This window comes from Phaenicophaeus curvirostris, chromosome 15 (genome assembly GCF_032191515.1).
Source record: "Phaenicophaeus curvirostris isolate KB17595 chromosome 15, BPBGC_Pcur_1.0, whole genome shotgun sequence".
NCBI classification, from domain to species: domain Eukaryota; kingdom Metazoa; phylum Chordata; class Aves; order Cuculiformes; family Cuculidae; genus Phaenicophaeus; species Phaenicophaeus curvirostris.
In genome coordinates, this window is record NC_091406.1 from 6,318,568 (window position 1) to 6,382,667 (window position 64,100).

Below are 64,100 nucleotides of genomic sequence, written 5' to 3' on the forward strand. Positions count from 1 at the left end.
CTGAGCTCACTCTGGTGCCCAGTTAAAGCCAGGACAGCTGCACTTGTAATCGCTGGGTCCTTTGGGCTCTGCCATGCTGCTGGGATGGGAATATTGTCCCCTGGGATGGGACATGGCCTTGGAGATGGATCCTTTTGCTGCTGAGCTGTGGTGACTGACTCTACTGGTGGAGCCTGCTGACTTTCCTGAGCTTGCTGTCGTTGAGAGCTGATTCCTAAAGGAGAAGGGAAGGGAGAGCAAAGGAGGGCTGGAAAACCTTCCCTTGCACGGGAGTGAAACTCCCTGTGTCTGCCTGGTGCTGCTGGCTGGGAGGGCTGGAAGGAATGCGACTGCGTCTTGGTAGAGGAGCGCGGGCGGGAGTTTCTGGCTGAGAGGGAGCAACTGGAAAGCAGGTTTACACAAGGCAGCGGATCTCCTCTGGTCCCTGCCTGTCTCCTCATCCTCTCCCCTGTCCAAGTGCTCTCTTGCCAGCTCTCCTGGCCCAGAGGTGATCCAGCAGCCAGCTGGATCTCGTAGGCAGTGATGTCCCTCGCTGTGCCAGGCCTGCCAGATTGCAGTGGCAGCTCCCAAGGTGGGGAGGCGTTCACTGTGTCTCCATCGAGAACCCCCTTCTGGCTGGCGGCTCTGGGGAGCAGCGAAGTCCTGGGGGTCGAGGCAAGGGTCAAAACCTTCATCTGACCCCTCTGGGCATCAGCTTTCCCACTGTGTTCCAACAGCTTGGCAAAGCACCTGCAAATTTCTCCTTGAATCCTGTGTTCAGTTCTGGGCCCCTCACCACAAGAAGGATGTTGAGGCTCTGGAGCGAGTCCAGAGAAGAGCAACAAAGCTGGTGAAGGGGCTGGAGAACAGGCCTTATGAGGAGCGGCTGAGAGAGCTGGGGGTGTTTAGCCTGGAGAAGAGGAGGCTGAGGGGAGACCTCATTGCTCTCTACAACTACCTGAAAGGAGGTTGTGGAGAGGAGGGAGCTGGGCTCTTCTCCCAAGTGACAGGGGACAGGACGAGAGGGAATGGTCTTAAGCTCCACCAGGGGAGGTTCAAGGTGGACATTAGGAAAAAAATTTTCACAGAAAGGGTCATTGGGCACTGGAACAGTCTGCCCAGGGAGGGGGTTGATTCACCTTCCCTGGAGGTGTTTAAGGCACAGGTGGACGAGGTGGTGAGGAACATGGTTTAGTGATTGATAGGAATGGTTAGACTCAATGATCCACTGGGTCTTTTCCAACCTGGTGATTGTATGAGTCTAAAGTGAGCATCCTGGAGACCTGCCCAGGGCTCTGCAGCTGGGAGTGACCTTGGTGCAGGATCTGACCCTGCAGCTCCAACAGCACATCCCGCAGGGGGCTGTTTACAGGAGGAGCTCACAGCTTAACCAGAGTTCTTGCAACATGGGTATTTTTAGCCCATCTGAGTGGTGGTGTTTATTTTTCTGTTGTGCCTTTTCACCTTTCCCAGGGATTTTATTGCTTAGAGCCATGCGAGTGTCTCTGCTGGCTTCTGCATTGACCCGAGCTGCCTCCGTCACTCTGGCTCCGTCCACCCATGCGTTGCTCATCCAATAACCCATGTGCAGTGAGGTGACAGGCTGTGACTGGCAGAAGCACCTCAGCTTACCTTGGACCAGATTCTTCCCCGGGGCTGGGATGCCTATGTTACAACTTGAATGTACGCATGAGGCTCACGATGTATGTGCAATCCCCCCCCCGCCCCCTCCACATTGGGATGGGACAAAATAGAGGAACATTGCAAGCTTGTTTATTGTCAGTGTTTCAAATCAGTATTTTTTATTACAGAGACTCATCAGGTTGCTTACACTGTGGCAGGAATTTAATAATATAAGACACAGGGAACATTCAGAGGTAAAAAGTTCTCAGCCTGTGAGACTTAACCATCGCTTTGCTCCTGTCAGGACTCTCTCTATAAAGCAAAATCCAAATGCCTTCTCCCTTCCCTCCTGCCCATCCCTTAAAACCCAAAATCCAAACCAGGAAAAAAACATTGCAGCCTTTCCCTTAAGCGTGTGGCAAGCACACCTCTTTCTGGGCAAAACCATCCCTTCCAAGCCTAACAGCTTCCCTGGGAGAGCAGGGCTGGAATTTAAGCACAACCAAGGCAGAGGTGGGAAGTGCTCAAGGGCACAGTGATCTGTGGGGAGCCAAGAGCTTTGTCTCAGCTACAGCAGAATCACAACAGCAAGGTCAGCCACGCACACTCTGGGGGGAACAGGCTGCCGCACCCTATCTCCCTTGCAGCACAGAAAACACAACAGCAGTACAATGAGTAATGGTAAAGCACGTAGCACTTTCAAACCTTTATTTTTTCAAGGGGATTTTACAGGATGGGATGCATTTTGTTTTAAATTCTGTGTGTTTTCTTATTTGTTTGGTTAGCCCTTTTTTTGTGCCCAATGATTGTTAAATTCAAGCCCTGGGAATTAAAAAAAAAAAGGAAGAATGAAATCCTGCCACTCTGCATCTTTCTCGTCCCCCTCCATCTCTACTACCATGAGCTGGGTGACTGCAATGTCACCTCCAGCTGCTCTGCTCGCAAAGTCCAATCCTCCTACATCCTCTGGCTCTGCCTTCCCTTGCTGGTGGTCTGTAACAGGGGGGGCAGTGAATCAGCTGAGAGGTCTTTGTGTCTATGCTGACGTGTCCAAGAACGTGCTGTTAGTAAGAAGTTATGAGAAGTTGATCCGAGAGCGGATACCAAGCTGGAGTGGATATTTAGGACAGGAACAGGGTTGGTCAATGGTACAGAGACAGTGAGAGAGAAAGGGTTGGTAAGAGCAGGAGGAAACAGCCGAGTGAGTAATCTAGTGGTAATAGATTAGGCTATGAACGAGGACTGTTATTTCTCTTAGCACCGTTACTACATATCTTTAGACCTATATTAGCACCTTGTTCCCAGGGAAAAACAAAAGCGGTTTAAAAACCAAAGGAAGTGGGAAGGTTAAAACAAGACAAAGTTGGCAGCAGAGAAGGAAGCTGGGGGTTTAGATCACAAGATCCTTGTCTATGTCCTCTGTGGAAGGAAAAGAGAGAGACAAAGTTAGGAGGCAGATGCTGCCAGGATCCTGCTGCTCCTGCACTCCCCCCTCCCCACGCTCTCCCATTTTTCCCTCCCCAGAACCGGCTGTAACACATTGCTTCATCCCAAGTGGGGGCTTTGAGGGTGCTTTTCAGTGTCCTCTCCACTCCCCGTTCCTTCCCTACTCATTACTTACTCTCCTTGATGCCAAAGCAGCTGGCCCACTCCTCCAGGGCGATGTACTTGTCATTATCCAGGTCACAAGCCTCGAAGAAGCGGGTGGTGCAGTGCTCCATGGGGATGAGAGGGGCACGGAGTGGGGCCAGTTCAGTGTGGGACAGGTACCTGTTGAGGTGACCGCATGCTCAATGTGCCATCCGCCACCACCAGCTGTCCTCCCATGGGAGGGAAGATGCTCTGCCAGGTGTAGGGGCCTCAGCATTCTCTCTAGTTTGATTGCTGTCCCCATGCCCTCCCAGTACCCACCACTGAACGTCATGAAGGTCAAGAACTGGTATGGGCTTTTGCTACTGGCTGTGCTAGTCACAAAATAGCTGGCAGCTGGGGGTCCTCGCCAAATGCCCCCACCACGTGGGTCTGTGTGTTTGTGATAGCACTTGTGCCCATCCAGCTCGCAGCTAAGCCAGCAGCTGCTACTTCAGCTGCTGAAGTTATCTCAATGCCTTTGGAATAAGATATTTTAGGGAACTATCGTACGACAGTAAATCTGAGAAGACAGGAACTCCACACCCAAGTGAGATGGGAGCTGGTGGGGGTGTCCCTCTTTCTGCTGTTTGCAGAAGGCAAAACTGCCTCTCCATCAGTCTAGTTTGTTGCAGCCCCTGCCAAATGCGTGCAGGGTTTGTTCCTCCACAGTATGTTGCCTGTGCCTCTGCCACCAGCCACCCACTGTGTCACATCTCCAGCCCTGACATCTTCTGCCACCATGTTTCCCTGGTCCTCATGCAGGTAGGTCCTGGTGAGGGCCCCTGTCCTGCTCCTGCTGACACTCACCCATCAATGGGGTGCTGGTCCAGCTGCCCAAACTGCCAGTGCACGGGGAAGATGTACATGTTGTAGTTCTTCTCAAAGTCACGGGCCAGCAGCTCCACAGTGTGGTCACCAGCCTCCAGGCGCTTCTCATTCTCATGGATCTTCTTCACCTGTTTGCAGGAGAGGCCAGGGAGAACTTGTCAATGAGGGAATGGGGTGTAAGGGGAGACCCTGGGAGGGGCTTTATATGGAGTGTCCACAGGTCATTTGGGATGGGCTCCCCATGTATGTGGGCTCTGTGGATAAGGTGAGCTCCCAGGCATCTTCCCCAACCCCTCACCTTGAGTTTCTGCTTCTCAGTCAGCAGGTTGTTGTCCTCATCACGCTCGTACAGAGTGATCAGCACATTCTTGAGCCAGTCCCGCATGCGCAGAGGGAACTCGGTCAGCTCCGTGTCCAGGCAAGCAGGGATGACTGGAAGCCATATGCAGTGGTCAGCCCAGCAACTGGACATACTGCCCCAGGCATGCAGCTCCGGTGCCCTCCCACCTCGGCCCTGCATCTGCCTGGACCATGGGCTACGGTCAGGTTAGGCGTCCCCTTGTCTAAAGAAATAGCTCCACTCACATTTGCAAGGTCCAATGTAGTCCAGGTGCAGCTTGTGCCCCTTCTTGGTTCCCTCCAGGGTGCACTTGGTGGCAAAGAAATGGCAGGAGGAATCGTAGGTCTTGTTGTCGGTGCCGCAGACCTGCACAGGGTGGGCAAGTGCTCCGTCAGGGACTGCAGATGCCAGCCTTGCTGGGGATTCAGCAAGGAGAGCCTCCAAATGAGATGTTTAACTTTTTTCCTGAGGTGAAGGACAGCTCCTTGTTCATCACTGGCTGAGGCCAGATGGGGACTGGCCACCCTGACTCCCCCACCATTTCTGGCATGTGAGGTCCTTCCCTGCTCTGATCCATCAAACAGCTTCTGTCCTCACCTTTTCAAAGACACCGGCAGTGGCTGGGCAGCTGGAAGGGTCCTGGCACACACACATGGGTGAGTTGTTGTCATCTACCTCGCACACCTTGCCGTGCTTGCAGTGGTGGTTCTGGCAGGGATCTGAGAGAGAGCAGGGAGCAAAGTCACAGCCTGCCCCATCCTCGCCTCTCACAAGCTCTCTGGGGCATCTCAGCGCAGAGGGAAGACAGAGACTTCACCAGGGACAGCCCCCAGCATCATTCCCTGCACTGGGAAGGTGTGAGGGTTTCCAGAAACCCATGTTAGTCCCCAGGCCTCCTTTCTGTAACCATACAATACAATGGTTTTTGTTGTTAAAAGGAGGTTACAGAGAATCCAGTGCGGTAAAGAGGGTGGGCACCTCTTTTGCTTTTAAGTGTGTATATGGGCTGGCATCACCCTTGTGCTACAGCCCTTCCCAAAGATGTCCCTCAGTGTCTGGGGTGGCTAAAGCTCTCCCACCCAGGGAAGGGACAGTATCTCTGCTTGCTGGAGGTCAGGGGGAGTGACTTACTCTCTGCGACAATCTCTTCTACATCTTCTGTGGGTTCCTCAAACTCTCCCACCTCTACCTGGACAGGGTTAGCACCCACGGGCTCCTGCAAAAGAAGTCAGTGTTTCTGGTAGGGGCTCAATAAGAGCTCAGCCCCATTCCTGGGGGGCAGAGCAGACCCCACGTTCCCCCTGTTCCTCCAAGCTTCAGAGAAGCTCTTCTCAGGCTGGGTGCTGCAGGGGGTGATGAGGAGGAGCAGAGTCACCTACCTCTGTTGTGGGGTCTTCAATGACCTCCGTCTCATCAGGGAGAGCCTCCTGCTGCAGGGGAAAAGGACCATGAGCTAGAGTCTGTGGGGTGGACAATCCCAAGGGGTGCAGGGCCACACACAGGTTTCCTCTCTACCCACTACCCCCCACACCTTGGGAATTTCTTTGTTATAAAAGAAAATCCCCATCAGATAGGTTGTATGGACAACCCTGACAGCAGAGAAGCGCCCTTGTCTCCTGTACTTACCGGAGCTGCCAAGGCTTTGCCTGCCAGGCAGAGAAGGAAAAAAATCCAGGCCCTCATCATTTGGCAAACCCTGAATAAAGAAGAGAAAAAGGAGGGATGAGGAAGGAGTCTGCCGTGTGCCACTCAGCTCCGAACTGAGCTCATGGCTGGCAGTTAAACGCTTAGAAAAGGGTGTTTTCTTTGTTTCCTGCTTTGTCTGTTCAGTGTCACAGCCCCACATGCTGGCTTTTCTAGCCAAAACCTTAAGCCAAATCATGTTTCCAAGACAAATTCTTTTGATTTTGCAGAATGGGATGGCGGAGGTTTAGAGTTCTGTTGCTTTCCTGGATGACTTCAGAAAAATTGCAATCAAAATAGCAGCTCCCCTTTCCTTCACAGGAGTTTTTTTGACCAAAATTCCCCTATATTTCATGTTAAAAGCCCCTGATCTGAGCCCCAGCTACAAGCAGCAAAACTCTCTGCCATTTTGTTTGTCAATCAGAAAAAATGAAAGTAGAGGTAGGAAAATGAGAAAGAGAGATGGTGAGACAGGGCACTTGAGAGTTAAATCCTATGGAAAACCTTTTCTCACATGGACATAGACATCTCTAGGCGTATCAGGGACCAGTTCCCCATGCCTAGCAGTCCCAAATGTTGGGATCTCTGCTGTAGTTTTATCTTTTCCTGTTTAGACCTGAAGGTCCCAAAACTGAGTTTGAGGGATCCAGGACACCTTGGTGGTGTGTCCTGCTAGGTGATGAGCCCTAGGAGGATGAGCCCTTTGCACCCTCCTGATTTGGGCCACAGCAGGGACTCTGTAGGATGAGAGAACCAGGCAGCCGGATTAACACCAGCCGTGATGTGAGCCAGGAGGAAAGTGCAGCTGCTGAGATCACCCTGTCCTTGTACCCCCTGGTTCCTGTTTGGCAGGATTGAGCCCCTCTGTGTGAAGGCAGAGAGGAGCTCAGCTGGCCGCTTAATATGCTGGTAGCATCCCACTCCTGACAGCAAGGGCTGCCTGCTCCCTTCCGCCTGCCGGTAGAGTGAAACACCCCTTGTTTGTCTTCTGCCAGTGAGGGGACTTGTCCCGCTGCCAAGGCTTCCGCTGCCTCCCTTCCGCTCACCCTGTTCTGCTCCACCTGCACGGCTGGGACATCACATCCCAGCAGCTCCCTGAGGCTGGGCGGGTGGATGGCTTCATTAATGGTTGGACTCGATGATCTGGTGGGTCTCTTCCAACCTGGTGATTCTATGATTCTATGATTCTATGATTGGGACAAAGAGTTAGATAAGGTGTTGTCTTCTCTCCCAGTGAGCATGGCTGGATATCTCATTTGCCTGTGCATCCTTTCCCTTCCTCCCCATGCACGGTAGCTGTAGAAAACTGTGCCGACACTGCGCTGCCAGGGCACCAGCCAGGCTGGGCTGTGATTCTTAATTTAGCAAGGTTTGGCCATGCAGAGACTGAAATCCTCCTTCCAACCTGAGCCACACTCAGCCCTGTCTGGGTGCCCATGGAAAATGGGTGCTGGGGTGCGGAGAGTAGCTTCACAGGGGCATTGGAGGGCTGGGAGCACAAGGTGCTGGGGATGGATGCTGTGGTGAGACAGAGGACCTCTGGAGAGAGAGGCTGTGGGTGTGGGGAATAAGTCAAATCGCTCTGCTAAGGCTGCCGCTGAGCAGCTCCCTCCTCTCTCTCAGGACTTACTGTCCCTTCCTCTTGCCTTTATTTGCTCTGGAAGCTGCTGAGAGCTCTCCATGCATTTGCCAAGAGAGATCACTGGTTCTTTGCTTCTGGAAGGGTGGTTTGTGAGGGGAGGTGGAAAAGTACTGGTAAATCTGGCCATCTCCTCCCTTGCTGCTATCCCCTGGCTTGTAAAGGCTCCTCCTGGGCTTCAACCAAGGAGCTTATTTGCTTTGGATGATGCTCTGAGGTTCAGTGATGCCTGGTGGGCAGAAACATAGCAGTGCCCAGCATGGAAGAGAGGGCAATATATGTACACGTGGAAGATGGCATTAAGAATATCCCAACCCCAGACCAAGGTCCTCTCAGATCATTTCCCCAACCCCATAAATTCCTGAATTTCAAAGTCTGGGCATGCAGTAAGCTGGGGTCAGGGAATTACATGCTTTCTAGGAGCCAGCAGACAGTCCAAGCTGCCAGTGTTGTGTTTGGCGGAAGAAAGGACATGAAAGAGTCTGAGCAAACAAGTTGTGCAGAGGTGTCTCGCGCTGGAGATGGGAAAAGTTTACTTGAAAAACAACATCCTCCTGGAGGCAGAGCACAGTGGACATTGCAGTGTCTGTGAGCCCCTGGCTGTTTTGCAAAGTCATGCTCTTTCCTGAATGCCTGGTGGCCAAAAGTCTTGAAATAGAGGGTCAAGAGCCCTGCATGTGGAGCTGCTCCAGCAGAAGATCCTGGCCCATGGTGTTGGTCTCCATCCTTGTGAACCTACCATGGTCCTGCTGTCCAAAATGATGCTTTTCGGAGCTGGCAGCTGGGCCATACCATGAGCTCCACATCCATCCCCCAGCCAGAGGGGCTCAGGGGGATCCCTGTGAGTGGCTCTGCACTGGGAATGCCTGGCACTGCCCTCTAGCAGCCCCATAGGTGGCACAGGGCAGCATGAGGGGCAGAGCAGTGGAGTGCAGCAGGTGGTCATTTTGGGCAGAAGAAAACAGGACTGGGAGAAGTTTTAGCAAGCAGGGATTTAGACCCTTCTGTTTCCCAAAGGAATCAACAGAAGCCAGCACATTGTGGGCACAGAATGAGCCGCTGAATATAAAATAGGAGAAGCCTGCATGATCACCACCCCCTTCTGACTCCTGATTGATGATGATGGAGAAGAAGGCCTGGCATCTGGCTGTAGGACCCATGGCCTGAACTGCCTTTCTAATGCTTGACTGCAATTGCATCCCAAGTGGGGACTTCAGTTCCTGCGTAAACAGTCTTATGGCTCCCATTAACCCCTCTCAGTGGTTTATCTTTCTAGTATGGCCCAGGCTATCCCTCAGCACTGGCTGCTCATTGCATTTTGCAACAAGAGAGCCACAGGATGTATAAAAAGATCTGAGACTGACCCTCAGCACCTCCATAAATTCAAAGCAGGCTACTCTGGCAAACTCTTTTACCCTCTGGTAATCTGGTAGCACCTCATAAGTTTCTTCTGCTGGGGAAAACACCCTACACTAATGCATGGATGAGAGTCTCTGTCACTGCGTTCCACTGGTCCCTCTTGTCTCTTCCTGCTCAGCCTGGGGGCTTTTGTGGGCTGGGGGAGCTCATGGACCAGGTGGCTGCAGCTTCTGGAGAAGGTTCCATGGATGGTGGAGCGTGGTCCATGTGGCACTGGTCCTGTCCAGGGTTACATAACGGGGCTGCCACGTTAGCGTGGGGAGGAGTCTTTGCCTGGCCAGTTTGTCAGCTCCTCCCTAGGGCCACTGGGATGACCCCAGCTTCCACCATTAACCCGGGCAAGGGGCCCTGCTGCCACCTCCCATCACCAGCTGTGGAGAGCAGGAGTGGGTAATGGTTGAGCAAAACCCCTCCCAGGTCTCAGCTCTCCAGCTGCTCCCCAGCCTGGCCATGCAAGCACAGCAGGGTCTGCTGCGCCCACCCTCCATTTGCTCATTGCTTTTCCAGGTCTCCACCGGGTCTGACACATCCCAGCACCTCAGACCGAATGTAAAGGCAGGACCAGCCCAGAAAAAGCTTCTGCCTACACACCCCACCATGGGCCATGGTTTTCAAGGCACAAATGAGTGACCAAGTGTGGCCCCTGCAGAGACACAATATGAGGGCAGTGGCCCCATCATCTGGCCCTGACTTAGCTGTGCAAGCAAGACCCTCTGAGCATCACTCAGCCAGCCATCCCCGGGCTAACATTTGGTTTGAAGCCAGATTTGTTTGCGTGAGTCCCCATAAAGCTCCCTGCTGAACAGATTCCTGCATGTTGGGGCCGTGCTGCTGGGGTGCTGGCTCGCCCAGACGTGCTGCAGCTGCACTGGGTCCCCAGGGAGTGGGGCAGGAGCAGAGAGCTGGGGAGAAGCCAGCCTGGCTCCTGCCACCTGCACAGTCCCCTCGCACGCAATGTGCAGGCTCACAAAGCCAAGCTAGGTTTAGATAGAAGTGAAATCCCCTTTACCTCATGCACATACTTACACACTCCCAGGAAAACACAGGACAGATCTACCTGCCACATCTGTTCATGCAGAGTCACTAGAGACATGGCTACACCACAACACTGTAATAACTCTTTCACCTTACAGAGACCTGAGCAGCTGTGATTGCATTAATTAACACTCCAGATCTTACAGGGCTTATTGATGGCAAGAGCCCGTGTGCCACTCTAGTTGCGTGCAACCTTGACACTGTCATAGTTTGTCTAGGTTCCAAATTGCATCCATGCTGGGAAACAGTTAAATAAGTACCAAGAAATGCCATCTGCATGGATGAGACCTGGGTTGCAAGGAGCGGTTCACAAATGAGCCCTTGGCAGACCTCAGTTGGAAGGGCAGGAGATACAGCATTTTTCTGTCCCACCTGAGCTTTTCCTTTTGTTCGGACTGGATGGGGGGCAGTGCCAAAGCAGCCCGGATGCATCTATGCCAGGTGCAAGCGGTCCCTCTGGCTCCCGGGGGATGCGGTAAGCTGATCTCACACAGCTCCACAGAGGGAGGGAAGAAACCGTCCACTAAATATGTCTGCAAAAATGCAAACCATCTTCAAAGCATTCCCTGGACCCTCCCTGCCACAGCCGCTCCAGCGATAACAGCCTTGACATCCCTCCGACCAGAGGACCCAGAAAAGGTTTCCATGGGAGCCGACATTCCTCTGGGGCTGAGTCATGGAAGAGCAGAGGGCTGTGGAAGGAGGGGCTTGAAAAAGTTTGAAAAGTTTATTTCTCCTCTTCCCCCTCCCGACACCGCCCGCATCCCAGCTCCTGCCTATGTGGCAGACAATAGCTTGGCTTTAGCTGCTGCGCGGAATGCGACAGCCTTTTATTTCCACTTAAAACTCGCCTGATCAACCCTAACAAACGGCTGTGATTTACTTTTGGTCCTTTTGGAAGGTTGCTGAGTTTTTAGGCTGTTCCAAGTTGGTAGCAACTGAGTGCTGGAAGCACCAGCGACCTTCCTGGTGCCCCCAGTTTCGCTCTAACTTGAAACGGTTGCCTTTAGGTTTGGGTGGGAGTTCAACCCTCATCCTCTTACATTTCTTTTTCTTGGCTGGATGCAACAGAGTGGAGCTTTCTCAGAAGAGAGACACAAAGAGCAGAGTTAGACTGCCGCGCACGTCACCAGGACGGGAAGGACAGCGGCTGCCTTTAAAGGAAACAAATCCTCAGCTCTTCTGCGTGGACCTAAAATTATGCCTGACTGAGCCCAAGTTCTTAAAACATTAAAAAAAAAAAAAGGAGCAAAAAAAAAAGGCTTTGTTCCCCCTCTCCTGCAACCTCTGTCCAACAGTTGATCAGCTGGAGTTAAGCAAACTAGGGCAGCAGGACTTGAAATAGTTTCAAAATCTGCCTGGAACAAAAAGCCAACTGTCTTTCTTTGGTTCTTTTTTTTTTAGGCGAAATAAGAGCAGCTGAACTGAAAAAAAAAAGTGCAGAGATGAAGTCAACAGCTCTTTTGTTCTTCCTCTAGATATTCTGGTGAGTAAAACATCACCTGCAAACGCACCTCAGGCTGGGTGTAATCGGGACTGGTTTGTAAGATCTGATTTGCTCTGCAGGTTGGTTTGATGTCCCCATACTTTGGTCTCATGAATCTCGCTAAGGAAATACCCCACAACTGAAAATCCAGAAGGGAAGAAGGGAGGAGAGAGGAAAAATTATGGCAGGTTAAAGCATTAAAGCTGGGGGGCTGGCAGAGAAATACAGTAACAGACTCGGTTTAGGACTGGAGATGCTGCCAAGTGAAGAAAGAGAAGTCAGGAAGGGCCTCTAAATGCATCACTCAGGGTGGGACGGAGGATGCCGTGGGATCCCAAGGATGCATTGCTGGGCACAGGATGCATCCCACGGGCCAGGGACCCCATGAGTGGGGCTGTTGGAGCTCCCACTTGGGAGAAGCAGCACAGCAAAGGCAAACACGAAGGTCTCGGGCCATACCTCGTAGTCCTGGCAGCCGGGCTGAGGAAACTTCAGGCGCTTGGACGGGCTGGAGGAATCTGCAGGTTTTAGAAGGAGGCAGGAGGAAGCCAAAGGGTGGGCTGGGTTTCCAGCTGCCTCTCCTCCTCCCCGTTATCTTTCCAAATCGGTCTCTTCCTCTCCGTCTCTCCCCAGTGGGCAGTCCCACCCGCCCGAAAGACAGGCTGAGGCACAGCCTGGGTCCAAAGGATAGACCAGAGAAATCAAGCGGGGCTGGAGATCAAGAGGGTCTCTTGCAGGGACAGTTCAGCCCCCATCACAACCTTCCCAGCAGAGTCACGTTCACAGCAGCTGCCTGCACTGCCAAAACAAGTTTGTCAGTTCTCCGGCTCTCACGGGCTAACAGCATGGGGGAAGCAGGGAGGAAAATCATCTCTCTGCTTGGTTTCTGCACCTCTTGGCACCTTGTAATTTAAATGTTAAATGCTGTCATTTCACGAAGTAGTCCAGTCCCTAAGCTGGTGTTGCCCAGCCTCAGGGGGATGCAGAGGAAGGCAGGAGCATCCTCACTCCTCCATCCTCTCTCCTGACACTGCTACCATCTGGGACTGTCTTGTGGGGAGGGAGAGCATGATCCAGAGAATGTAGGGAGTTATGACATGTCTGAAATATATTTCTAGTAGGCAGAGAAGTGCTGGGATGGGAGATGTGATGCTCAGCAGATTGGTCTCTCTGCTGTGATTATCGTTCAGCAGATCTGGACTGATTGAGCAAAATCCACAGCTGAAATTGCCGATCGCCTTTTCAGACTTCATTAAGTATTTTGATCTTGCAAATCATAACTCAGCTGAAGCAGCTGCCCAGTCAGAGGCAGCCAGACAGCAAAGCTGTTTCGAGTTGAGTTGTCCCATCTGTTCCTCTCTATGCTCAGGATGAAAACCCAGCTCCTCTCTCTTTGCATCCTGCCATGACAGGGAGGATTTAAGGTTTATCTGCTCCTCTGGCAGAACCAGACAGCACACCTTTAAGCACCAGCATGGTCATGGCACTGCATTACGAGGTCAAACCAGCAGCCAACAAGAGAGACCATCAAATTGCTGGAGTTTGGGCATCTGTGAGAGTGTCTCCATAACATACAGGGCTTCTTTGTGGCTTTTTATCCATCTGTGGCACCAAGCCTCGTCCTGTCTGGAGTGATGCAAGGCTGCTCTCCAGGGGCTGCTGGAGAGATGGTTGCTCATGTAGCCAGCAGGACTGAGCACAAAGCATCTGGGTATCAGCAGTCTGATTGCTGACTCTGGGTGAAGGACACACAAAACCATAACAAAATGCAACATCATGTTTTATCTTGGCTGCCTGGGGTTTGGGTTCATTCCTTATGATTACACATTATCTTTGAGAGGGGCTGAGACACCCAGTCTTGGGGCATAACTCTTCCCACTGATGTTGCTGAGGATTTAGATGTCAATATAGGAACTGGCCTGTCCCGACCTGGCGGGCTGTGTTGGCTCCATGCTCTGTTGGATGCCTGTTACTCTGTGATTTCTGATTCTTTATCAGTTCACTCACTCTTTGTCCGGCCTTGCAGCATTTCTGCTGCAAGTGGAAGAAACAGATGTAAGACTAAACATCCACATGGTCAACAAGAAACAAAAAAATGAACAAAACAAAAGGGAAATACAGGGAAAGGGGACATTAGAAACCATCATCACTTTCCAGTGAGATGGTCAAGCTCTGATGAGGCAGCTTGAGAGGCTGGCAGCAAAGAACAAGAGAAGAAAGTCTTCTTCACCCACTTCTTTACTTGGCTAGACACCACTCAAAAGCCATCTAGGGTGCTGATCTGTGGATGTTGATGTCTCTCAGAAAGACATCCATAAAGACCCCACATGACCCTTTTGGGTCCATGTGGAGGCAAGCTTTGTGATGGTGTTTAAGGCCCCATGGGTCCTTCCAACACAGCCAACCACTTGTGGCATCTAAAGCATCCTCTCCTCCCACCACAGGTGTCCATAGTTCCCACACACAGTGCAGTGCCTCTCATAGATCCAGTTTGGCTCCAGAGGTCACACATCCCCTAAGCCCAAGTTTCCTTTGCTTGATTCACACCCCAAGGAGTTGAATGCTCTCGTTGAATGTTCTCTGTGCTGGATTAGTCACGGCTCGCATTGAAATTGTGCAGCTGCTGGGACTTCTCCTAAGGAAAAAAAAAAAAAAAAGACATCTGGAAAAAATTTTAGGGAGGAAAAAAAATGAAAAGAAAAGAAACCACGTCTTTTCTAACTGACAACGTGGCAATTGCTTAGTGCTCTGCACTGTAGCCTGAAACTAAGCCTTCTTCTAAGGGCTTAGACAAATAACAGCGCCAGGAAGATAATTATAACAGGGATTTCTTTATATACGTGGCGGCTTAAACCCTGAGTTTGAGCAAAAGCACAAAACAGCCTGCTGCAGTGATGCAGTCACATCTGGAAACAGCCTCTCAGCTCATGGTGTGAGCCCTGGGTGGGTGGGAGTGAGGGGTCCTCACAGTCCTCCATGTACATGGTGGAGACAGCTGTGTCCTGCATCTCCTGAGTGGCTCCCTGCCAGACTTGAGTGTTCATTGTCAGCCGTGGGATGGACGGGGATCGCACCGAGAGGGGAACAAGGGCCTGGAGAACTGGCTTAGTCTTAGTCTGCTTAATCTCAGCAGCTTTAAGAAGCTCCAGAAATGGCTGGGTGCTTGCAAAGGAAGTCCTGAAAAGTCCTCTGCACAGTTACAAGGCTTAGCGGGGCCATCAAAGAGGTGTCAGGCTGCCAGGAAGAAAACTAGACCTCACACATGCTAGAAGATCATCTTATGCCATCTGGGGCCCTGGGTGGGCAGAAGACGGCTCAAGAAGCCTTGTCAGCCCAGGAGCCCTCACAGTCCTTGTGGTGCTGAGCAGCATGAGCTGGCCTCGCAGGTCCAGTGCAGGATCTCCAGCTACAAGCCCACAGGGTTTGTTGGGCTCCAGGAACCACACGAACTCCGATGGAAACAGCAAACAAGGCAAGACCCCTTGAAGCTTGAAGTCAGTTTACAGCAAAGCCAAGAGGTTTGCAGGGCTGAGGTTTGCAGGGCTGAGGTTTGAACTCTGGCTAACCCCAAATCTAAGTCCAAATTTCATCCCGTTTTAAGCCTGGTTGGGCAGATCTTGTCTGGCACAGCTGAGAAGACCTTGGTTCTCTCCAAGAGGGGAACAATTCTGCCACAAGAGAAGAGGAATGTGAGTGAGCAGCTTGGTGGAAGTGTTGCAAGCATGCATTAATAATCCTGCTGTCTACTACTCACAAATCTATCAGTCTAAGGAGCCTTTCTGTTTTTCTTCTTTGTGAGGGATTCTCTAATGACTTTTTCTGGAGAAGGTGTTTCTGCATTAATTGCTGGTGGATGCTGCTGCAAAACAATGAACCCAAAATACATATAAACAAAAAGGATGCCCTGCAACCACTGCAGGAATGTCATTCACTAAGTCTTCATTGCTAGATGTGTGGCTGGAGCTCCTCATAGGCACAGGGCAGTGTGGGGAAAGGCAATGGCTGCTGGGGTTGGAACCCAGCACTCAGCTCAGGAAAAGGCAAGTGAGACAAGTAAGTGCAGAGCAGGCAGGAATCTGCTCATCCCAGGAATGTCACAGCTCTCCTCCTGTCAGTGAGTGCGTCAGCAGGTCCTGCAGGATGATTTCTGGGTTTTTTTTCCATTTCAGAATTGGAACAGAGGCAGAAACGCTGTGCAAATGCATGGCCACTGGAAGCACCAAATGCAGAGGGCAGGATGAACCCAAACTGTCCTGGGAATTTGCCTAAGGATGACTGTCTTTGTCCTGCATGGGGCAGGGATGTCTTCATGGTGGGACAGGACTCTCTCCCTGGACTTAGCAGAAGGACTGATGCCCGGTCCAGATGGAGCAGATCAACACCCAGACAAAGTCTGTTGCAATGCCTGAACTGGGAAAGCCTGAGCCTCAGTGCTCTGCAGATGGACTCGGGGTGAGCTGTCCTAATGCGGCAATGCAGGCAAATGGTGTATTGGCTCTTTCAGAAGCAGAAAGAGAAGGAGCGGTGGATGTCATTGCAGATTTTCAGCTGTAAACTAGAGGCCTGTGAGGCATGGGGTGGAAATCCAGCTGCGCATGGCTCGGCAGTGAGTCATGACCTGGGAGCAGGCTGCGGAGCCAGGAAGCAGAACATGCCTGCTGTGGGATAGTTTGTTCTTTCCCTGATGTGCGTGGGCTCTCACAGCTGTCCCATGGGGTCTCTGATGGGAGGCAATTCCTGTGCCCCATGGGAGAGGACTCTCCCTTACTGCTTTCAAACTACCCCTGCAATGAGCATCTCACTCTCTTGGAAACACGTGGGGCTGCAGGCTTGGGAGAAACCTGTCTTTTCCCCCTGAAATCAAACTGAGCCCAAAGAAGCAGGGAAAAAAAAACCATCCACCACCTTCCTCAGCTGTGGTGCAAGCAGGGAACTCTGTGTGCCATAGCTACCCCTTCACCACTCTGGAGACCTCTTGTGGGCATCAGGTCTGCACGTTACAGCTGTGCTTGCCCCCATCTACACCCAGAGGACTTCTCCCTTACTGCAGGAGGCTGTTCTGTATTAATCCTGGACACAAGGATGTTGTGTGCTTGAATTATAAACTGATGTCTCAGCCCAACTTCATTTTTGCTTGGGATCATGTGTTGGAGAGGTGCCTATGACTTGCAGAAGATGCAATAAAGTTTCCAGAGGAGAAGCACAGCAGCAGATGCTGCTAACTCTGGGCTAACTCTGTTTACCTAAGACACACTTTTGAGTCCTCTTGGGCCTAAAAGATGCGGCTTGGCAGCTATTGAAGGCTATGAATAGAGCTGCTTAAGGAAATAAACAGGAATCCACCTTCAACCCCCTGGGACTCACAGGAGAGGGAAGCTCCTGGGCTGCAGTGGCAGCTCTTTTGCATGGATAAACACAGCCTGAAAATCTCTCCTAAAAGGCAGCTTTGATGGGGGTACCCATGTGAAGCTGTGCCGGCTTCAGGGCATCCAAACACCATCTAGAATGCAATGGCAATATGCATGGTCAAAGAAAAGATCTGAAAGGCAAATATCAGGGTTCACAAGGCTCTCTGGGGCCAGCTCCTTCTGCTCTTTTTGGTTCATGAGTGTAAGGTCTTCTTAGAATAGCTGATTCTAGATAAGTTGGCTGCATACTCCACAATCACTGATAACCAGACCCTTTTTAATTTAATCAGCTCTACAGCCTTACCTCTTGGTGTGAAAGCAGTGGTTTTTCTGGTCCGTGTCTTTGCTAAGAGCTCCCTGGTGATTTGCTGGGAGCTCATTGACACAGCTCCCCCGCCAGGGATGGGATGCAGTGGGCAGACTGGTGAGGGTGCAATGGGGCTGAGTGGGGAAGGGGCAGAGAGGCCATGGACTGAAATCACAGCTGAGGCAAAGAAGGCAGCAAAGCTATGTCGTCCTCAGCATAATTTGCTGGCTGTAGGAGCATGGTGGCTGAGAACATGGGCTTTAAATGATGCTGCCTTTGCTCCAGGCTTGTGCGCCGCTGGAGGTGAAGAGGAGCAGAGAAAGATGGTCTTGGGGAGGCCAAGGCACGCTGGTGGCAAGAAGGCTGGGCTGCTTGTTAAATGTGGAAAGTTTACCAGTTCCCTGTGGAGGCTGGAGAACAGGACTTTATTGTCCTCCTATTAACCATCAGTGCTAGCAAAACTCTATCAAAATATCCCCCCTCCCAGCCAGACCTCCCTCACAGTAACTCAGCCTGTGTATGTCTCAGTGCCCCCAGCACTGTCACTGTCCCCTGCCAGCTGTACAGCCCCACAAGCCGGGAAACACAGCTTCATGCTATGCAGACGGATCTCAAGAGGCCACGTCCCCTCCAGCATCACTCATGGGTGAGATATCACAGCATCCCTGGATGGGAATCAGACCATGCTGGAGATGTGGCTGCATCCCACCACAGCAGGCAGGGCACAGGCCACCCCTAGCTAAGCCTGCGTGTACCCACCCTGAGAATCCACATTTTTCAATCTATTGCTCTAACAATTTCTGCTTGAGCTGAACTTGCTTCGCAACAAGCCCTGGCTTGAGATGTATCCGATGAACAAGCCAGGCTGCTGGGTACAGGAGGCCCCAGAAACACGGTGTCCCTTAAAGGAGACAAAATGGGATTGATTTTGGCAACGTGCATTTGGGAGGATCCCATACAGAGGAAAAAGCCGGTCACAGGCAGGCTCAGAAGCAAGCAAAGAAGACATAAAGGAGACAGTAGGAAATGCTTTTTAACAGCAAGCTTTTGGAGCAGGGGGTCTTAGGAGCCTGAGCCATCCCTGCTGTGAAGCAGCTGCATGAAGAGCTGTTGGGACAGGGGAGGTAGGGGCAGTGTTGACAACCACTGAGGATTTTAGCATCTTGTCGCACTGTGATTTACAAACGCAGCCACTCCAGGCCAACATCAGCAGCGAAAGCACTGACCTCCCTGTCATGCCTGCTTGCTGGCTTCCTCCAGATCATCTCCAAGTGCCCTTCTGAGCCCCTGTAAACTCCTGTCCCAGCTTGAATTTTACCCCAAGGAGTTCAAGTCCCTTAAAATCTTCCTGCCTTAAGTATTTCAGATCTTTGTGGCCATGCATAGATATTCTGCTCCTTGCAAGGCCAGTCAGTGGAGGAATCGTTTGCTTCATTGGTGTGGAGTTTGATGGAATTTCACTGATCAGAGGGTAAAAGAAACTCAAGAGGACACAACTCCCTCAGCTGGATGAAAATAACTCGTCTGTCATTGCTTCAGTGTGATGAGTTCTAGGGATCTCAATTTAGCCCTGAAACTTGTTTACTTCCCTTCAAAAACCACCATCCAGTTTGGCGTTATGGGCAGGAGCATCGTGGGCAGAAGCGGCACTGCGGGCAGGAATATCTGGGCTGTGGAAAGGCTCAGAGCAAATGCTGCACCGTGACTGTGGGCTTGGAGCAAGGTGGGATGTGGTCAGCCCCAAAATAGCGAGGTCGCACGGGGCCCTGAGCGAGTGCTGTGACTTTCCATCCTGTGCCTGGCCCAGAGCTGGGTCCCTCCTTAGGGACCTTCTACTAAAATTAGCAGCATTTCCCCATGCCGTATGCCCTCCATCTGTTATCAACTATTGTTTAAGGAGACGGAAGGACCAGAACCACGGTTTAAAAAAAATATCAGATCTGGAGAGCTCCCTTTTAAGCTTCTCTTTTATAGGAAAAACTGATGGAAAAAAATTCTTCCTTGAAATGGGGGTTCTGGGGAGAGATCCTTGGACATTTTCCCCTGTAATGCCGAGACTGCTACTGAACATTAATCGTATCAGGTTTCTGCAAAGACTAACTAGAAAATTACAGAGGTAAGACATGAGCATTGGTGATGTCACACTCCACCCCACCCCCCCCCCAGCCCCTGAATTTCAGACTTGCCCAGAGTTGCCCTGTGCATCCTCTCTCCTGCGCTAACCTGCCCACCCGCGCCACCTTAGGGAGCGAGGTCACCCAGGATTGATGAACAGGAATAATGGCCTGGATTTTTAATGGCATGAATCATCAAAAAAAAAAAAAAAAGAAAAGAAAAAAGTCTGTTCTTCACTTGGAGGAAAAGGTTGGAACTGGGAAAACAGGAAAACACTAACTTTCTCAATGAGTGGGATGATGTAGGGAGTTGTCTGGGTCTCTCTGGATGTTCTCAGCTGCAAAACAGGAGGGACACCATGCTGGACTTTGGGATTGATGGTCACCGAGCTGGATCCAGGCAGCTCACAATACACCTGCCATGGGGCTTTTCAGCTATTTTCTTCTCTAATGCACACAGAGACTGATGGAGCTGTGGACAGCAAGGGTGTCCCTGCAGCAGAAGAGGGAGCTTGGATTCTGCATGTGTACAAGGGCTTTCCTGCTTCTTTTTTCCCCCATTAACTCTGAAGTGTGAATGTCCTCTCTCCCTGAAATGTGCCTGGATTGACTTTGATGTCGTCTCACTCAAGGTTTGGCCGCCCGTGCTGTTCTTCCTCCGAGGAATTAAAAATAGCAAGTGCTACTAAGGGAATCTGTGCTGCTCCTGGATGGAAAGGGGGTGAAAAGCCTGAGGAGGGACAACTCCTTCTCCCTCCCCAGACCTTTTCCAGTGGAATCAGAAAGTGCACCCCTCCCCCTGACTTTGCTGGAGCTCTGTGGAAGAAAGGAAGAGAGATGTAGCAAGATTTCCTCTCACAGCCCTTTCTTTTGCACCTATTGCCTGGGAGGGCCCGTTCAGTGTGGGACAAGGTCGCTTTCCATCCCTACTCCCCCATGTGCTGCAGAACTGAGCTCCTGCCCAGCTGGGAGGCAGAGACAATGCCAGGCATGGGGAGCAACGCCTGGCTTTCATTTTTATGCACACACACAGACAAACAAATTTGCTTCTCTGGCAGCAATTGGCAGGTCCTCTGGTGGGATTATAAATCTGGAAATAACAGCTGGAGTTTTTCTGTGCTGTCCTGCTCTGGGGATGAATTTGAAAATGCTCCCACACTGGGTTGCATTGGGTTGGGTCTATTGTTTTCGATAGCAATGAGTGGTGCTGATTCATGCTCAGCTCCCTTTGCTTCAAAGCGACTCTTCTAGCATCTGTCCTAAGTACAGTTCCCGCTGTTCGTTGGAGCTCTGGGCAGCTCGCAGAGAAGGTTTGCTGGTTTCTTGCTAACACAGTCTCTCTGCTGAGCTGCCTGGCATGCAGCTGAGCACCCACTGGCATGCTCAGAGCCTGTTTAGAGGAGCTGTGAGGACACTGTCTGTCAGGAAGAAGGGAATCAAGAAGACGGCAGGAGAGATTTGGAGACATTTAGCTGAGATGGCTGGAGGGGCACAGGGGCCCTACCTCTCTGACTTTCCTCCACCAGGAACTGTAGTTCCAGCTGTCCCCAGCAGGTTCATGGTGGAGGTGGCCCTGGGTGGCCAGTGCTAGTGGAAAAGGATGGTGATCCTTCTTTGGGGGTTCATGTCCCTGTCTTCATTCAGCACATGGACCCTTGGTGAGAAGCCAACAGCTCAGTCCAGAGCTTTTAAAGAATCAGAGGTGGCCTCTTGGCTCCCTATGCTCTTGCTTTGACCGTACTGTGACACATTTCAACCTCAGGGCAGGGCAAGCCTGGAGGCCTGCTCCTAAAACTGGAAAGCTAAAAATCCCCCAACAGTTGTAAAGGCAGCGGGGAAGACTTTGGATGTGCCACATCTCTGCTTTTTTGGCTTCTCCCCTGGCAAAGGACAGGCTGAATTAAGAAAGCAAATGGTGAGGAAACTGTGGAGAAATAAGAGGTGCACTGTGAACTAAGGACGCTTTGGACTCCATCCCGTCCCAGTTGCCCTGGAAACTGGATCATTCCCACTGAGCCGCCTGCTTTGCTGGCTGCTCCTGGGAGGCCACAAGCGTTTAGCACTGGTCAGAGGCAGGGGAAGAGAGGAAGGAAAAAAATAAAGATAAATATAGATGCAAATACTGATACTGGGGGGTGTTTCCACCAAAGGGAGACCCTAAATTCGTTGCCCCTTGCATTTGTGGGGATGATATGAAGAACGAAGCCCCACCAGCTCTCTTTGTAGGTCCGCAGCGCACCACAAGCCTGCAGTGTGACTTGTCTACAAGCCTGGGAAAGCCAGCTCCAGGGATTCCAGGGCTGTTCCCTACAACGCTGTCCAGAGCAGGCAGTGCCCCAGGCATCCCCCACTGAGCCCTGCCTGCCCACGAGACAGCCCCATGTCCCACGCAGACTTCTGATGCAATCAGTGGGATCACCCTGACAATAGCTGTGCTGGTTGTTTTCTTTTATAGCTGTGCACAACAGATTAAGCCAGCAGCCCCTGTTGTGATTGCTGGGCATTGTGCACCATGCTGACGCTGCCTTCTGTGGGCTGAGCTCTGCCCGTGGTGAGTAGAGCTTCAATTTGGTTCATCTGAAATGGGGCATAGCAGATTCCTGCTGCATTCAAGCATCGTCTTTCACTCACAAGGTGATAAGCTGCATTTGTTTTAACATATTCTCATCAGATGGACTGAAAAAGATGGTCCTGTCCGGAGAATTTCACATCAGCTGGTAACTGTGGAGGACTCTGAAATGGTGCAGCATCTCTCTTCAGGCTGTGCCGTGCTCCAGTGACAGCACAGCAACCCACTGGCCTGGCCTGGTGAGAGGGAAACCCTAACCCAGCTATGTAGCACCCAGCAGCCTTTCGGGATGTGCTCAGGAACAGGCATGATGAGCAGAGGGACAATAGCAGGAAGGGCCAGGCTGAAGGCTCCTGCAGACCAGTTTCCCTTGTCCATTCCAGGTGACCTGGGACAAGTCCATGTAGCAGAACAGCCACAGAGCAGATGTGCTCTCCCCAGAGCAGCGAGAGACCTTGCATTGGGTCCTATGTATTCCATAGCCCCTTTGCAGGATCTCCTCACTCATAAGAGCTGGCTCCCTACCTGCTCCTTATCTCTGCCCCAAAATGCCACTGCCTGCAGCAGCTGTGGGGCTGTGAACTTCATCTTGCCAGAGTCCAATAAATTAAACCTTAGTCCGAAAGGGGCTTGGGCTGTCTTTGGCAGAGACAGCACAAAAGCTGTCTTTCTCCCTCTCATTTGACTTTGTTTTCTCTCCCTCCTCATCTGCTTTTAGCCAAATGGTTGAATAGCTTCAGTATATACTGTGGGAGGCTAAAGCCAAAGGCTGGAGCACCAAGAAAGGATGCAGAACAGCAGTGCCCTGTGGCCGCTGCCTTCCGGAGGAGCTGGGAACTGTTTGCTACTCTCGCTCTATATTCCAGCCTTGATCACCTTGCTGAACCCTGGGAGAAAGCAACTTCAAGAGAAAATATTTGTGCTCTGGCTAGCACACATGTACACATTTCCTGCTCTCGAAGTCATTAATTAAGCCTGTTTTCTGTTTGTTTGGGGTTTTTTTTCTATTTACTCTGCCACAGTCTTGGAGGGGGAATTTGTTGAGTCCCCATGTGTTTTGCTGTTTTGGAAGACGTAATATGGAAAACTGCCTGTGGTGGTCATGCAGGGAATCTGTATCGACAGGGGAGTGGGAACAAGCAAGGGCCTTTGGTGCTGCTCTGAACATCAGTGCAGCAGCCATCAGGACAGCTCACTCCATCACCCATTACAGCCTGGCTACAGCCTTATGACAAGGAAGATTGCATCTTTGTAGACCTTATTGAAAAGATGCAAGACCAGAAGGTTTAGTTTAGAGAGACTGCTAAGCTTTTTCCAGCCAGTCTGGGCTCTTGAGTCCCTCCAAGGGGCCACGTTACCTGCCTGTTTCACCATGCTTGGCCTCCACGAACAGAGATGTACAAATACTTAGAGTGATGCTTGTGGCTGTGGATGACCAGCTCAGTGCAATGGCGATGTCCAGGTCTGGCTGCGTGGCCCTAGCCCACAAAGCAACTGGTCAGGGCAATGTTGCAGCTGGGAGCCTTGACCCCAAATGCATGAGATCCTGCCTGCAAGCCAAACAGCAGTTGGGATGCTCATCCAGCTGGATGCCTGGGCTTGGAGCAAGCAGGTGAGCAAAGGTGGAAGCCTAAGGCAGATTGTTTCTTACAGCAAGCATTTAAAAGCAGAATAAGACTAGAAAATCCCTGTCTTTTGGTAATGAATCCCTTGTGTAACCGCCTTAACAGCCAGACACAACTGTGCCTGTGGAATTCCTAAGATTGTTGCAAGCTGAACCTTTCATTCCCACTCTGACATTTCACAGTTTACCTCTTCAAGCCATCAGGGATCACCATTTGCAGGCACCAAGGGGGATCTCCCATTCCTTGTCTGCTTTCTGCAGCCTGCAGTGCTATTTTGGAAATTCGCTCATTTACTGGGTGGTTCAACTGAGTACAACTGCTCCTTTGGCTAAAATCATCTGCTAATTAGAAAGTGCTGAAAAGCCAGCGGTGCTTAGGACGGCTTTGGGATAACCAAGGCAGCTTTTTCTTTTGTGGATAAAGGCATTGCAGGCTGTAGACTTTTCCACTGAAATCAGAATTTGGTTTAAAAAGCGGGGGAAGGTAACACTGGGTGAAAAATGACACCCAGAAGCACAGCAGCACCACAAGAAGGGTGATGCTGCAAATGCATTGAGGTGAGTGAGAGAAGTAAATGCCTTCTGTTGGAAACACTACAGGGTAGAAACGCAAAGATAATGCTGAGGCAGGGGGAACAAAAGAACTTCAAAAGCCTGCCCCTCCAGGTTTGCCCAGTTCTTACTGGTGCCACAGTTGGAGGCAGTTCACGACTCTCACAGTTCAGCTGGAGCTGGGCTGAGAAGAAACGAGGAGGGAACTCCCACTGCTGGGAGGACATCTTCATGGATGGCAGTGCCCCAGATTACACCTCACTCGTGGCTTGTTCTGCAGCTGGCAGGGCTGACACGTCCCTCTTCCAGCATGGCACTGGGATGTCCTGCAGAGCCAGGTCGTCTGTGGTACAGGAAAGCTCGCTTTCCAAGTACCACCCTTTCCTGTTTGCTTTGCAAACTGAGCATTTCCTTGTCTGAAAACGTCCTCACAGCCTCAATGTCTGGCATATTGTCTCCTGTGGAAATTATTGTGACCATGTTATCTGTGCAGGCTTGTTGGGGTCTCTCTCTCCATGATGTGCAACCTGGAGGGCAATTTCAGGACAACCCGATGAAGACTTGGAAGATGTTGAAGTTGAGCAGTGGTGGAACAAAGAGACTTTGCTTAACTACTGACTGTCCTGGCAATTAAGACTATATGACGGAGGTATTGTCTCCCAAAGCTTTTCCATAGAGAGCCACCCTGCAGGTCTGCTACTCTGTTCAGATTCAAACACCCTTCTTTAACTTCCCTAGCTCAGCTGCAATCAGCCCAAACCCAGCCCACAGATCCAAGCAAAGACTGTCACTGGGTGTCGTTACTCACCTCGGCTGTGTGTTGTGGGAGAGGTGGCCTTTTTGGACCCTCTGTGCTCCTGCAGAGCCAAGTGCTGGTGCAAAACCTCCTGCGCCTGCTATCCTGGAGGCAGCAATAGCAGGCTGTTGTCCTCAGACACCTTATCTTATCCCTAGGAAAGGAAAGCAGGCAGAAAGACAGCGTTCTGCAGATTGTCTGGCCTGCTGAAAACACCCTGTTCCCCCGATAAACCTACAAGGTTGATTAAGGAGCACACACAATTTGGCTGGCCTGTAAGCTCAATCATGGTGCTGGTCCAGTGACTTCTGCCTCACGACCCCATCGATCTCAAAAGGACATTTGGTTACCCCTGACTTATAGGGGCTGCAAAAGTCCTTCTTCCCTGCACTTGCATCCAAAATTGAAAGTTTGTCTGTTCTTTGATGGAAACCGGTATCTGACGAGACACAGATTCTCTGAATCTAAGTGACATTCAAGCTCAGTTCTCCTGAGACATGTCCCTTGGGCAAAGGTGGCAGTCAGCTTCTAAAGATAGATGCAATTTCCTGGGAGACCAGTCTTGCATGTAATAGGTAGTTTCCGATCCGTAAAAGCTATCTCTTACAGAAATCAACTTAAAGCAGCACAAAGACACAAGAGACACATACACATGCACTGAAAGACAGAAGCAGCACCTTCATTTACTGTGGGACTAGAAACAGCATATAACAACCTCCTCCTCTAGGTTTCACCACTTTTAAAGCCCAAGACGCAGCTGTGTCCTCCTGCCAGCCCTCTGCTTTCCAACATCTGGCAGGACAGCAAAGGTCAAATGACAGAGCAAGTTGGGAGATACGCAAATAGTTAAGCCATCTTTTTGCTGAAGTCATTTTAGAGTTCCTGCAAAGTAAATAAATAAATAAATAAAAGGGAAACATACCAACACACAGAGGAGCTAACATTATACAAAGATGCCCTCTGCCGGTCACAAGCCAAGGGAAAGCCATCCATCTGAGCTCTACGCCAGTGATTTGCAACTTCCCTCCCTCCTTTTATAAATGAACTGCTACAAATATGCCCTATTGAGGGAAATGTGCTGTAAAACATTGGTTTAGTGTTTTCTTCCCATGACAACTCAAGTGATCTAGCAGCAAACTACTAGCGAGGGCAGCCCAACCACCCTGCTCCTTTGTTTTAGATCTTACAATCCCTGAGTAAGTAAAAATATAGCTTTAGTTAAAAAAAAACACGGGAAAACAATAGCATCAAGAGAAATGCTCTGCCACGTCAGCTGGCTGTACTGACTCCATAGCTGCCTTGATAGAACATAACGAAACTGGTGAGAACACAAGGCCATGGAAAAAGGGATACATCCATGTTATTTGAGACTAGCTTTGCTGTAATGGTTAACTTCTGTAGGTATTTGAGACATAGTCCACAAATCCTGGCAAGCTGAAGACAGCATTTCAGTCAATACTATGAGCTGAAAACTATTTGAGGCACTAATCAATTCAGAGCATGTTTCTCTCTCTGCTTTAAAGAGCAATGTTATTTGATTAAAGCTGTGATTTTAAACAATATCTAAGAAGCATCGAGAGCTTGCTCAAATGATACAAATTGCAGTTTTTAAATCTGTTAAATCAGTCTATTAAACCAATGCAGATCTATTGCACAGTCACATAAGTATTGGCTCAACTCTTTCTTGTATCAGTTTAATTCCTGCTGGTGTAAATCCTTGATTTAATTTACTGACTGGGAATTAAATCAGCATGAACCGATTTCAGTGCATCTGTGCTGGCTATTTGTGACGATCAACTATATCATTTTAAGACAATGTCATCAGATTAGAAAGCTCCACTGACAGAAACAAGCTCTTAAGAGATGCAATATAATAATCGTGGACACTAAAGGACAGTACATGCAGAGCAGGCAGCCCTCTTCATTCTTTTGCACTGAAACTGAACACTCTCTACAAAAACATTTCACAGTCAGGAAGGAGTTTCATACATGTCCCCATAGTGCTGGGACTCTAGGAAAATCAACAAGCTGCAATAATCAGGTTGTATTTGGGATAGGCATCCAGTTGGCCAGAGACTGTGTGCACAGGAAGCTATTCTGAAACCAAATATTTTATGTCCATGAGGGCAGCTGGGTGCTGTTCTTTTTCCACCCTCAATATTAGTGGAGGATTAGCAGCGATATCAACAGAATCAGATGGTATGATGTCCCTGTGCTAACAACCAGCTCCCTGCATCACATACCCACAGCGGTCTTTGTGTCCCATCGCCCTCCCTGGTATTGTTGGGGGCCACCACTCTCTCTGGTCAGCTGGTGAATGTCTTTCAGATTTCTTTTCATGTGTGATATGCTCTGGCAAACTCTAGGATCACCTGGGAATGGCAGAGGCTGTGTTCTACCTCTCCACTACCACCACTGTTGGGATCACATGGGCTTTGCAGAGTAGCTAAGGGGTCCCACACAGATATGGTGCTGGTTGTATGTGGTCCTGCTGCTTGTCAAATACCAGGAGTTTGCTGAAGATGGACCTGCAAGTCTTTCCTATTTTGTGTTTTTCAGGAAGCACCCTGCTATACTGGGATAGCTGGAAAGATCTCTTTCTTCAGCATTTCATACACCTGCTATATACCTAGCCTCTTCACACCAGGCAAGGCTACTGCGCAGACTTCTCCCCCAGGTAGGATGCATTCTTTCCAGTCTTCTTCAGGGTTTCCAGTAAGGTGTCAACGTTGTGCTCTGAGTCAATGCACACCTTCTTGTTGGGCAGGTCAATGTCAAACTGGACACCTATGAGGAAGGGAAAAACACTTTCCACAGGTAAAAGCAGCCATACTCCCCAGGCCATCAAACATAGACGTGCCTCCCACTAGCAAACCCTGATTCCGCCACCAGCCAGCAAACCAAAACTGGTGTCCCACAAGCTCTGGTGTGAAGGAAGCCAGATATCCTATAGGTCTGCATTGGGCATCACAGTTTCTCAACTGCTTTAATCTTCTCACCCCACCTTAGATCAGCACAACCACTCATGCAGTAACCAGAATGAGTTGAGTTTAAACCAACTACTGCGATCTCCAACCAGCTCAGTCTGTGCTGTGGTTTAGCATGGATAGGCACTAATGAGCAATTTAGCGTAGGGGTTAGAACAGAGACAGGGCAGGCCAGTGCCTAATAAGTGCGAACCACTATTAGCCCACTGAAAGGAACTGGACATGAAGTCTCCATCCAGCCACATATTTTCACAAACTTCTAGATGCCAGCAGGTTGAAGAGTGATGGAGGTGCTGACAACCACACACAGAGGAATTGGAATCACCGCAGCCTGGTCCCAAGGCCTTCACACCTTGGTGAAAGCTGTTCTCACTTGATGAAGACAAGGAGCAGAATGACAAGTCCTCACAACTAGTGAGTGCAGACAACATCCTTTTTGCTTGGTAATATATATAAAGGAGACATAGATTCTAATTTTCCAGGTGGCATTAAAAACAGGCTGTGCAGGCAACCACCAAACGTTGGGCTCAGCAGCCCTTCCCTCTGACTGCTGATGACACATCTAGGGAAGCACCACAGATACCCCAGGCCTCCTTAGGAATAATGCCTGGCAGGATATCCACCTCTTTTCCTTCTGGCAGGCTGAGCAGGGGTCTACCAGTCTGGCTCCCAGAGGATTCAGGATAAGACCCTGGTGATTCAGAGCCTCCCTCAGTCTTGGCAGCTCCTCCCTCCCTTGGCATTTCTCCAGGGGTCTCTCAGCAACTCATCACTGACTAAGCAGCAGGCTCAGAGCAGAGTGAGGAGCTGAGGTTTCCAATCAGCCACTTTCAGCTTATACCTTGCAAGACTGGGGACTCCAGGGCACTAGCATCCCACCCCAGAACCAGCATTGCTCTGGCAAGCTGGCTGTCACACACCCAGCACTGACTCACCTCCCAGCCTGTGCAGGACACGGGTGACTGCATTGGAGCAGCCTTCGCAGGTCATGTCCACAAAGAACTCGTGTTTCTGGAAAGAGACAGATGGGCGGGGATAGGTTCAGGGAGAATGCAGCCAGCAGCACACCACAAGCACTCACCCTCCATGTTTGCCTTTTTCCTCGGGGAAGTGGGTTCAAATCCTCCCCAACTGAAAGGTCCACACTTGCCACTAAGGGATCCTCAGCAAACCTGAGAGCTCCCTGTGATGTCCTTGTGCTGCCCCTCACAGCATAACCCTAAGAGCCTTTGGAGACCGTCTGGCCCCTACTCAGAGCAGGGCCACCTTCGGGGTCAGCACAGGCTACCATCTCTGTGAGCCTCTGCTACACCCACTCCACTTGCTCTGGTGAGCCAGAAGCAAGTCTCCTGCTCCCAGGTGCCCACTGCCCTGACTTAGTCTGCAGGGTTTTTGGTCCTTGCCCATCCTCTTCTTCTTTTGCCTACAAGGCCTCTTTGTCTCCAACATAAACTCATAAAAATATCAACAAAACATCAGTGATGTTTTTTCATGCCTTCTCTCCATCAGGGCCCCAGTGTTATCTTCACTACTTGTGAGAGATAATGAATGGGTCAACACAAACATGCTTGCCTGTAACACTCATTATTGCCTTCAACCCTTGGCACCAGACGGATCCTAATTCCCTTTTCTTGTCCATGCCTTTTACTTCCCTTAAAAAAGAAAACTAAAGCTGTTTTTTGTTACCCACAACCCATATTTCTTTTCATTCAAGACCGCCTTTTGCCCCCCACCACTGAGAGGCCAAACCCCTTGCTGCCACAATGCGCCCCGGAAAGGAGTTCAGGAATTGCTGTTCCCATTAGGATTTCCCAGCATAATTAGCATTTTCTGGATTTTCCTTTCGCAATTGCCCACACACTATGGGGTCGCTGTGCAGTAAGGTGGGACGGGGCTGGGGCAGGAGGGGTCCCAGCGCAGACCCCCCGACTCTGGGACCAGCTTTGCACTCAAGCCCCAGGGGACCCCGTGGTTCCTCCTGGTATCGGACAGTGCCCAGCACCACAAGGTTCCCCTGCCCCACTGCATCCCTTGTGCCACGCAGGAACCCCTCGGCCCCATCACACCCCCCCACCCCATGCAGCCCCACGCAGGATTCCCTAGGCCCCATGCAGCCCCTCTCCCTGACCCCAACACATCCCCTGGCCCCACGCAGGATCCACCACCACCACCATATGCCCCGGCCCCACACAGCGCCCCACCACTCAGCCCCACGGAGGATGCTCCGATCCCACCAAACCCCCAGCCCCACACAGGACACCCCCGATCCCACCAAATCCCCAGCCCCACTAAAAACCCTCCCACCCCCACCAAGCCCCCTTACCCCCGCAGGACCCCCCCGGTCCCACGCACCCCCGGCCCCGCACGCACCGGCATGGCGCAGCGCGGCTCCCGGCGCGGAGGAAGGGGCGGGACGCGTGTCGCTGCTGCGGGCCCTGAGCTCCGGCCCCGCCGAGAGACTGGAGGCCCCGCGGAGCACCCCCAGCCCCGAACACACCGCCCCTCCCCAACCCCACCGTGTCCCTGCCCCCCGCATCCTCCCCCCCAGCCCCACGCAGGATCCCCCTCCCCAACCCCACCGTGTCCCTGTCCCCCGCATCCTCTCCCCCAGCCCCACGCAGGATCCCCCTCCCCAACCCCACCGTGTCCCTGTCCCCCGCATCCTCTCCCCCAGCCCCACGCAGGATCCCCCTCCCCAACCCCACCGTGTCCCTGTCCCCCGCATCCTCTCCCCCAGCCCCAAGCAGGATCCCCCTCCTCAACCCCACCGTGTCCCTGCCCCCCGCATCCTCCCCCCCAGCCCCACGGAGCCCCCTTCCCCGACCCCACCCCATCCTTTGCCCCACGCAGGACCCCCCTCCCCAACCCCACCGTGTCCCACTGCCCTGTGCATCCTCCCCTCTGCCCCACGGAACCTCATTCCAGCCTCCTGCCCCACGTCCCTTACCCCGCACAGCCTCCCTCCTGCCCCACGCTGGACCCCTCTGCCCCACGCAGGACTCCCCGGCCACACCATATCCCTGCCCCACGCAGCCTCCCCCAGCCCCACGCAAGATCCCCTGACCCACACAGGACTCCTCTGATCCCACCATGCTCCCCAGCCCCACGTAACCTCCCCCCTATCCCATGCAGGATCCCCCACCCTGACCTCACCACATCCTCTTGCCCTGTGCAGGACCACTCTGGCACCACGCAGCCCCCCGTCCCTGGCCCCACATAGGCCCCCGACTCCACCACATCCCCTGGCCCCACGCAGGACCCACCAGCCTCACCATATCCCTGCCCGTACGCGAGGGCAGTGGGGAGACAGGGGGACCCGGGCCCTTCTTGGAGCCCTCACATGGTGACACCATTCAGCTGGAACCCTCCGAGAGGGGGGTTCAGAAGGTGTGTTAATGGTTGGACTTGATGATCTTAGGAGCTCTTTTCCAATCTTAACGATTCTAGGATTCTGTCATTCTAAGTTTTTTTCCAGTGGGCCAGGAGGCATGGTCAGTGGCAGAGGCAGGGTCAGTGGCAGAGGCAGGGCAGTGAGATGGGAGAAAGCAGCACAGACACAAAGCAGCTGTGGGAGGGAAGTGGGAAGAGTGATAAGAGATGGGGCAGGAAGCGCAAGGGTTGGCTGGAGTGCTGCAAAAAGCTTGATCCCCTTGGTCTTTTTAGATACACTGGCTTAGGAGAGCTCTGGTGGACTGGATTATTGAATTGAGGGAAGTTTGGTGGGGACTCCAGAATGGACTGAGAGAAAGGATGCTGGAAGATGGAGAACAGACTTCCATCTTAAGAACTCCAGGCTAGGTGGAGGAGGCCGTGGCAGGGGCTGGGAGCAGCTCGAGTGCTCTGTGAGGCTGTGGGTAACCTGGAAAGGAGCTGCTGTACATCAGGCTGAGGAGAGCTGGCAGAGCTGCGTGGGGGATGATATTTCCTGACCACGTGCTGGGCTTCAGCATCTTCCTGTTAAGAAGCCTAACCTGTAGCAGGAAAAATAACCAGGGTATTTCTGGTTATTTGCTATCACACCATCCGGAGATGCTTCCTGGGATGTCAGCTGCCCTTAGCTAACCCTTCCCCTCGTGCTGAAAAGGCTGAGTCCCTGCCAGCAAGGCTGAGCTGAAGATGATGTGAATGCCTTTTCCCAGTGAGCTTCTGTTGCATGGGAGGAGTGAGGCTGTTCATTTGAACGTGCACACGACTCTGTCGTTGAACTGACCTTTCAATGAAAGAGGAATTACTGTTCCTTCTTTCGCCTTGGGGGAAGAGATGCCTGGGGTCCCCCTCACCAGAGTTTATTTTGCATGGCTGTTGTGCTAGGTCACTGGTCTCATGTTAAACTTTGCAAAAGTCTGCACTAGTGATTTATGAACTGGCAGATTGCAATGTGGCTTAGTCTATAAATAGCTGGGGGCTGCGGGGGGAAAAGATATTAATGCTGAGCATGGACCTGTGCCAGTCCACTGGCTCTATCTCCAGCTGCAAGAGAGTGCAGGGAGGGTTTTAGGCAGCGTTTAGCAGTATGGCAGTGGGGAGGAAATTGCTTTTATAGGGTAAAATGTATCTCTGACTACTAAGCATCATTTGGGATGGGTTGCAACACAAATTTGAAAGCTATGGCCCTCTGAGAGCTGGCTCAGGCTGACTGTGCTTCCTTGCAAGCTCTGGTGAGGAGGGATCTGTGAAATTCAAGGCCTTTCTCCTCCTTTGCGGGACTCCTTGGGCCTCGCAAGGTGAGTTACAAACTGCCCTCGCATGCCTTGTCTTTCCTCTGGGGCAGGTGATCTGTCTGCTTTCCTCAGTAACGGTGAAGGAAAAGCAGTGTCCCAGCTCCACCCAGGGTCTCTAAGGATGGACAGGAGAAGTCAGATAACATTTCTTGAGCCTGGAGATGGTGCCCATTGCCTTCTGTGAGCCCAGAGTGTCTTCTGGGCCTGGTTCTGGTGGAGGTGACTGCTGCACGGGAGCCCTTGGGCGTGAAAACCTCCATTTATCCACCCGCACTGGTGGTTTCCCTGGGGTGAGGGGCCATTTCTGCCCCCGTAGCCTGGGGCTGGATGACCACAGAGGGGGAGGTGCAGCCATCGAGCGGGGAGCCCAGGGCCTGGTCCCCATGGCCGGCAGGCTGCAGCAGCCTGGTCGGTGGTGCCGCCGCCATCTTGCGCGCGTGCCCTTCCCGCCAGCAGGGGGCGGTGCGGGACGCCTCGCGCGCGCTGCGTGGCCCTTTAAGAACGCCGGGGGGGGGGGGGGGGGGGGGGGGGGGGGCTGTCCGTCAGGGCCCGCCGCGCTCTCCCATTGGCCGCCGCGCTCTCCCATTGGCCGCTGTGCTCTCCCATTGGCCGCCGCGCACAGAGGGCCCCGCCCCCCTCCATAACGGGGTTTACCAGCGCCTTCTCAAGGGCGCTGCGATGCGGCTCCAGCCCCACTATGGCGTCAGGCCCGCCCCGCCCTCCGCGAGCGGGAGCGCGGGTAGCGTCGTCCTATTGGTTAGGGGGCCTGTCCATCCGGCTCCGCCCCGCCTCCGCAGCGGCAGCGCCGCCTCCCATTGGCTGCGCCGGGTGTCGCTCACTCTCACCACCCCGCGGGCCAGCGCAGCGCGATTGGCGGGCGGGGCTGCCTGTCAACCGTCCGCCCGCCCCTTTCCCCGGCGCGGGCCAATGAGCGTTCGAGCGGAGGTGCCGCCGCTCCCTGATTGGCGGAGCGGCCCCGCGCTGGGGCCGGCCGCGCGCCGGATATATCTGGCCGGCGCTGAGCACGCCGTTGCGTGAGGTGCTTCTCGTCCGCCGGGCAGGCCTGTGGTGAAGCGGCGCCTCCCGCTCCCGTCCCGCTCCGCCCGCAGGTGAGGGGGGGAAACGGCATTGCGGGCGGGATTAACCCCTCCCGGGGGGCGGCGGCGGGGTCTGGTTCGGCCCGGCTCGGCCTGAGCCGCCTCCCCCGGGCCTGGCCTGAGCGTGCCCCCCCACCCCCAGGATAGGCCGCGATCGCGGGGGGGGGGGGGGGGCGGCCCCGCGTTCCCGACCCCGCTTTGTGGCCGAGCGGCGGCCCGAGCGCCCCCCGCGGGGCTGCGGGGCGGGGTGGGGGGGGGGCTCGGCGACCTCGTGAGGCGGGAGCGGGGCACAATGGTGCGCGGGGAGCTGAAAGAGAGCGGTGTTGGCCGAGATGAGGAGCTGTGAGCTTTGTTCTCTCGGCTTTAGAGGCTCTTGTGCCTTTTCATCTGCTGGGGTTTTGTGGGTTTGGTTTTTTTTGTTTGGCTTTTTTTGGTTTTTTGGGTTTTTTTTGAGGGTTTAGGTGTGAGATGGGGCCCAGCCCTGGCTTCTGGCTGAGATCGGCTCTTTCAATGGGAGCTGTAAATTGAGGGAGTAAAACTGGAGGCTCGCATAGCGTGGTGGCCCATACCGGTACACGGGATCGGAGGGATCTCCTTTGCTCAGACCCTGTAGATGAAGGGAATCTTCCTTCGAGCAGAGGAGAGCATATATCTTACCCGGACTTACCGCATGACCTTGGTTGGATCCGAGATTAAGCCAAGATTTGAACGCGAAGTGGTGATTGAATGAAGACTTTCCAGCCTCTTGTAACGCCCTAGGTATAAGTGCTGGAGGAAAACCAGAGAAAAAGCTTCCATGCGTCTTTCAGACGTCTTAGTGTTGATCAGGGTGATCCAGTGGGTAACTAATTCCTAACGGGCTGACCTGGTGACCTTTTGTATTAGGGGTCGTGTGTATATAGTAAGTATTCTTTACAAAGAAAATAGTATTTTTTGTTTTCAGAACTGGTTGAAAGCAGCGTTTGCAGCAAGCCGCCATGTTTCCATGCTATTTTTGTCTACCCTGTGCTCTCGCAGCCAGGAGTGACAGCTTTAGGAAACGTGGACGCTGCTATCGAGCTCTGGGAGCTAATGCTTCCAGGTGCCATAAATCAAATGTGGTGTGTGTGGGGGGATTGCTTTTAGCTAACAAGACTTTTCAGATTGGTGTCATAAAGAGAAGGGAGTGTAGAAGTTGACGGACAAAAACTGCATTTCAGACCTTTTCTGAAATCTCCCCTTTGGCCAAGTTTTCATTTTTCTTATTCCGTCTTTGTAAAGAGTTAACCTAATGATTTTGCTAAAATGTTAATTCTGCGATGCTTCCGTGATGTTGTTGAGAACGTGTTTACACCCTGTGAACTGAACACACCTTTTCTTGGGGTCTTTCAGCCAAAACACTTCATGTTGTGAAGTTGTAACTCTGCCTTTAAAAAACAAGAAAGTTTAGTGGACGTATAGCTGAATTCAAGGATAACTGTAAGTGTTTCTGTGCTGAAGGTCTTATGTCCTGACATCATCTTTATGTTGATCTTCCATTTTTTTGACAGCATTGTATGTTCCAGGGACTAGTTTGCCTCAAAGGCAGCATTAAAACATGCTAGAAAGTATAATTGTACAAAATCTGCTAGAAAAAGAATGAAATCAACAGTGGAACCTTTGCAAATGTGTATTTTTCATCTAAGTGTTAATTTTTATTTAAAAGTCATCTTTTAAAAAGAATCCTGTGCACATCAGATGCTAAATGATGGTTTCCAGTTCTTGACTTGTGTGAATTAGGCAACTATTTTCTGTGCTGTATTCTTATAAGTGTGAACTTGGTATGTTGAAGACTAGAAGACTTAAGTTAAGGTAGAAGACCTGGTGGACAGGATTTTCTTTGTGTGTGGGTCAAGTGTAAACATCGGGATCTTCTGTAGCGATGCTTTGCATTTGCTGCCTAAGGAACAACAAAAACCTACAAGAAGGCTTGTTTATATTGTGTTTATAAGACCACTGCTCTACTGTTTATTTTGCTGCTGGCACAGCAGTATTGATAAAGTTCAACACAACTGAACTATATTCTAATTTGAACGTCTTGGTTTTAAACGTCAAATCTGTATGCACCTGATGAAACAGCAAGCTCTTTGTTGGTTCAGAAAGCCAGTATTTTCTTTTTCACCTTGTGGACTGTAAGACAAAGATCTACACAGGAACACTTTTTAATAGAAGTAAACCAAAGCAAAGATAGTCTTACTATAAATATATATTGATATTTCTGTTCATAACAGTGGTACCTGTTGAGAGAACACTCATGAGGTTAACACAAGTGGCCTGTTTGATGAATTGGAAGACATTTGAATTGATTATTCTAGTTTTTAATATTAGAATCTGGGCCTTTTTGTTTGACCGAGTAACCGGACAGTTGAATCAAGGAGGAAATCACAGTAGAGCAGGGCTCTGGCAGGGTGGTGCTGGTTATTAAGCTGGCTGTAATCTGCCAGGCTTTAAACAAACTGAAGGGGAAAGTGATAGTTTTGTCTAGAAGACTGGATACTTTTTTTTACGCATGCACATGTGAAATCTCCGGAGTGGAAGTAATTATTAACATCTTGCTGAAACTGCTAATAGATTTTATAATCTTCAGCTACCTCAGTGAATAATTAGTTTTTACCTGTTTAAAAAAAATTTCTGATCTTCAGCTACCCTATAAGAATTCCTGAAACTTGTAAAACTTTTCAGCCAGTGAAAATTATACTGGTCTGAGGTCTTCATTTTTGTATATGAAGTCTGGACCTCTTCCAGAAAGACATAGCTGGTAGAGTGCTGCTTTTGGAGCTAGAAGACTGTGAGCTCTTAATTTTCTCCAAATAATACTATGAACCTGATTCTTTGAGGCAGATGTCAAATAACTGCATTCGGAAATGCTGGTGGCCATCTACCAGTTTCCTCTGCTTTGCACTGTACTGTTTTTTTAATTTCACTTATGATTTCTTTTAAGCTGACTTCATTTTGCTTTTAAGTGTCTAACAGTGTTAGTACCAGGGTGGTCAGTCTTTAGTGCTGGGATCTAGTCTATATATGAAAGTGAAGAGTCTTCTGTAGCTGAAATGGGTAGAAGTGAAGAGTTGACTCTTTATAGATGTATTCATTGTTTGTCATGCAGAATATGTTTTGTTAAACCTTAATCTTGGTGATTTAAATCCCAAGTGGGAATGAGTTTGAATTTTACTCTAATGTCTGGGAAGCGAAGTGTTGTTCTAATCTGCCTCTTCTGACTGGTTACAAGTAACTTTTGGTTTTTCCTTTAATAAGTTGCAGTAGAGCCAAATAAAAAAGTTGTAGACCTAAGAGAAGATGACTGGACCTGCTGCCAAACTCATCAAGTTGCTGGAGCAGCTCTTGGATGTCAAAACAAAACCTGTTCTAATGACAAAACTGTAGGGTCTGAGGAGCTACTTTGCCATGAAACAGCCTGGAAAGCAGTATAGGCATAAAGCTGACTATTATTTTTTCATTTAAAAAAAAAAAAAGAAAAAGAGTAGACAAACCATTCAGACTAGCACTGTCCTGCCACCCTCTAGGATGAAATTTGTGTGGTTAAAATGTAATTTCACAGAAAAACATTAATTTTAATTGCAGGGTAAATGAGGTTGGAATATGTCCAGTTTGAAATGCAAAAGTCCTCCACCCGGTGTAGGACAAAGCCCATTTAGGAGAGTCTGATTTAGGTGAATTTCTGTGAATTTCCAAGGCTTTGAGTTTTGAAAGAACTCAGGTTTTCAAGAGGAGTCCATTTTGGACTTATGTCAAGTTGCAAGGGCCAGGGTTTTTTTCCTGTTAATACTAAATGCAAGATGGGTATCTTTTTGTGAGGATATGAAGCGTTACTAGTTAGGGCAGATCATTTTAGCTTGATGTTACAGCAGGTATCTTGACAGCAGCCTTCCCTTTTTTCAGATTATTTCCAGCTTTTCTCTGTTAAACTGAAGCAGGATGTGAGCAGCTCTCAGAACTATTCTAGTGAAAAAAAGGAGAGGGGATGAGGCATGTTCTGTTCGTTTTGGAACTGTTTACCAAGCATATGTAGTTATAACTTCTCAGCAATTGAGACTTGTACTTCTGGAAACACACAAATGAATTGACTGTCTTGGGAGCAGCTGTTGTGTAAGGTCAATCAAATTGTTTATATGTGCTATAGAAATAAAAATATTGACTGACCTATATGGTGAAATGTATTGCAGGTGAAGTTAACTCATGAAAAATCCCAAATAGTGATAGAGTTCCAGGTTGTGCTTCTGGAACAGTGTGCAGGTCTGGTTTTGATGGCAGACTCCTGCTGCAAGAGGAAATTGGTGAAGTAGCTGTTAATCCAGGGCCCTTTTCTAGCCTTTTGGGCATATAGAAGTACAAAAGATAAAGATAACTAATTTGGTGCTTTGGTGGGTGGCTCTTGTTTGAAGTTTTCTTGGGTTTTTTTCTTTTTGATTCTTTTAGGTAATAGAGTTTAAGTAATTGGAACTTAAATTTATGTTTAGTTCTAGGTCTTGCACCTTGCCTACTCTGAATCTCTTCTGTGTAACGAGTAGGAAACTTCTGGTGACTTGTTAATAAGTACAAAGCCATATTGGGATGTCTGAGGAAAGACAATAAACACTTCACTTCCCTGGTTGTAAATCTATAATGTATGTTATTCACACACAGGTAATAAACTGCATGTGAAACTTGACACGATGAAGAAATAACTTGAATGTGCATCTTCTGAGTATTTTTCTCCTGTGACATAGTGCAGTGGAACTTTCCAAAAAGTGATGCTAACTACCTTAGCTTTAGTGTAAAGGGATCTCCAGATGTTTGAATACTGAAAGGTGACCCTTGCGGGGATATGGACATAGGCAGCTGTTACAAACATTAACTTGCAACAAACCCTGTTTCTTGCTGCTAATTTTAAGCAAGAACTCAAATGCTTATGCTGTTTCTGCAGAATGCTATCATCCTGCTGTGCTGCTAGCTTCTGTTGCTGTATGGAAGTGAGGATTGTGTGATACAGAGTGGAAAACTGGAAGCCAGTTGAGACAGTTTTAAAAAAGAAAGAAGAAATCAAAAATGCCCTAAACCCACACCAAAATAGGCCTGGCATTCAGGGAAGGCAGTGTTTTGAGGGGAGTATCCAAGAAAAACAGCTTGGTGAGAAACTTGTGATATCGCTTACCTTTAATACCAAATTTTTGAGATTCTTCAAGGTTAGATTCTTTTTTTCTCCACTTTTAAACAGGACCTAATTTACTCTTTGCCTTTGGACAGTAGGTGGACCTTTACGCTCCTGACTCCTGGAGTAGTATGTGGTATCTTTTTCCTTCCACAGATGCTGGTCTCAACTGGTTTTAACTTGTGTTTGGGGTAGTTGTCTTTGTATTCTGTTTCTCTGCTTTTGATCTCTTACTCTCTAGAAATTATACTTCTCTGAAATATTTACTGTTCTTTTAGATTCTGAATAATAGCAGTAGAAAAGTTCAGTTTGTCTCTTGCCTAGCAGAGATGAATGATAGAAGCAGCACTGAATTGTGTCTAGGGACTGGTGAACTCCATCATATCCATCAACTCACACTTAGGTTTGCTAGCAAAAACGCAGGTTGACTTATAAAACAACAGCTCTTCTGCAGCAATTCATGGCTTGTTTATTTGTGTTCTTAGTGTTTAAAGGGCTGTGCATTGCAGCTGAGTAAGGCTTCCCATCTGCCACTGGAAAGAACAGGGATTGCTCAGTACTAGCATGGGCAGTGTTGAATGTAATTGAGTTATATTTTAATCTTGTAATGAAAATGTTTTTCTTGTGCATAAATTTGGATTGATTGCTTGGATACTTTGATAAGAAAATAGTTAAGCTTCTACTTTAATTTTTCTTATCCATATATTGGTGTAATGTCTAGCTCTGTAGTGTCCCTTGTCAGTATGTCTCAGAGCCTTCAGAAAGGGTTGCTGGTGTCGCTTTGCCTTTCTGCAGCAGCATCAGAATAATTCAGCATAAGGAAAGCTGTTTGCCCATGGATGCAGCATTCCAGTTGCTGGAGTAATTTTTTTTAGGATCAAGCTCCTTGTCATACCTCAAGTACTCTATGAACTTAGGAACTGCCTGTGTTTGTAGGTTGTGTTGCTGTCACAATAGACACTAGTTGCTGTAGTGAGTGAAAAGATGGCTGTGTTAAGTAGGAGGATCCAGATCCACGTTTTAAGTGTTGATTTTGAAGATTATTTATAAAGGCCCCTCTGCATGATGTGCCTAGCACTTCACACTGCTCTGATTTTGGTTGGGGAGTGCCTCCTTCTGGAAGTTCATAGTGAATATGTCTCTTACGGGCACACACACGGTCTTATCTGATGGCCTTTTTTCCATAGTCTTATGGTCTTATCTGAATGTTTCCAGGAGATACTAGTAAAAGTTGAATGCTGGTAACCTTGCCACTTGTTCCAATTTGATCTTCAAGTATTTCATTATTCATAAGTTATCCCATCCCTTAGCTTTCAGGCTATGGCTTCCAAGCATCTTGCCTCCTGTGCATTAGTGACACCTTTAAGAGAACTTCTTTCAGGCAAAAGGCTTTGCTTCTGGATCTGTCAGAATGCAAAAAAGTTGAACTGGTTGCGGGCAGGGAACTGTCTGTAATGGCTTCTGTTTGAAATACAGGCTGTATTGCTGTGACACTGTTCTGACACGTTGTTGTCTTGTGTGTCCAGTGGGAGTCAAGTCATGAGACCCATTTTTTTTAAAGGAGGTTAGTGTTTTCAGACCCTGGTTACCCACTTATTTGAGGTGCTTTTGGGGCACTTCATAATTTAGGTTTGGGGTCAACAACTGGGTGGGTTTTTTTGTTTGGTTTTGTTTTTGTTCCCTTCAGATAGTAAAGGCTGTATGAAAATACAAAGGGTATCTCGCATCTTTGTGTATCAGGTATCTTGTAGTGTTTTAAATATGCATTTCCTTGAAGAGGTTTGCATTACTCTTCGTATTTGAGAGCAAGCTGGTGTAATAATATAAATACCCAGCTGAGATGGGTGCTGGAATTTGCCTAGTGATGCAAGTTTAGCTGGTTTGTGTTTCATTGTTCACTCTAATGTTTTGTGTCGGATCACACAGGTACCAGCTTCTCTTCTTTTGCTTAGTCAGCAGCATCAGCAGATGCTAGTCATGTAAAATGCATGGAGAGTTGGAATTGACTAGAATTGTGTTGCTGTTGTTATTTAACTTCTAATCTATATCAAGCCTGCTGGGGGCATATTAGGAGTTCTCTTAATGATTATTTGTACTGGCTATTTTTTCTTGTCCAAAGCAGCAGCAGTAACTGCTTCTAGTGCTGGTGACTCCCTGTAGATAAATGGTTTGTAACTTTGTACATGCTCACCTGTTGCTAAGCAACTTGGAGAAATCCCAAATGACACTTAATTATGCAATCCTATTAACTATTGACCAGATCTTTAATGTCCAGCAAAATTGCTGTTTCTGAGCTTTGTAGTGTCATCTGCTTTAGATTCGGACACCTCTTTTCCATGTAAGCCTTGCTGGGTGTTTACATTTGCAAAAAGCCTTTTTATGTTAAGGAATGAATTGATATAAATGATGGAGTAGAATTGCATTAAAACTTTGACCTTCTAATTTAGAGGGGGAAAATTATCTTCATCTCAGTAATACATCAATCTTATTGTCAGTGTTGCTTTTCTATAGTTAGAGGTAAATTTGTAGAAATGAAAGATCTGAATTATATTTTCTAGAAGCCGATTAGGTTGTTGGAAGCAGTGTTAAAGCTCTATGAGAAGACCGTTGTCAGTTTAAACTGTGACTGAAGAGATAGGGGAGCAACACCACTGTTTTGGTACGGTGAAGTCAGAATTGCAGATTAGCTAGGTTGGAAAAGACCCACAGGATCATTGAGTCCCACCATTCCTATCAACTCTGTCAATTCGTAGAGATGGACGAGATGCAGTATCAAATGAGTCACCTTATAGCACAACAACAGCCAAAAGAGACTGTGGACTGCTACAGGGTTATTCCTGTATCTGCTGAATAATATTCCAAACAAACAGAACTGTAATGCATTGTAATGACTTTAGATTTTTTGGGACTGTTTCTTGTATTGAAATACAAGCCAAGTATATGGAAATAGAGATGGCATCGGTTAAGTCAGGCTTTGTGGGTTCTGCAGTCACTGGTTGTCCTGAGAGCCTGAACATTTTATGATGTACACTAGAGAGACTTCTGTTGTGTAGGAACTCTAGTAGAAACAAGAATCAGACTAAACTCTTTGTCTGATAAAGAAAAATCTGAGCTGAGACAAGGAATAGTTCATTTGCTTTCACTGTGTAGTGATTCGATGAGAAAAAACTAACGCCCCCTGTTAGGTGCTCTTTGAGTCTATTATTTTCCTGAATGCTAATATGCTAATAGGTTTTTGTGGACCTAAATCTAAATTTGCTAATACAGAATTTACATAAATGGCTCTAATTTACATAACTGTACTCTAGAAATTCAGTGGCTAGCACTGATTTTTCTGCCAAGTAGGAGAATCGTAACAGATGGTGGAGTTTTCCACCAGCCAGGTGATAACCGCTGTAGAGGAGGTATTTGTCTGACCCTAAGTCTATTGGCTTAAGGAAGGGGCTCAGTAGTGTTGCAGAGTTGTTCTAGTGTATTTGTTATGAATTGAATTTTCCAGTTTGTTTTACCTATATGGAGTAATAGTTATGCATGTTTATGAATGAATCTTAAGTCATCTGATTGTTCAGATTTTCCTGTCGGCTTTCACCCTTTCATAATTATCTCAATTGACAGAAGTGTGTGGAAAAGGTTCTATCAGGAGTACTGTAGTGATAGTTCAAGCATCTGATACTATTATGCTCTATTCAGTAGAAATGCAGTATAAAGTATTTGCAGTTATTCTTAGGTCAAGGAATAGTGTAGTAATGAAGTGCTCGTGAGTGGCAGGGAGCAAATATTCTCTCTGGAGATGCTTGGATTCTATCATCCAGGTTGTGCTGGCTGGAGAACAAGAACAGATGGCAACTGGCAGGGTAGCAGCAGGTGCAGCGGGAGTGAAAACAGATTGTTGTCCATGATTAGGTTGCATAAAGGTTTTTCCCATTTCTTTTCAGATGAGCTTAATGACAACTAGACACTGCTATTCTTCTCTCCCTCTTAAGAGTTAGTTTCTGATAGGTTTTTTTCACCTTTAGCAGTAGGGAAGTGCTTTGATTTTTAATATGTAAATATGATGGACGTAATCATCACAAGCCACTTTACTTTCAATAAGTGTTCAGTAAAGCATTAGTGTTCTCGGAACACTACTGAAGATGATGAGCTAGTGGGTCAATACAGGTGACAGCTCTTTCAGTGAAGAAGAGAAATCTGAAAGAGCATGAGCTGTTGAGATTTGAGTGCTACAGGTAACTGTTTACCATTATGTGAGGAAGTTGAGCTTTGTACATTCGTATTCTAGAAGCAATTGAAAATAATTCTCAAAAGAGCCCAATTCAACACTTAATAGAATTGAGTAGAAAACCTGCCTTTTGACATCTATATGAATAAATCTGAATTCCAGAGGAAACTAGTCTTTGCAAAGAAATTAAATGCATCCCCTGCACCTTCCTCTCTGCCTTCCCCCACCAAAAAATAACAAACCCAAAACCAACCAAACCAGAATGAACGAGCAACATCTGTGTGCTGTTTTATATACAGCTCTTGTCAAACTCAAATAGTGATCATGGGAGAGGATATGATAGGACTGTTTTTTCTCATTGTAAACTCATGTCACAGAGGCAAGTTTAATTGTCACCAAGCAGCTGAGTCTTGCATTGTCATTTAAGCCATCTGGATCTAAAAGTGAAGGTCTTGACTCTGCCTTTTCTACTCCCACTGCTTTAGAGTTGTCCTGCCCCTTGTAATAATAGAGCTTCACAAGTGCTTGGCAGGAAGTGAAGTTAAATGATGAAATCAACAGTAGTACTCACGATTTAGCCTTACTTTAAATGAAGTGTTATTTTCTTACCTGATACTATTTTGTGAGGAACTAATCTAATATGTACCAGAAGACAAACAAGTTCATATCTCTGAGGTTTGTGTACTCCAGACTGTCCTTGGTCTTGGATGTCTGTATCTGTAATGCATTACGCTTACAATTCAAAGGCTTCTTCAAAACCACAGATACTGAGGACTTCCTGAAATGAAAGTGGTCGGCAAAATCTGAGCGCTTCCTGCAGGCCAGACCCAACCATGGAAGATCACTCACTTTCTGCATGGTTCACTTTTGAAAATGTCCTCAAACAAACCTTCTGAATGTACTGAAAAGCCCTTTTCAGTCATAGGTTGTTTGGTCTTAATCCTTTCTGCATGTTACCATATAAGTAATATTTCCTTGTGTGGTGGTGATATGCACACTTCCCACTGAAAGAGCATCCTCTGGAGCCTGTCAGGTCTTTCTCCCTTGTATTGAAACTTATGACAAGTGCATTTGAAAAACAGAATGGGTAGATTTTGTGTTTATTTTATTTTTAAATGTATGAAGTGAAAAGGTGTGTGTGTGGTTGTGTAAAAAGCAGAGCAAAACACATCAGTGTATGCAGAACTAAGATAGGTTTTGTTATATTAATCGCATTCTAGTTATTTTCTGCTTTGGTATTAAAGCTTCTGTGTTTCATTCCTGATATATCCAGCAGTGTGGCTTTAACTTCCTTTTCAGGCCTATATGTGGTCTGCATCTGAAACTGTAGCTATAATGTCACTAACCTGGTGGGTCACCTCTGTCTTTTGAAGCTATAGTCTGTTGTCCAGTCCTTAGCGTTTATGGGACGACTGCTCTGAAATTCAACAAGTGTAATGAAAGTCTCAGACAGGGTCCTTGGGTGAACTGGAACAAAGCTTAGTACAAGTATATTGGAGAGTCCGTGTTCTTTTTCCCTCTGCTTTGTTCAGATTATGGTTGTGGGCAGCTCCATTTAACCAGGATACAGCGTGCTGTTATATATAGGGACAAGAGAAAGCTTGTCCTAACATAACTGCTTAGGCATGAACTTTGCAGGCTCCCATCTGGATTAGTCTGAGCTAGAGGACTACTTAGGTTGGCTTCCTTTTTTTAGTTGATGCCACTGCTTCTTGGAGCTATTTATAGTTGTGCAGTTTTAAATAAAAGCGGATAAGTAAATGATGACTCCTGAATTGATTTTTAGTGGGCTTAAGTTAGTAGTGCACTGGTTTTGGTTTGCACGAAACGCTTAAAGTATGTGTACTGAATTTGTGTACCACGTGTTTTGGCACGTGTTGCGTAGGGGAAGGGGTTGGGAGTCAGTTGGGGGAAAGTTCTTTCAGCTGCTATGTGTCGTCTTCTAATGCCCTTTAGGATAACATCTGCCTGCTTCACTGCAGGGAACACTTTTTTGCTGGATCTTCACTGTCAGCGCTACAGGGCTTGAATAGTTGCAGGAGAATTAGCCGTCATATGTAGTCTGTGATACCTCAACCACAAAACTGTGTACTGAGCACTTATTTTCTGCCTGTTGGTATAATTATGAAACAGAAAATGTACTTTTGTTTCTGTATTAGGTAGCAAGAATATGCTTTGTTATCAGTGTGTTTCCCTACCAGCATAAACCAGTTTTGTATTAATTTGAACAGTGTTTATGAGTATTTGAAAGCAAGGAAATGCAGAAATGTGCTTTTGATTTTTGGCTGACCTGGACTGAAGATACACATACTCTAATCTAGCTGCAAAGACTCTCTAATTCACTGCTTCATGGAAATTAGGTAGAAAGTACCTAGATCAATTAGTCTCTGGGCCTAGGTATGGGTGGTGCTGCTAATTTGCCTGTTGTTCTGGATTTGAGTGAGAGGTGCCTTCCTGAGTTGGGTGGAAGCAGGGGGAAAAGCAGCATGCATTTGTTTGTAGCATAGTAATTTTAATATAATCTGATATTCATCTAGAGTGCTTGTCACTCGCAAGCAAGGAGTGCTTTGCTGCTGATAAAAATAGATTGGACTTGTTCTGACCTTTTAAAAATGCCCTTAATACAGTAGCACAGGCTTTGCCTTAGAACATCTGACTTTTAATTCTGATTGTGAAGTCAAGTGAGGTAAGTGGAACTTGGATCGACTGTAAATGACTTAGCCACTTAGCAAATCCTCTTGAAGAACCATTCTTGCTCTCCACCTGTATACTGAGGGTATGTAGAATGATTAAGTGCTGGTATGTTATGAGGTAATCTTTTGCCAGTGCAGCCTCTATTGCCGCCGGTTTGGTGTATCGAGAGGTCTGCTCCTCAGTGCCAAAGACTGGTGACTATGAAAATGTATCAGTTAAACTGCTTACCACTGTAAAACGGCTAATGGGTTTTGGTGCGTGCTTTCCACTGTGATTATATGGCTTATGCTGTCAGTATGTGAACGGAAATGTGTAATGCTCCTGTTTTATGAAGCTTTTGATTTTTTCCATAGTTTTCAGTTGACCAAAGAAATGGTGATGGAGAAGCCAAGTCCCCTGCTGGTCGGGCGGGAATTTGTGAGGCAGTACTATACTCTGCTTAACCAAGCACCTGACTATTTGCACAGGTAAAGCTCTATGCTTCACTTTATGATCTGTTTCTGTGTGAATTTCTTAGTTTGTATGTTAAAAGATGTGAAAAAGCTTATTACTAGTCTTGGCTTGCTGAGTTTGGACATTTACTCAAGACAGACTCTGGTTGTAGTTAGCTTTCAGTTTTCGTCAGCTGGCTTAAAATGTGGATAATAAAGATTATAGGAATTCTTCAAATATCTGTATTCTGGTTGTTAATGAAGTGCTGCTATCCACATATTCTAAGCAAGAAAAAAAATGAAGATCAAGTGTGCGTTGCTTCTGATTCTAGTTGTAATCAATATAAATGAAAGTTAGATAAATGTTATTTACTTAAGCATTTTTGTAATTTGTTTTGATATAATGCCCCTTGAATAGGGGGGAAACATTGAAAATGGTGTGGTTGTATATTGGGATTCAGTCATACTGACAGCTTCTTCTTGAAAGCAAATCAGAAATTACGAATGTGCAGCAAACTACAATCTGTTATCTAAACAAATTGGTCCTGTTTAATTTGACAGGTAGCCTGCATTGCTAGAACTAACGTCGTTTTTGAAGATGACTTTCTTTTGCTGTGCTTTGAGTAGCTAAACCAGCAGTTGCTGACACCTTCCTTCTTCCATTCTCAGGAACACTTTCAGAGTACTTCTATGCTTAGGTGGACAGCTGACCTCACCCATTTGAGTCAGGAATGTTTACAGTGTGTCATGGAATTCAGTTCTAGTCTTTTATCTGCTTGCAGAATGCAGTCCGATGATGTTTATGACATTTTAGCTTGTAATCCCTCAGTTATAAAATGGAAGATTTACTCGCACTTCTTTCTTTACTGTATGCAGATGAACAAATAAATACCATTGCTCCTTGCTCAAGCTTTAAACTAGAACTTGAGAGGAAGCCTTCAGCATCCTGGGTATTCAGGGTGCTATGTTGCTTTAGGGACCTTGTACAGAAAAGGGAGAATATAATGGGGTGGGATTATCTAGCTCCTGTGAGGCTTTGGGTTTGGCTGTTGGTGGCTGGGTATCTGACGAATCTGACTGCTATGGCTTACATAGGAGGACTTTGCATTTTCCCCTTTGGTCACCCTCCCCTGCCCCCAGGTCACTAACAGAATTGTGGAATTCTGTGGCTGTGTTCCAGTGGTTCAGAAAGAAGACTTGCTAGTGAGTGTGTTATTCATACCACTGTCTGGTGTAGAGGCTCAATGTTCTTGCATAACAAAGCTTAGTGTTAAAATATTTTTCCAACAGGTTTTATGGAAAGAATTCTTCCTATGTCCATGGTGGCTTGGATTCCAATGGAAAACCAGCTGACGCAGTCTATGGTCAATCTGTAAGCACATAAACCTTATTCTTTCCTTCTGTTTTGTCAGCTTTGTGGTTGAGAAGAGACACATTCAGCTGTGACTCATTCTCCTTTGTCCAAGTCCTTTCTGTAAAAAAATGGGGAGAGAAAACTGTATTAACTCTGAACAGCAATAGTTAGGCAAGATGTGCTTCCTTTATTAAAGTTGATAATGCAAAATTGCAAAGCTAACTTGAAGAGCGTACTGTCAAGCTTTCTCTCTAGCGTTAGGAGATAGATTTGGACAGCATTCTATGGTTTTGCTTTCTTTGAAACCTATTAACTTAGTAAAAGTGACCTGTATACTGTTCTTTCATAGGATATCCACAAGAAGGTGCTGTCATTAAACTTCAAGGATTGCCACACAAAGATTCGCCATGTGGATGCCCATGCTACCCTCAATGATGGTGTTGTAGTCCAGGTGATGGGAGAGCTCTCCAATAACATGCAGCCCGTGCGCAGATTTATGCAGACATTTGTACTTGCACCTGAGGTATGCTGTGTTGAGTGCTAGTGTTATAGTCCTCCTAATATGTTGGGATTAATGAAGTCTGTCTGATTCAGTGCTGAAATCTGAAGGGTTAGACTGGAAAGGTAGTTTGTCACAGAAGTCAACAGTAATTTCACTGCAAATGTGCAATGACAAACAGTCAATGCAAATTCCTAAGGAAATTACACTACTGTGTGGTCTTATGTTAACCTCGAGTATTATAATTGCAGTTGTAAATATCCTGACTTTTGGCAACTAGGTATGTGCAATGCATATTTTTTCTTATGCATTTTAAAATTATTTTGGCTTTGATTTGCCCTCCAACCAACTGGTCGTCTTACTGAAAAGAGCTAGTATGAAGAGGAAAATGCGTTGTGTTGTTTGAGGACGTTGGTTCTAGACTTCCTTTTTGTATAAAGATCTGGTGGCATTTTAATAAAAAATCTTTTCTGAACAAAATGGTTCACATAATTGAAAATTACACTTAAAAGGAGGATTGCAAGATAACTTCATTTTTCAGTTCGACCTGGATCTAAGCATGGATTCTTTAGACCCTAGTGTATCTTGCTCCTACTTTTTCAATGGTTTGAGCTATTGGAATGAAAACCTTTAATATGTATTCTTACCATTGTTCCATGCATGCTTGACTTGCTAGCCTGATGCATCTTCTTTTTTCCCCGTACCCATCCCTTTTGTCAAAGGAGGCAAGTTTGGGTTAATCGTGTGTGGGAATTATGATTTGTTCAAGCTGTTCTTTTCTCATTATTTCAGTTTTTACATTACCACAATTGATGTAATTGCATTTATTCCTCCCTTTGATTTGCTTCTAGGGTTCTGTTGCAAATAAGTTTTATGTCCATAATGATATCTTCCGCTACCAAGATGAGGTTTTTGGTGACTCTGACACTGAGCCTCCAGAGGGTAAGTAGCAGGAAGTTTTGGGTGGATTTACTGGTGTTTATTTCTGGGTCTGTACAACACTGCGTTACCAGGCCAGACAAAATCTTCTTGCTGGAGAAGGCAGATCAGCATTGAGTTATGTGTTTTAGGTTTTTTCCTTCCACACCAGCAAGTAGTTGTGACATGCAGATGATTGTTATTTTTCTGCCATATTCTGTTTCTATTAAAAGAATTGTAAGATTTTTTTAGTAAGGACAGTCAGATTTGTAGGGTATAAATCACTTCTCTGAAGTATTTGGAACATGTTTGACCTTGGTCAAAACCGAGCAAGAAAAGTGATAGCAAAAGTATAATGTCGTCTGTTCCATGTCACAACTTAATGTGAGCTGTTCAGCAGAGACTTCACCTTAATGTTGTGGGGGATGCCTTGCGCTTGAACCAAGTACTAAAGGTGTCTCTGGTGTATTTTTTTCCTTTTCTGGCTTTATTTAGAATCGGAGGAGGAAGGGGAGGAACCTGAGGAAAGACAGCAGACACCTGAGGCTGTTCCTGATGATACTGGTGCTTACTATGAGCCAGCTGTCAGGTAATAGTATCTTATTAGATGAAGTCAGATGTTGTGTAATACAGACTGCTTGTAGAACAGATCGAAGTAATTTATTGCTAGTCATAATTTTCCTCTTTGACAGTCAAGAGGTTTCAGTTTATTTGACAGCTAAAACCAAAGTGCTGTTAGTCTGAACCCAGACACTCTGGATTTTTGGTTCATCTAGTATTTTTGCTGCTCTGTAGTGTAACAGTCTGAATTCCTGTGCAATGCAGCCTTGTTTAGACAGATTAGCCCTGTTCTTGAATGCAACGTGCCTGACTTCTGTATTGGACAAGTGATGTCCCTTACCACCCAATAATAGAATAAAGTCCAATACCACCTCTTTTTTCTTATTTGTTTTTCTGGTGCTGTCTAATAGCAATGACATTGAAGAACACCTGGAAGAGACAGCTGCAGAGGCAGAGCCGGAGCCGGAACCAGAACCTGAACAGGAACCTGAACCAGAGGCGCAGGAAGAAAAATCTGAGCCAGTATTAGAGGAGTCAGCTCCAGAAGAGACTGCAGAAAAGAGTCCTTCTCCAGCTCCTGCTGATCCAGCTCCTGCAGTGCAAGAGGACTCCAGGGTAATGACAACGGGTGACTCTTCTGTGCTGTCGTGGCTTCATCAGTGTGCTTGATGCTCCTGTCGCTTTACAGAGCATGACCTTTTCTCTGGGAAGAAGTAAAATATCTGATTTATAAGTATTCAAGTACTTTGTAATTTCCCCCCTTGCCTAAATTACTCTTCTGATGACCTGTTTCTTATTTTCTATTAGTTCCTTTACAAGAACAGATAGTTGAAATTCTAGCTAATAGTTAGTTGGTTAAAATAGCAGGAGCTAAGGTAAGGTGCTGCATATTTGGTAGGTATGGAAACTGTGGCAGCAGTGAGAACCTCACATTGTTTGTAAACAGAGGTTCTGAAATTCTGAACAGACTGAAATCATCATGCTGAATCAGGAAAGTGGGTGAAATGTGAATTAATTTCTAGCTGGGGATTTTTGTCACTCTTCAGTGTAGAGAAGCAAAAGTGGACAAACAACGAAACCAATACTTTGGTTAACCTTGATGTGATGCTTGGTGTTGGGACACTGCTGAGTCATGTTTCAGCTCTAGAATTGGTAGGGTGGAAGTGTGACTCCATTGTCATTACGCTAAGTCTTTAGAATTGAAATGATTTGAAGGGAATTGTGGGGATCTGCTAGTAGCTGGATCCAGGATTTCAAGGGCAGGTTAGAATTAATTAGTGTTAGCCTGTGTCTGTTAGCTGTACTGTCAGGTATATTTCATTCAAAAAGATAAAAGTGTCGAGTTAGTTTGGGGTTTGGTTTTTTTCAGACATTTTCCTGGGCGTCGGTAACCAGTAAGAACCTCCCTCCCAGTGGAGCTGTTCCTGTGTCAGGAATACCACCTCATGTTGTGAAAGTACCGGTCTCGCAGGTAGGAATCCAGTACCTAGAGAAGTTCCAGTGCTAAACGGACTGACAGTAAACTGAGATGGGGACAAATATAGTGAACTCTACTTGCTTATGATCCGAATTCTCAAACTCGAGTGGCTTTCAAGTTCAGTGTTTCGTGATAGACTTCATTAAAATGTTATTGCTTAACAAAAGAGGCAAGTCTTCCATTTTTTTTTCCACTGCCTATTCATGAATGAAGTTTTGTCATTAATGAGTTTAGTACAGTCTACCTGTGGAAGTGCCACGGCACTTTGGGCAGATACACTTTATTGTAAGCAACTGAGGGGGATGACTTTAAAATCTTGACTTAATCAAGTGGCATGCTTACTTTTAGCATATAACCTGGCATGATCTAACATGTGTTTTAGACACAGGTGGGAGGAACTATTTTTCCTGTATCTTCAAGGTACTTTATCAACAACTTTATAGTGAGCTCTTAAAAGCTGAACCTCGCTCTTAAGTCTGTTCTTTCCTCTTAACTCCTTTTCAATTTGTACAGCCCCGTCCTGAGGCAAAACCTGAATCTCAGACTCCACCTCAGAGACCTCAGAGGGATCAGCGAGTGAGGGAGCAACGAACAAGCATCCCACCACAGAGGGGTCCTAGACCAAGTAAGAGAAGCTACAAAGAATTGGTGGTTTTTATGAAGGAATATGATGATCAAAGCTTTTAAAATCTCATTGAATGATTTCTACTTCTGTGGAGATAGTCTAGATGGACCTTGGTCTGAACGTCTGGCAAGCTTTAGAGCTGAATTTCACTAGCATTCTTGTGAAATATCTAGGTTTCTACTCAAGTGTTTGGCTCCAGTCAGGTGATAAAAAGTAAACTGTTTCAAACTTGCTGGTAAATAATGCTTATATTTTTATATATATGAGTGTATAAATAGAGTTTGAATTCTGATTCTTTTAGAAGGTTTTAATTATTACTATGATTTGTTTTGTTTGCTTGTTGAGGGAACTGGACTGGCTTTTTGTGAACAAGTTTTACTTTTCTGTTGTAGTTCGTGAGGGTGAACAAGGCGATGTGGAAACTAGACGGATTGTGAGATACCCAGACAGTCATCAGCTGTTTGTTGGGAACCTTCCCCACGATGTGGATAAAACTGAACTTAAAGACTTTTTCCAAAGTAAGTTAGTTGTGTTTCTGTACTCTTGGGGCCTGGGGGTTGCAGCCATAACTGTGGTCAACAGAGCATTCTAATGTATGACCCAAGAACTTGGCTTTTCTCTTGCAGGCTATGGCAATGTTGTTGAACTCCGCATCAACAGTGGTGGAAAGCTTCCCAATTTTGGGTTTGTGGTGTTTGATGATCCTGAACCAGTTCAGAAGATCCTTAGCAGCAGGGTAAATAAACTTCTAGTCAGTGGGTTTCTGCCTGTTAATAACAGGCAGTGTTTTGCAGATTATTCTAACAAGAAAAGGCTCTACTCGGTCCCTTTGCCCTTTGTTAAGCATCTTAACAGTTAGACAGCTTTAGCTGTGGGATGCCAGCAGCATTTGTAGCAGTGCTTGAATTGTCCATATGAAGCCCAGCAGCCCTAGAAGATCTGACAGGGAGCTGGTGGTTCAAGATCTAAATGCTGATGGAGTTGTTTCCTGAAACTGTTTTCCTACTGCGGATGGCCTGAACAATTCCAACGTGGTCTAGGGTGAAGTCTAAAACAGGTGATTTGAAGCCAGTGCTAAAAGGTTGAGTAAATCTGGTTGACTTTGGGCTGAATTGATATGGGAACAAGCAGTACAGTGGCAGTGGGTTCTTAAGCCTTTTTTTAACTGCAAGCAATATGTGAGCCCCTTCAGCAGTAACTTACTGGTGTGTTTGAGTTCTTGCTGTTGTCAGTTCAGTAGAAGCAAAAAGCTTCCCATTTGAGAAAACATTCTGCCTGTGCCAGCAATGGATTGTATTTTTCATGTTCTTGTTTGTTATGCAACTGCAGGAACAATATGAAACAAGCAAGTCCTTGTTTCTGTAGTTCTTGGATTCTTGCAGACTTTAACTTTTTGTCTCTGTTCTTGCTTTGGTGAGGTTTTGCGGTCAAGCAACCATGTGTCGCTGCAATTCTGATAAAAATTAAGCTTGACCTAAATGAAAGACTTCACTGACCTGTGCATCAAAGTGTCAGAGAGGATCTGACATTCTTCATGCCATAAGAAACATCAGCCAGGATTCTGCATGGTGGCAGGTTGAGTTGCCACTTATTAATAAAAGGAGGTTACTGTTAATAGTTCAATTCCTCTTCTAAAAGGTGTTGGAATGCTCAGCATTAAGCCTGAGATTGCTTTAAGTGTTACTCTTTCACGTCTTTTTTTCGTCTTCTCCAGTAAAGCCACAAAGACTGGATGCATAGTTTGACTATCACCATTTTCTAGTAACCTATTGTAAAGCACTTTAGATTTCTTTCGTGGTGAGGCTACGAGACAAGGTTGCAGAAATCTGCTTGACATTGAAGTCTTAGTTGTGAGTCATTAATGAAGATAACCTTTTCTGCTTTTGTTGCAGCCCATCATGTTCAGGGGAGAGGTGCGCCTGAATGTGGAGGAGAAGAAAACACGAGCTGCGAGGGAGGGTGACCGCAGAGATAACAGACCACGTGGACCTGGTGGCACTCGTGGGGGGCTGGGAGGTGGGATTCGAGGGCCTCCACGTGGAGGAATGTCCCAGAAGCCAGGATTTGGAGCTGGAAGGGGGATCGGGCAACGCCAGTGAATGCATCACGGATGTTGACATGGTGGCGCAAACCCTTTTTCCTGCAGATTTGTGAATTTCAGCCTTGGGTATCTTGGAATGTGGCCCTAGCCTGTTATAGACTGCTACGTTTGATACTATTTTGGCCCCTTTTTGTTTGTGTTATGGTTTTGTGGTTTTTTTTTTTTTTCTTCTTCTCCTGGTCCTTGTCCCAAATTCCAGCTTTGTGGAAAAATGAATTTTAAAAAGAAAGGAACTGAATTTTCTTGTTCACCTCAAACTTACGGACTGGATTTTTTTGGTACCACTGGTCTTTCCTAAAGGAATGTCTCTTTCTTTTTTCTTTTTTTTTTTTTTTTCTCCCCCCCTTCTACTGAATTTGGGTGCATTTCAGTCAGTGGAATAATATTTCACGTGCATGCGTTCGAGAGCCTGTAGGAAAACATAGTACTTGGCAAGTATTTCAAGGGCAGAAATACGAAAACAAAACTATTGATTTATTCTTTGATGGTCATATGGACATCCTTTGATCCGGGGGATATTGCCACTTGAAAAATTGACATTCGCCTTTCTCTTTGTGGCACTGTAAAAGTGGAATAATGGGTAACTGTAGAAACCTGTTACTTTTGATACATGATTACGGAAAGGAATTCGAACTACTGTTTTACCACTTTGAAATTTTGGATTGTGGGATAGGTTTTAAATGTCTAGAACTTGACTCTTAAAACACTTTTCCTGAACTTGTGAAATTTTTTTATTGAAATAGGGAGGTTTTTTTCATGTTTAGTTTGTATTTGTATAAAAAAAAAGCAAAATTGTTGTGCCTTCTATTTATCTCTCATTCCAGTCTTGGCAAATTGTTTAAAAAAATAAAATAAAAAAGGTCTAGATTTGCTTTATCAAGTCAAGAGTACGTTGAAGTTTTTCCAAGGGGAAGAGGTTCTTCTTCAGTCGCAAGGTTTACAAGGTAGATGGGGTTATAGATGAAGTTTTCACCACCTCTTAATCAGTTTGGCTGCATTTAAATAATTGGAGAAAGTGCTTTTTGGATGTAGAATTCAATAACTTTGATCTGAGGCTGGGCAGGCCCCATTACAAATGTTGCAAAAATAGAACTGAAGCAGAAGTACTTCTGTCACATCCTTTACAGTACAAACTACTGTATGTAAGAGTTAGTTTTGCAGTTCAGACATTAATTTCATTCCCTGCTTCTGCCAGACCCTAAGTGGATGGGTGTCATTTTTGTCAGAAGTACAGAAAGTGCCTGTCTGTCATGGTATTAAGAAAAAATGTTGAGTGTTCTCCACTGCCTCTGAAAGAAGATGAAACTGTAAATAAAAATTAAAAACTGGGTAATTTTGATCAAAGAGACCTTGTAAGATTGTACTGCACAAGGCATTATAACTTCTGTGGTACATGATGTTGCACATCTGGATGAAAATGGCTATTTTGAGTCTACACCAGACATTCAGAGCCCTTGGTAATAGGAAGAGCTGCGTAGTAAGCTCGCTTATGCGTCAGGGTTCATTGTTTCTGTTCTCTTGATTTATTAATGTAACTGCTGTGGATATGCAGTGTTATATATTTTGACATTTGCATGCTTTAAAGCTGGAGCAAAGCTGCCCTTTCCCAAGGGGCACATGGGTATTACCTGTTCCAGAACAGTAGTTTTTGCCTTTTACTTGCCAAACCTAGTGGTTGAGACTGGTTGTACTATAAATGTCAGTGTTTTTGCTTTGTTTTAGCTTCCTCTTCAGAATTTTGTTATGCTATTTGTCCCTTCCCTACTTATGACTGTTTCTCAGTTTGAGTAGCTTGCTATCTATTCCTCAAGGCATAAATATCTTTGTGAATTGGAGAAGTGCTAAATGTGACAGCAGTAGCTGTAGTATGTTCTCTCACAGCCAGCTTACTGCAAATACGTACTACTTCCTCTTGTGGTGACAACTGGTACTATTCTAAAAACAAATCCAGCTTTCTGCATTTTTTTTTTTTTAATATCAGGAGTTGACCATGAGGTGATGGTGTGCTACGGAAGTTTTCATTGAACTCTGTCTTTGTTTATGACTTCTCTTCGCTTTGTTGCATTTCTGCTGTTCTTCGTGTTAAATCCAAAACTGCAGTAAAAGGTTGCATTTTAGACTTATCGAAGTGCTATTAATAGAAGATTTCATAGCTCTTAACCAAAAGAGCTGTGGGTGCAAAAGCATCTGTAAGCCCAAAACATCATTTCTGTATTTTGAGTTGGACGGTTCTGGTTTGTTGTCATTTGGCTTGAGAAAGAGCTGAGGAATGTCAGTGAAGAATTTCAAACCCTGTAAGGTGAAGTGTATGCTTGTTTTGCCATGAATCATAGTCTCAATTTACTAAATAATAAAAGACCTAGAAAGTGATGTTCTTGTCCGAGATGACAGGTAAGATAAAATATTTACATGAAATATTCCTGGAATGTCTTGTAAAGTAACACTTTTCATAAGCAACTTCTGTTGATGATGTCTTGAACAAACTATAGAATGACTCCTAGTATTTGCATTTTGGTTGTTCTATGACTAGCTAATAACAAAATAGTCTGAAAAGACCTGTAAAATGTTGTCACGTTGGCTTTTTTTATTTAAACTTTTAAGCAGACTCAAGCCCTTCTGGTTTCTTCATTGACTGTGCTGTTAAAACATCAGTATTTCTTTTCTAAGGATTCCAGTGCTTTGCATGCACTAATGGAGAAGGTGGCTATGAAGAAGTCATGATTTGATTTTCCTCAGCTGGCTGCATTGAGCTGGGATAGTTAGAAGAAGGCTAACTGCTAATAACCACGGTAGTATAACTGGAGAGAAAATGCTACAGGGAAGCCTCAAGTGAATAAGACTTTCTCCCTGCTACATCTCTGCTTTACAAGGTTTGCTGAAGTGCGCTTGGTGTCCTGGTGCTCTTCAGAGAGCACGAGGTGGGGAAACGTTGGTCAAACCTGTCATTGTCTGCTTTTGCACCCATGCAAGCCATGTGGACAGTGTCAGGGACAACCTTAATGATCCTTGTAGCTTAATGATCTGTGCTTCTGTGAGCACAAGGGGTTTCATATGACTAGTGTGATCTGGACTCATTAAACTATTAATATCAGCCAGAAAAGCGGAAAATTGTTTCATTTACAGTACTTAATACCACCCAAACCAGACCTGGAAGCTGTGCTGTTTTTGCTTTTTTTTTGATTAAGTGCAGTTATCCAGGCTTAGTTATCCACTTTTCTTTTGTAGTGAGAAGCTCCTTCTGGAGTACTTTAAAACACCAGCTGACTTGCATGTGGCTGTGCTGTAAAGTTGAACTGAAATCTTTGTGTGTAGGTGTTCTGCAGTTGAGAATCTGGGCTGATATTGCTTACTCTCCAGAGCCCTCTTAACTATTTTTAATTTGTTCAGAGCTGAAGCTCTTGTTCTAGGTGTAACCTGGCCACGTACAGGCAAGGATGGAGGTGGTGCACGTGCTGCTTGCTGTAGAGCTTTGAAAAGGAGTGGGAAACCGAGCCTGTTAACAGTGAGCTCTGACTTTATTCAGGACAAAATAGATTTTTTTTTTTTCAGCAGTGTTGTATGTAGGAGGATTGTCCTTTTGGACTTGAGAGTCAGTTTTCCTTGGTGAAAAGGGTGACTCAGTGCAGGTGTGAAGATTTAGAGTTTATCTCTGCAGCTGCTGATTCTGCATCTCTGAGGAACGTTCTTGAACAAAACCATTATTTTTTTAATTGTTTCTTTACATGCTGCTGCGTGGAGCTGAGACCACATGGCACGCGAGCAGTTTCCCTAAGTTGTTGCATGCTTTTGCAGGAAGTAATTATCTTAGTAATTATTTCACTTCCCAGCAGTACCATTCTTACCCTGACTGGTAACTTGAAAAATTGCTCTCATAAGATCTTGATAATCCTATTTGTGTGTTGTGTGGAAGATGGGGCAAGGGGTTTTGTTAATAGGTTATCTGGTTATGAGAAGTGAAACAATTGTGTAAAATCCTTTTTAACTCCATCGTTCCTTAACGACAGCAGATTTTGAAGTAACGGTGTGTTGTCAGAATAGATTTGAAGGGCAGGATGTTGCCCTTGTATTTTCTGTAACAAAATGCTGCTTGCCAAGCCAAATGGGATCTGCTGTTCCACTGATAATATTTCAAACTTGACAAAGCACCTGATTGGGAGAAAAAATACTTTATCGTGTCCATCTTTGAGATTCAGTGTGAGTGGCAGTCCTTTAACATTCTGAAATGCTTTTTAGGTGTCTGCATCAAGGTCAATTCATCTACCAAAGAATTTGAAGGCTGTGTATAAGTAATGCCATGTTCTAGCTTGCAAAATGGTGCATGAAAAACCATTTTTTAAATATTTTTTTTTCTCTGTCATATGGATCCTAGGCCCAAACAGCTAAGCTCCTTACTGGAACCTGTTTCAGCCTCCATGAGAGTATAAAGCATAGCTGGGCTTTCAAAGTGCTGCTGTTAATTTGTGCCTGAATTTAAAATCCAGGATACTGTAAAGAGAACACAAAGACCTCTGTTTGGATACCTGTTACTGCTGTGGAAAAGACCAGAGTGACTTGGAGGTTTCATACACACTAGAGGTTTGATGTGTCCTTCTTGATCAAGCTTGTGGAAGAGTTGCTTCTGCTACCTGGACTTGATCTTGAATTCTCTGAAATGCAGGTGAACTGTGCGTTAGCTTTGCAAGAGTCTGAAACAATAAGGAGCAGTTTAGGAGCAAATGCTATGGAGTGCTTCATGCTACAAGGCTGATACTGCTGCTGTTGTAGGAATTCCTTTGTGAGGTGGAGCTCAGGAGGTCACAGATGGGAGAGATTATGCTTCAGAATAAAAGGCATAACTGTAAAACTGCTCCTTTGCCTTATTTTTATGAAATGTTACATTAGCACAAATGCACCAGCAGTGTGGGCTGCAGCGTGGAACCTCTGGCACTAAAAATCCATGGAGAGAATTGTCAGAAAAATCTTTTATTTTTTTTTTTAATATTGGAATCAGCATGAATGTATGATTCAATAAATATTTTATATACACGTTACAGCAGAAACTTTACATTCCATCTTCAAACTGCTGAAATAGAACTTCTGTTTTAAAGTTTTTTTACAAGCCAGAAAAATAATCTGCTACTGTTTCTGTGTGGTCATGCAAATTGTAGAAGTTACAGGTTTATTTCATGATGATGTAAAAATGCTGCTTTTAAGGAAGCAGTTGCTTTGCACTCTGACCAATGTAGCAAAATATCCTTAAATGGAATGTAAGGCCATACCATTGTGTATGCATATATTTATATATATAATAAAGCCGTATAGAAAAGACAGGGAGGTCCCTTTTTAAGGTGGCCAGGGAGATGATGTGCAAGCACTTCATGATTAAGCTGGTTTATTCTTTTTGAAAAACTTTACATCCTAAGTTTTAAGCATGGGTACCACATTTATGTTTCTCTGGTCCCCTCTCTGTTCTTGAGGGGAAGAGTATCATGAAGATAAGTAAGTATTGACTTTTTCCATTATTTTCTTTCAGACTTGTGTTGTTAATGAACTAGAAGTGCTTGGAAAGCACTTCACTCTGCCTCCTTTCCTTAACTCTAGTGACTAATTCTTACTCTCTGAATACTTTTCTGATTATCTCCTGTGAGATGCTGATATTTTAGCCCTGACCTTGCAAAGATGAAAGCTAAATCAGCTGAATATGAACTACTACAACGCTTGTTTTAAAGAAGTTTAAGGGAGGCGAGTTTTGTCCTGTTAAAAGCAACTGCCTGTTTTTCCTGTGCTTAAGAGAGCTGATTAAATGGGTGCAGTTTTAATGCCATTGTTTCCTTCTGAGGTTTCAGTAAGATTGAAAACTGAAAAGAAAATGCTTTGGCCTTGTGGCCAGTCCTCTCCTGATTAAGAACGAGCTTGAGAAAAATATCTGTATCCTGATTTATATTTTAACAAGCATGTGAGAAATGCAAAAGTAGTTCAAATGTGGATTTAGTATTTACAGAAAAGCATTGATAATTGGGCTCTCGTGGATGTGGTCCAAGAGGGTAGCGTCTTCAGTGGCCTGTCCCACGGCTGAGGTTTGCATCTATGTTGGCAAACCCCTTGTTTTCACCCTGAGCTCCACCAGAGTGGAGGGTGACTGGCATTGCCCTCTCTGTGGGGAACTGTGAGTGCTGGCAGAGGGATGAAGCAGCCACTGACATCTTCCACTGTGGCTGCTGAACCCAGCCCAGCTCATTTGTCAGAGCCCTTGGCTGTCCCTGGTATAAACAGTGTCAAGGCGCTGTTGTGTTTTGGAACAAATGAGCTTTAGTAAATCAAGCTTTGGAAACAAAGATTTTCTTCATACAAATGGCTTACAGATGGGAGAGATACAGAAAACAGGACAAAACCAATATCAATACTTTATAGCTTTTTTCATATATTTTTCATATATTTTGGGGAGGTATTCTTTCCAGATAGCAGATTATTTGGGGTTTGACCAGTGAGGTGGGTACTTCTGAGACTATTTATGAAGGGTATAAGGACAAATATTCTCTTTAGGTGAACTCTTCCCGCTTCTATTTACTTTGCATGTTTTCAATTAGAAAGTATTCCTGCTTTGTGTGTTTCACCTCTCTAGAGTAAAACCAAATATACAATGGTTGTCCTGAAGAGAAGTATCTTAAGTATTTTTATTGTTCTTCTAAAGATAAATTCATTTACAAAACAATGTAAATGGGTGTGCGTTTTTAGTTGGAAAGGAGAAATTCCTGGGTTCTCCCCTCCTTTTTTTTTTTTTCATCGCTTACATGTAAATTTTTCATTACTCCTCAGTTTTAATATAATAAGCATGATATGCTGTACATCATGGTGGAATGCGAGTAGACAACACAGTCCATAAAATGTTACTGTCCACAAGGATGTTACACCTGTTTATGGCTGTTGTTTGATCTCAAAGCAGCTGTTGGGACAGGTTTGTGCATCTTCAGGATTCAAAGGCTGCTTCCAGAATGGTGTTCACCAATACCGTAGGGATGGAAAACTGCGATGAAATGCATGGTGACCTCTGCATGTCAGGCCATTTCTGAGTGAAGTCTGTAGTGTGTTGCTTCCTCTTTCCATTTCTCTATAGATCTCTTGATTTGCTAAAGTATTACTGTATCTCAAATGCATGTGCATGGCTTTTAGCACAGTTGCCTTCTGTTTCAGTTCTTTTGAAACAGTCATCCCATTCCTGTAGCTCAAGAAGTCCATAAAAGAAGAGGTGAGCTCTGGCCATGGTTGGTTCTGTTGGTATGTCGTGGCCAGACTTGGAAGCCACGCAAAATTATCTTTCTGTGTATGAATTCCATTTCACAGTAGCCTTAAGATGCTCCAGGTGGTGCGTTTTTCAGGATAATTAATTCCACATGCATGTGGTGAGTTAAGTCACATGGCCTTTGTGCCTTAATGTCCACGTCTGTCACCTCACATGTCTCTGGAGTTGGCCTGTCTCTCCTGACCTACTGCACCAGTCACAGGGAGTGCAGTGCGGCGGCGAGATGCTCTGATGTTGCAGTGAGCAGCAAGATGGAGCTCAAAGACAGAGTTCAAGCACAACAGATCTCCCTTCCCAGCGAGGGGAAGGTGAATTCTCACATAACATCGCTGTTTAAACCTTGATGTTTATTTCCCCCAAATTCCAACTTGGATACTCCCAAAGCTGACAGATCCCCAGGTTAACCTGCTGTCTTGACCTGACGTAAGGAGGGGTTTATCAATCATGTTCTTTGGATGCATGTGTTTTTCAACTGCTCTGTCAAGGTTAGTAATCCTGCTCAGCGCTGGAGAACTGTGAAGCAGGCATCAACTTGGGGGCAGAACTGCTGGATTTACAGTTCTCCATTTTGAGTAGGTTAACTTAGGGATTTGTTGGCTTGGTTTGTGCTGCTTCTGAGCTTATTTTCCCTGCTTAAATCTGGTCTAACCCTGAAATCAGAAGAATGCAATTGTTTATGTCAAAAACATAAGCAGGTTTGGGAGGAGGCGGACTGAAAGGAAACCGTACAAGTTCAGTGTAGGCAAAGGCAGAGCAAAGTTTCAAAGCCCTTGTTCAGTTGTTTCTCCAGCCTAGGCAAGCATAAGTTAAAGGAACTTGTGCTCCCTTCTGCTAAGATTTTTTTGGGTCAGCCTCTAGCCAAACATTTCTTGGCCATGGTTACTTAAACAAAATGATAAGGAGAGGATATAACAATAGCCTAATTCATTAGTTGTGGTTTCTTTTTTGTTTGTTTTGTATTTATAATAAAAAGTGGGATTGATGGCAATTGGAGGCATGCATCTGATCAAGGACTTGCCAGGATTGTTCATTATACTCCTGTCTGTGAAGGATGTACAGTGTCCCTCACCTTAGTGTGTATTTGTTCAGTGAGAAGCATTTCCAGCTTCATTCTTACATTACAGAGTCTGCCCCTTCTCCTCTTCCTTTCTTTATTTGCTGGTTTCTCGAGGCTTATTTTCAGAGGTGACCTTACCCATGCTGTGCCATACCTCTTCCTCTATGGGACAAGTCAAGCCTCTTGAATTCCATTTCCAACCCCTCAAAGAATAAGCAGCAGTATTCAAAGCCTCAACTCCCAAGAGGACCACGTGGACCAGGATTACAATTGTGACTGCACATATTACAGTGAAGAGTAAGTACTACAAGCTCCTGTGCCTTCCATGAGTCCTGATCTGCTTTTCCTTTCTCATTTCTGATTCCTGCCCTCACTCTGTGCTTGGCTAGGGTGTTGAACTTCTGGGACCTTTCTACTTCTAACACCGCAGCCTCAGAGGAGCAGAGCTGACCCAAGAGCTGTGGTCATAAACAGTAGTGTCAGTCTGTGACACATCGCGAGCTCCAGAGCTGGCCTCGTACCTCAGGAGCTTGCTTGTTGGTTCTTTAGCCCATCACAAGCAACTGTGATGAGCATACTTTTAAAAACATATAAGTGCATATCCAGGAGAGGTGGCTAAGGCACCACTCTTGGCACAATCTGTTTAATATTGCATAGTTTTAGTTCAATAAAGGTCAATATTTGGGGATTAGGCATCAAGCAAGAAAGAGTGAAGCCCAAGACTCAATCCTGCTATCATGGCGTGTTTATTTTTGTAGGGCTGTGACAGGGCAATGCTGATTTAAGCAACACCATTATCAGACCTCCAGTGTAATCATGACTCTGAGGGTGTCTTTACTGCAAGTTTAGCTCAGGTTTGAATCTGGAGCTGTAATTTAGTGCTCAAATTTTGGTGTAATCAGCCCAGGCTCAGCTGGTCTGCAGCCTAAAGCTTGATTCACGTCTTTCTCCCATATCTCCAACTACCTGAATAAGGCAAACATTCTTCCACAGCCCTATGGTGGAAGGTGATTTCAAGCCTGCTACAGTACGCTTAGTCCTGGGTCCAGCTCCACAAAAGCTGTAGCAGCAAAAACTACTCATGAGCTCTGTGCTTCTCAGTTCTGGTACCTCTAGGCCAGTTCTACCTGTTTCTGCTTGTACCAAGTTTGATTCACCCGTCACAGCACTAACACACTTGCAGATCTCAGCCAGAGCACAGTTAACGATGGTATCTTGTGCCCCAGCCAGGCTCAGCCAAGTTCCCCGGGTAGGTGAAGAGGATGTCCTTGTTTGGCTTAAGCTACTTATGCAATTCAAGTGACAAATCACTAAAAGCTCATTTCAAGCTAGGCTGATGGCTTATTTGTGGTGGTATCATCCTATGCCCAGTAAAAGATGGATGATTTTATAGTGGAAGCACCAACACACTTAAACCTCAGGCTGGGAATGGGTAGTAGTGTTTTGTATCCTCTCTCATTGCTGAGAACTACTGCTTTTGGGAAGCTGCTGAGGTGTCCTTCTCCCTTGTGCTTTTATGGATGGCTTCTCACTCTTCGTAGGAACAGTGAGAGCATGAAGTGTACCCTTCAAGCCCTAGCAGCGATGCTCTGAGTGCCGATAGGACTGTTAAGCCAATGTGAAGCCACCTCTGCCTTTTCCCAGAGGGTCAACATCCCCTTGTACTGAACCTATTCACTGTCCACGCACTCATCTTTCCCTGTGTGTGGCCTGGGTCAAACCCTGGCTAACCCATCTCCAGCACTGCTGGGAGCTGGTCCAACCCTGGACGGCCTCAGTGCTCTGTCAGCAGCAGATGCAGGAGCACAAGTATCAAAGGTAAGACTCTGCTACTATTTCTACTTGGAAATCTGGTAGTAAGGAGCATGAGGACTGCAGC

At 46.6% G+C, this 64,100-nt stretch overlaps 2 protein-coding genes across 3 annotated transcripts; one reads left to right on the forward strand and one right to left on the reverse strand.

Annotated features, from left to right (window-relative positions):
- Nucleotides 1-2,278: 2,278 nt before the first annotated feature.
- SPARC (secreted protein acidic and cysteine rich) lies at nucleotides 2,279-12,269 on the reverse strand. The gene is made up of 10 exons (XM_069869015.1): nucleotides 12,124-12,269; nucleotides 6,029-6,098; nucleotides 5,782-5,832; nucleotides 5,534-5,618; nucleotides 5,000-5,121; nucleotides 4,648-4,768; nucleotides 4,361-4,494; nucleotides 4,042-4,190; nucleotides 3,224-3,372; nucleotides 2,279-3,021 (listed from the first exon to the last, which is right to left on the reverse strand). The coding sequence occupies exons 2-10, from the start codon at nucleotides 6,086-6,088 to the stop codon at nucleotides 2,993-2,995; spliced, it is 900 nt and encodes a 299-aa protein (XP_069725116.1). The 5' UTR covers nucleotides 6,089-6,098; nucleotides 12,124-12,269; the 3' UTR covers nucleotides 2,279-2,992.
- A 21,450-nt stretch (nucleotides 12,270-33,719) lies between these two features.
- G3BP1 (G3BP stress granule assembly factor 1) lies at nucleotides 33,720-54,765 on the forward strand. Of its 2 annotated transcripts, none has more exons than XM_069869021.1 (12): nucleotides 33,720-33,851; nucleotides 46,273-46,386; nucleotides 47,641-47,722; nucleotides 48,054-48,227; nucleotides 49,055-49,145; nucleotides 49,617-49,710; nucleotides 50,093-50,297; nucleotides 51,052-51,153; nucleotides 51,673-51,784; nucleotides 52,177-52,302; nucleotides 52,390-52,520; nucleotides 53,677-54,765. In XM_069869021.1, exons 2-12 carry the CDS (start codon nucleotides 46,292-46,294, stop codon nucleotides 53,881-53,883), a joined length of 1,419 nt encoding a protein of 472 aa, XP_069725122.1. In that variant the 5' UTR covers nucleotides 33,720-33,851; nucleotides 46,273-46,291; the 3' UTR covers nucleotides 53,884-54,765. The 2 variants fall into 2 exon arrangements, with proteins under 2 accessions (XP_069725122.1, XP_069725123.1); XM_069869022.1 differs by having other exon boundaries at nucleotides 52,411-52,520.
- The last annotated feature ends 9,335 nt before the right edge of the window (nucleotides 54,766-64,100 follow it).

Bases quoted from the DNA above. Each gene is read 5' to 3' on its own strand.
- SPARC (XM_069869015.1), bottom strand. From the start codon at position 6,088: ATGATGAGGGCCTGGATTTTTTTCCTTCTCTGCCTGGCAGGCAAAGCC. The intron at 4,191-4,360 runs GTGAGGGGTTGG...TCCTGCAAACAG, and splicing joins CTGAGAAGCAGAAACTCAAG to GTGAAGAAGATCCATGAGAA. The intron at 3,022-3,223 runs GTAAGTAATGAG...TTCCTTCCACAG, and splicing joins CTGCTTTGGCATCAAGGAGA to AGGACATAGACAAGGATCTT.
- G3BP1 (XM_069869021.1), top strand. From the start codon at position 46,292: ATGGTGATGGAGAAGCCAAGTCCCCTGCTGGTCGGGCGGGAATTTGTG. The intron at 49,146-49,616 runs GTAAGTAGCAGG...GGCTTTATTTAG, and splicing joins TGACACTGAGCCTCCAGAGG to AATCGGAGGAGGAAGGGGAG. The intron at 51,154-51,672 runs GTAGGAATCCAG...CAATTTGTACAG, and splicing joins TGAAAGTACCGGTCTCGCAG to CCCCGTCCTGAGGCAAAACC.